Source organism: Papaver somniferum, unplaced genomic scaffold (genome assembly GCF_003573695.1).
Source record: "Papaver somniferum cultivar HN1 unplaced genomic scaffold, ASM357369v1 unplaced-scaffold_81, whole genome shotgun sequence".
Taxonomy (NCBI): Eukaryota; Viridiplantae; Streptophyta; class Magnoliopsida; order Ranunculales; family Papaveraceae; genus Papaver; species Papaver somniferum.
This window is the reverse complement of record NW_020651082.1, coordinates 6050253-6122341: the sequence shown is the minus strand read 5'-3', so window position 1 is coordinate 6122341 and position 72089 is coordinate 6050253. Positions and strand designations below refer to the sequence as shown.

Genomic DNA, 72089 nt, shown 5'->3' with positions numbered 1-72089 from the left:
TTAGGCCCTGATGATGTAATCTTAGGGATGAAAATCAGAAAGACGTCTGATGGATATAGTCATAGTTAATCTCATTATGTTGGAACTGTACTTAAGAGATTTAATCATGAAAATGTTAAACTTGTATCTACTCCTTATGATTCCAATTGTAACTTGAAAAAGAACAAGGGTGATGGAATTTCTCAACTTGATTATTCTCGCCTTATTTGCAGTCTTATGTATTTGATGAACTTCACAAGACCTGGCATTGCCTACATTGTGAGTAGATTAAGAAGGTACACTTGCAACCCTGGGCAGGATCACTGGAATGCTCTCTACATAGTTCTACAGTACCTGAGAGGAACTTCAAACTATTGCTTAAGTTTTGGGAAATATCCTATTGTGCTAGAAGGGTATTGTGATGTTAACTGGATATCAGACTCAGATATGTGCAAATCCACTAGTGGTCACATCTTCACGCTTGGAGGTGCGTCTGTGTCATGGAAGTCTTCCAAAAAAACATGTATATCTCGATCCACTATGAAGTCTGAGTTTATAGCCTTGGACAAAGATGGAGAGGAAGCTGAATGGATAAGAGGTTTCCTGGGAGGAATTCCACTCTGGCCCAAGACTGTGTCTTCGATCGCAATCCACTGTGACAGTCAAGATGCTATTGGTTGCGCGAGGAATAGTGTATACAACGGAAAGTCTATACATCTACAAAGAATACACAAGATAGTGAAACAACTACTCTCTACTGGTATCATCTCTATAGACTTTGTGAGGTCTAAAGAGAATATTGCAGATCCTTTGACGAAAGGTTTATCTAGGGAGGTAGTTAGATCCACATCGAGGGGGATGGGACTTAAGCTCAATTAATAAGTCACCATGAAGGATACTCAACCTTGTGAATGGAGATCCAAGATCAAGGTTCAATGAGACAACTAATTTATGGTGATATCAAGACAACAATATCTTTGTCCCTCCCTATGATGTCACTGTGTGATAGTGCTACCTGTATGAGTTAGGATGATCTGTTGAGATATTAATGATTTCCATGGCTTTCTTTAAAACGGGGTGTAGCAGGACACTCTTAATGGACTCATCTATGTGGATGTTGTAAGTAGGGCCGCTGATTCTCTAGAGACATTCATTAATTCCGGGATTTAGCTCACGGCCAAAACGGGCACAACGGCAAGAGCTTGACAACTTTTTTTTTGTAGCATCAAGTGTGGTTGTTATTTCTGAATTGCATTCACTGTTGGCGAATCAAGACATTGTGTTCACCGTTTAAACAAGCAGTTCCGGTAACCTCTCAATAAGTTAAGGTTCAATCTCTGGGACACCTTAGCCTAATTTTGATGTATTCTATTTTCTCGTGTTTTATCGATATGTTTTGTCATTCATGTGGGGGATTATTAGAAAAAACGGGTTTTGAAAAAGAATGGATATTGACTTGATCCCTAGACCTATTGCCCACTAGTTGTTTTTTCAATTTGAATAGATAAAACAATTGTCCCACATAGACTAAAATCTTAAGAGTTTTAGACTTAAGTACCATGGGTTTTGCCTAAAGGGCATGGCCCTTTGGGTCTACACACTTTTGTGTGAGGGGGAAGACCTAGAATATGGCGCGATGCTTCACACTGAAGCACGCACGCCGCCGTCCATCCGGTCGGGCGGTTCGGGTTCGGGTGTGGGTTCACTAGATCCTATCTTTTTGCTGAAAATTTTCGTACGCATTTTCCACACATGTAAAAGAATCTTCTCTCTAACTGTACGTGTTTGTCTTATGTGTCTTACACGCGTGCTACTTTGTTGACTGATTTCTCTGCCATGCGTGCTTCTTTGTTGACTGACAAAAGCAAATAGTGTTTTCTGTTTGCATGCTTCTCTTGGACAGACAAAGCTTTATCCCTCTTTTGTCATACACATGGGAATCTTATTCCATTATTTCTAACGTCCAAAAAAAAATAAATTTGAACACTATTTAAGAGAGGAATCTTCAGCTCATCTGGTACAACAGAGAAACATCTCTTCTTCTTCTCTTCCTCTGTTTTCTGTAAACAATTTTAATATCCTGTTTTTTCGGTTTTGAGTTTTGTTAATCACTACCAAGTTCTTAGAGTACTCTCATTGTATGCTACATTGAGGAGTATTATCAGTAGTTGTATCCTGGAGGTGACGTGCCAATTGCTATAGCATCTCTCAACAAGAGGAGTAGCAGGTAATATTGCCTTTAGGTCAGCGTATCTCATACGTGCCTCTACTAGTTTCTGCTACCATTATCTGCATCTCCTGAAACATCAGTCAAGCGTCGGTTTGAGCTAAGTATTTTCTTCTCAGTTAATTACGATTGTTGTTACTGTCTCCAATAATATCATCCACATACATTGATGCCATAGTTCATATTGTTGGTACCTGCTAAACCACTATTTTCTTAACGTGCAAATATTTTTGTAATTTCTTCTTATACCTTAATGAAAAGGACATGGCTGCAAGTTATTGACAATCTTAAAAGGAAAATAATTTAGTCAATTACAGGAAAAAAAAAACGAACTCTGGTTTATGAATGGTATAAGTGTAATATTTAAATATCCTTCATGATCTTGTAAATGCAATTGGAGCCAACAGAGAGGATAGGCGTGTACACGTCCATCTTTAGAAAGTTAAGATCGTCTCTTGATGTGTAAAGATATTTGTATTATTAATATTTTTATTACCTAATTAATGAAAAAGTGGTCTATCAATTTTATCTATATAAAAGGATATATAAGATTTCTGATAAACAAACATTCATTCAGAAACGTATAGATTTCTTTTTTTGTTTTTGATCGATCAAAAGAAATTGTATTAAGAAGCACACAAGCTGTTGTGCGTGAGAAAATACACCAAAAACAGATAAAAACAACCCTAACCAAAACAAAAAGATTAAGAATAATCAAAAAGCAACAAAGATCTTTTGACAACTTTAGAAACTAAACAACCATTATTACTTGCGAACTAAAACAAAAGCGCAAGCTACATTTAAGTAATATTTTCATCAACCTCTTCCACATTTAAAACCTTGTGATTTTTTGCCACACCACTAAACATTTCCTGACGATTTGCTTTCGAAGATGGAAAACTTAACCCCAATATACAACTAAACTCCATGAGATTACCTGTTGAAATCTTACTGGGACTAGACTTCTTGTACATCGGCTTGGACACTGTTGATTTCGAAGAGCATTTTTTTTAGTGCTTAGAGCAACTGCAGTGGTGCGAGTATAACCAAAGATCAAAGAGGGAAAAAAAGATCAAATTTTGGGTTTAGTCTGGTGTGTGACGCTACGGTGGAAAGACTAAATTTGGTCAGACGTACACTATACGTTCGCCTGGTGCGGGGCGTGGACTATACCAACGCCTGATGTGGGACGGGGACTATACGTTCGCCCGGTGCAGGGAGATTAAAAAAAAAATAAAAAAAAATGGGGCGGAAGTATTAAGCCCGCCCCATGCAATTTGAATTAGTTAAACAGTGGGGCGGAGGTATAAACCACGCCCCACACAAAAGAAAATAAAAACCAGGCTTGCACTATACATTCGCCTGATGTGGGGCGTGGACTATACATCCGCCTGGTGGTGGGGCGTGGACTATACCAACGCTCGATTATATTTGGGTTTAGTCTTGGTCCCATACCAAATATACTCTGGGTTTTAGTCGTCGATCAAAATTTGATCGATAGTACGTTCCACTACGTCTGTTCAAAAGACCAATTATTTGGGTTTAGTCGCCCACGTGGACGCTCTTAACGTCTTATTTTGGAGGGGATCTGTCACTTTAGACTTCTTGCACACCGGCTCGGACACGGCTGATGTCGGCAATTTTTGAAGCAACCTCCTGATCTTCTTCGTTCCCTTGGAATCGGTTATATTTTTGGAATCGAGGGGAATTGACGGATCCGAAGATGAGGAATTTGCCCCAACATCCATTTGATTCAATCCATGGGACCCATTCCCAAGACCAGGAGAAACTCTAACTCTTGATGGAATAGAAATTCCACCAGACCTTCACAAATTTGGTTTTTCAAAGCATCCACATGAAGTTGAATTCCATGAACAATCATCCCCATAAACTCTTCTTTAGAATCAGGAAAAGTCATTACTTAAAACTCCTGTTGCCATATCATATAGAGTACCAAACTTATGTTCCAAATATCTTTGAGCCTTGTTTAATTTGACGGGATCACATTGACTTCCCAAGAAACAAGAATCAGAAGGGGTTTCAATGTTGCTAACCTGGTATACAAAGTTGTTTCTTTCCACCATTTGATTTAAGCCTTTAGACCCCAATGATAAATTGACTGTATTAGACGATGGGTGTGTATGATTTACTTCCATTGTCACCCCGACCTCCCTGCAACTTGAAATTGGGATTTCTCCTTCTTCAAAGTTGGAATGACCAATTGAGCCCTTATTCTGTGGAATAATGATCTCTTGAGAATTAATTGAATTAGACGATGGGATTGACTGAAACTCATTATTCTCCCTGCAACTAAGAATTGGGATTTCACCTTCTTCTAAATTGGAATAACATATTTTCCCCTTATGTAGAGCGAGAATATGCGGCTCACACGCAACGCCCACGGATATGATGCGGCCGGCTCAAGTACGTGGTCCCTCTTAGTTTTGCGATACCTATTACAACAAAAAATATGCCCCCTTCAAATTTTCGTCAACATTTCACTTTTTGAGAAAAAGTAGGAAGTTAAAAAAAAAAGTTAGTCACACTTTCAGGTAGTTAATTGTTTTTGAAATTTATTTTCTTTTTTATAACATGTGTCACAAAATTAAGAGGGGCCAGATACTTCAAGTATGTGACCCGACTATATCGTAGCCGTGTTGACACGAAACTATTTTCTTAGTCATAGACTCAGCTGCACCAGACACGTCTTCCTCCACCGATCTACTAGTTGCATCAAGTGGCCGATCCAGAGACTCGGTAGAAAATGAAGAAGGTGGGCTTTCTATAATCATGGGCTTTTTGCTCTTATCAAAAGTACCTTTAGAGCAACTGCAGTGGTGCGAGTATAACCAAAGATCAAAGAGGGAAAAAAAGATCAAATTTTGGGTTTAGTATGGTGTGTGACGCTACGGTGGAAAGACTAAATTTGGTCAGACGTACATTATACGTTCGCCTGGTGTGGGGCGTAGACTATACCAACGCCTGATTGGGTAGATCCTAAAAAAAAAAAAAATGAAAGAAGTGGGGCGGAGGTATAAAGCCCGCCCCACTAAAATGGTTTTGAAAACAAAGAATGCGGCGGGGGTATAATGCCCGCCCCATACAAAATAATAATAAAAAAAAAATGGGACGTAGACTTTACGTACGCCCCATGTAGAACGTAAACTATACCAACGCCTGATGTGGGGCGTGGAATATACGTCCGCCTGATGTGGGACGTGCACTATATGTCCGCCTGGTGGTGGGGCGTGAAATATACCAACGCTCGACTATATTTGGGTTTAGTCTTGGTCCCAGACCAAATATACTCTGGCTTTTAGTCGTTGATCAAAATTTGATCGATAGTACGTTCCACTACGTCTGTTCAAAAGACCAAATATTTGGGTTTACTCTCCCATTGTGGACGCTCTTAGGGAGGAATCCCAAACGGGCTTTCGATGGGCCACCCTGACAAGCTGTAACGTTAGCATTTTGACACGAAGCACAGCAATTCAAATTTTGGATTTGATCTTTGACCTGACTCTGACAAAGCAACGCTGTCCTGGGCGCCATTAAATGGAGATAGTTGAGCATTTAAGAGAGTGAAAGTACCATCCAACGGCGCAATTCCTTGCTTCAGCCTTGAGCGACGCAAAGAGTCCTCTTCCTCCATACCAGTACCCACTGATGAGGATTCAGGTTCAAAAACCAGGCTCCGATGAGTGTTCCACTTGTTTTTCGGCCAAAGAGATTCGAGCTGAAATCCACTCTGCTAACCCAAGAGACCATTCTCCTGTTGGAACTGGTCCTTTTACTTTGATTCTAATCTCTGACATTACTTCCCCAGTTCTAGTCTCATGACTAATTGCTAAAAGCCCTCCACAAGCTGCTCCGATAGTATGAAACAGAGAAATATCCCAAGTATGCTGAGGGACACCAGTAATTACCATCCAAACATTAGAGATTTTGGGATTTGAAGAAGTAGCCTTCTCAAAAGACCAAGAAGAAAACTTGATTTCCACCTCTTCCACTATTAACGAGCCCGTGGAAACAAATCTGTTTTTCTCCACCGATGATGAAGAAAAAATCAAAGCCTCATTGAAGGATAACGGCCAAATCTTAAAAGAATCCTGTATATCCAGGTTTTGTTGTAACCACCCTCCTATTTCTGACCAATCCACATTTAACGCCTTTACTTCTAGCTTTAAAGCCAGATTCCAATTACCGAGATAATTAATCAGTGAATCACTTGAAGCTGTAGTTGCTACCAGGGGAAATTTTGACCCGCAATTAATAGGAGAAGGACCATTAATGGTAGAATACCTTTTTGTCTGTGTGACATTAAGAGCTTGAGGTTTATGGTCGCTGTAATTGCAACATCTCTCAAGGGTTTTACAGAATTCTCTCCGGCCCTGTTTGTTCTTCCCCATCGGAAAGTAACTAGGGTGCAGAAACCCTTTAGAATCAGGAATAGGTAACTTTAAAATTCCCCTCCTTTGTTTTTATCCCTGGATAAAAGAAACCATTCAGTTTTACAGGAGTAAGATCATTCTTTTTTGAGAAATTCTTCGAGAAAAATCTCATATGAGTTTTGCAATTATTAAGAAATAATATATGAGAGTTTATATTTAGTAGATATGCAATTAAGTTGTAAGAGTTATATTAGGAATTGAATATCTTGAGAATCAAGTCTTATGTTTTGAGAACCAAGTCTTGTCATTGTATAAATAGTTTGAAGAATCAATGAGAAAGAGACACCGAGATTATTATCAATATAGTCTTTTATGCTTCCGCGTTTATGCTCTCCTCTCTCTTGCTCGATCCTTAATATGATATCAGAGCAGGCTATTTGTGTCGAGTCAGTTGACCGCACCTTTACTCCACGTCACCCGATTTATTGTGTCCACGTGTTAGACCCTACGAGGCTACACGTGAGGGGCGTGTTGAGACTATTAATCTCACATTGTATGGGCAATTAAGATCTTGCGGTTTATAATTTCTTAGGGCCTCTCCATTCATTGCCAATTGGTTTTGAGTTAGATGCCCGTATTCTAACATGGTATCAGAGCAAGGTGAGAGGGAGAGAGGAGAGGAAGAAAAGTGACATGTTTTCGTAAAGAGTTTGCAAAGTTGAAGGAGAAAGAAAATTAAAAATAAAGTTGTTGTTACAAGTTTGAAGCCGAGAATCCAGGTGAAGAAGGAGAAGCTTGATGCCGTTTCTATTCATGATAAAAATAGAGCTTAAGGCATATTATTGATGCCGAGAAAACATAGCAGACGAGACACTGCTGCAAAAAAAAATGATGGCTTTGGGTTTGTGAGAATCTGAGTTCCAATTTGGTTAGGGTTCAGGCGTTCAGCGCAAATAATGAAAATAGTAGGTTGCTATAACAACCTTGAGATCGAGAAGAAAATGAAAGAAGAGATGGAGAAGTTATCTGCCATTGATGTATGAAGATAGTGTTTAGTTAAGGACTTGCTCGTGGTGATGTTGTTGGCAGAGATGATAAGGATGGTGATGTTCATCAGTGATCCATGGTGGCTTCGCCCAGGTCTTTCACGGTGGTGCTGTTGTTGGAGATCAGGGGATGGAATGAATGGAGTTTGATTGTTCCGAAGATTACTGGTTGAAAATATTTGCTCGGTTGTAATTAAAGACAAGTAAGGATTCTTTGCGGTATGGACACAGGTCAATAACTGTTGTTGCTACAATGATATTAAAGATGAAAGAGCAGATGAGAAGGATTTTGTTTAGAGAACAGGGAGAAAGAGTTGCTGCTACATATAGTATAACTGAATCAAGCTGGTGTTTTAGCATCAGAAATCAAATTAAGAAAGAATAATTAGGGTTTTGTCATGAATGAAGCAATTGGGAGGCATGCCGTGAGATTTAAAAGAAACAAAACGGCTCAAAAAGAAGTTTGGGTACGACTTAGTTGGAATTTTCAGGTGAGATTTGATTAATCAAACCCGTGAAGAAGAACTGCTGCAGTCGTGTTATATAAAGAGGGTGAATGATTGATAAGGGAGTTGAGCACAGTGATGTTTCCATTGTTGGCAGTGACACTGATGGTGATGATATGCTGCTATTGTTAAAAGATAAAGATCGAAGAAGAAGCTTATTGTCCGAGATAGATGGTTGGCAGTAGAACACGAGGAGAAAGAGTTGCTGCCAATGGTATCGAGATGTGCAAAAAAAAAAACAGAGAAGTGAGATGTACTTGAGAAAGCCGGAAAAAAAAAGTTATCCGCGATGGATCTGGATGCTGTTACTGGGATGATGGCTCGAGAAGATGAGACAGTCTCTGTTGTGCGATGGTTGAGAAGATACTCGAGCTGGGAGCTGACGTGAGAAGAAGGGACTGATCATCGTGATCTGTGGGGGTACTTAGTGTTCCCTGTGGACTCAAATGGAAGTGATTGAAGTGGTGACTAATGTTGTGGCTGTTGGTATGGTTCAATGCTTCAAACCTGAACAGAGAAGAAGAACAAATGATGACGCTGTTTTCCGGAGATGGCAGGCTGTGATTGGAAAAGTGGAAACCAAACTCTCTCATTACTTGTAGTTTGTGATATGCACATAAGGTGTTTGTTTAAATATCTGAATAGTTTGCAAACAGAAGCGTGACTAAAAGCAGTTTATGGTGAAGAGAAGGAGAAACAACAATAGTGTTGAAGAAGGAAGAAAGAAACGAGACAAGAAAAGATTGTGAGAACATCTTGAAAACAAAGAGGTGTGACTGTTTCGCAACAAAATTGCGACTAAAAAACGAAAAAGAAGAAGAAACAACTACAAAGGTTGTGAAGAAAAAGAAGCAATCACCAAGAAGTGATGAGAAAAAGAACAACAATAGTAGGTTAAAATCCTATGAGTTGTAGAGAACATCACAACAACGGAAAGTTGTGATCGTGAAGATAGAGTAACATATGAAGAGAAGATAAAATAGAAGATGATCAATGATGCTCGTCGGATACAAACTACAAGTGACTTTTTATGAATTCTATGACGCAAAGTAGGATTCGTTGAAAAAGAGAAAGGACTTGGTTTCTTGTTCGTCTATCAAGTGGATAGAACGCAACAGAGAGGTTTGTGTTTCTAGCTTGTTAGATAATTTTACTATGATATATGAGTATTGTATGGAATACGGAGGAATATGCAAGTTTGCATGTTGTCCAGAGAGTACAAGAAGTATTCCACTGAAGAAACCAGGGACAGAAACGTCCTTAAACTACAAAGAGGACCGAAATGTCCCTAAACTATGAAGGGGACCGTAATGTCCTTAAACTTTTATTGGGACCGAAACGTCCTTAAACTACAAAGATGGGACCGTAATGTCCTTAAACTACGAAGGGGACCGAAACGTCCTTAAACTACGATTGGGACCATAACGTCCATAAACTAAGATTGGAAGATATTTTCGCAAGAGCGTTAGGGAAAGTTCAATTTAAATTTCGTTTGTCCAAGATGGACATTCGTGATTTCCATGCTCAATCTTGAGGGAGGGTATTAGGAAATAATATATGAGAGTCTATATTTAGGAGATATGCAATTAAGTTGTGAGAGTTATATTAGGATTTGAATATCTTGAGAATCAAGTCTTATATCTTGAGATCCAAGTCTTGTGATTGTATAAATAGTTTGAAGAATCAATGAGAAAGAGACACCGAGATTATTATCAATGTAGTCTTTTATGCTTCCGCGTTTATGCTCTCCTCTCTCTTGCTCGATCCTTAACAGCAATCAACGATAAACCCTTGTCCACGGTGAAAGAATTAATCCACTTTTTCCCTTTATAGGTTTCCTTAATGGTAATGATCTTGCCGTTACCCCATATCTCATAAGATTTCTCCTGAATGTTGCATTTCAGAGCTACCTCGTTATCCTGAAGAATAGATCCACGACCTCCTCCCTTAATATTCCGATTTCGTTTTCCGGTGACCAAGGACCAGGGAACCTCTGACATTTCTCTCTCAAAACATTAGGGTTTCTTTATAGATATTGAATATACAATCATGGTTGTATCTTCTTCATGCACAACCTCTTTGACAAGTCTTTTGATCTTCTTGTTGGTCGTGACCGCATCAATTGCAACAACGAGAGATGGCAAACAACACTTTCAAGTGTCCACGCTTTGTCCTTTGGTCAAAGACAAGGAATACTGCCAAAACGTAATGGAGAGTTATCCAGGTATCTACGAGCTTGATGCTAAACAAGTTGGCTATATTTTGATCTCTAATGAAGCAAAGTACGATGCCATAGATGCAAAGAACGTAATAGTGGATTTGTTTCTGAAGGCTGCTGGTGCTCAAAGGGTTATGATGGGCACCTAATATTGCATACTTTCTAATCATTTTGTAGGTGTTTAGGGTATTTTGTTGCACTAATTGCTTGTAATTATGCCAAACTATATACTATGTACTTCTTATTCGTTGCAAGTAAAATGTGTGGAAATTGACCTGACTTTTGTTTTGTAATACTAGGGGAATGAAAAGAATGGTTTGAGCATGTGCTATGAAAGAAGTGGAGCTACAATGCTGATAGACGCATTTATTTGTCTATTTTGATCTCTTTTATGTATTTTATTAGTACCCATTTGTTCTCATTATGGTGTTTTTATGTTTGTTTAGGTGTTTTTGGAGAAAATACCCTTGTATGGAAAGAGTTGCTCAAAAAGTGATGATTTACACCCCGGAGAAAAGTACTAAAGGCACCCCAAAAATGTCCTGGAGGCGCCCCAGAAATGTCCCAGAAATGTCCCGGAGGAAACCAGAAAAATTACTTTTTCAACCCAAGAATTACTATTTCAGCCCAAATTACTAAGGGGACACCAAGACATGATAGGGGGACACCCCTCTTCTTCATTTGAATATCGATTTTGGCGGGAAAAATGTTCACAACACAGGAGAATTTTCGATCGAAGAAATGAAGTAGTGGTAAGTCGATTCAATGGCTGAATTTTGGTATAGAGATGTGATATAGGTTGAGGAACACAGTATGGGTGACAGAATCGGTCAATTTTGGCTAAAATTCCTGGTTCGATTCACCAAACCAAAACAGAGCAACAGGCACTGTAAGCGAGCTCAAGTGTGTTTCTGCTTGCATGGAGTGATGTGGAGGTGCGGGAAAGCTTCTGAGGCATGAAGAAACTAATTTGGAGCGTTTTGGGAGCGAGTTAACGTGTGGAAATTCTATAAATGGTAAGTATTCTCATTTTTGGGCAGCAAATAATAATCGAATTAAAGAGAAAATATACGCAATCAATGGTCGGATTTCTTGCTCCAAAACACTATAAATACAAGTATCGGTTATTGGGAAGAGGCTGTCGAGAGTTGGGAGAGAGTTAGAGACGTAAAAATCAAAGAACCAGACGCTGTGAAGAAGTTCCTGCTGCTGCTGGAACTGAAGAACACGAAGAACATTGGACGAGGCAGGAAAGTCGTTAAAAACTGTCGCTTTATTGCGACACTTTTCCACTCCTTTCCGCGACTGAGTCGTTGTACCAACAACACTATCTCTATGTCGTTGATTCTGGACGCCTTCTGTGGGTCGCAAAATCTTGTTTTATACTATTTACTTATCTTTCTCTTCATTGTAAAACACTTTTGAGCATCAATGAAATTCTTTGAGAGGTTTTCCAATATGATGAGCGACTAATTCCCTCTTAACCAAGGCAATGGAGGAAGCTATTCACGCAACATAAATGGGTAACTATTTCATTTAATTTTATAATTCACCTAATCGCTGCTTTTGCAGAATTTTAAATTATTTGAATGATTGTCTTAATTATTTGTTATTCAGTTTGATAGGTTATGCTTGGTTTAATCTCTTGATAATCTATGCTTAAGGTTTACAAATAATGTTTGAGAATCTGTATGATTGATAGTGAATTAAAGATAAAAGAGGACTTAGGAATTGAATAGAGTTTTGAAAAATTTATCATTCAATTTTGCATAATAGTGGAATCTAGTGTCTTGGTTACCTCTCGCCCAAACTGTTAATATTTTTGTATATATATATCTTTAAATCTAAAAATCCATTACCTTCACAAGTTCGAGTTTGAACGATACCCCTTACCACTACAACTACAACCCCCATAAAATTTACAATCATTTTGGCGCCGCCGACGCGGATTTGTGCTTAGGTAGAATTTTGTTTTTAGGTTTATTATTTTTTTAGAATTGTTTGTTCCTTTTTACGTTTCTTTTTGTCTTTATTTTGCAGATTCAAAGTGAAAACTAAGGACTTGGAGAGGAAAAAGCTTAAAGCGAAAAGCGAAAAGAGAAGAAAAAAGGACAATTTTAGGATTTAATTTTTAATTTTTTTTTTTAATTTTTTTAGAGTGTGTGAAGAAAACTGTATTTTTTTCTATTATTTTGGACTTTGGACTTTAAACAATTGGACTTTATTTTTTTTAAACCTACGGAAGGGTATTATTAAAAAAAAAATTATATAAACTGTGTGCAGGGAAGGACGACGATTACTATATCATCTCGGCCCCTCGGGTTCGTACATGACATAGGAGTCGTGGACCGAGTCGACTTCAACGGTTCATCCCCCGTCTGGTACGGGAGGTAAGTCCATCGAAACACTCGCGAATCTCCTGTAAGCGAGTTACTGTATTCCTTAAGGTGATTCATTGATTGAGAAAGAATTTGGACTGTTTTAAATTCCTAGTAAAGGGAAAGGCCTGGCCAATACAAGATAAGGGTTCGGATTTCATCACCGCTCCCTTCTTGCCCGCCTTAGGAAAACGAAACCTAACGCGAACCCAAGCTTAAAATTTGGAATAGAACGAGACCGATAGGGTAACGAGCTTAGTAGGAAACTCGTTCGAAAAATATTGGTTGCTCTTTAAGCACACTCCAAAGTTCATGATGGTTTCTGTGAGTTGAATGTGTGACTGCGCCGCCTTGTGATAGCGGTGAGGCCTTGGGTATCAAAGCTCCACTGAGCTTCCCTCGCCTCAATTCAACTTACTTTGACTCGGATTGATTCCAGAGGGGTTTGCTCAAATTGCAACGAATTCCCTTTCGAAAGATAGAAGCTGGTCTAGAAACAATCTAAGTGGAGCCATCATGCTTTTTGTTTGCTAGAAATCTTTATGTTTATTTTGGTGGAGTCGAGTCGGCCTTGTTTGTGGTTGTGTAGAATTCCCTTGCAATTAAGAATGTCGAACTGGTATGATAGAAGCCAATACAATGAGTATCGACCTGAATTTGAATATGGACGTCATCACTTTTATGACCATGGTGGGAATAGTAGTTGGGAACGCCAACCTTTTCAAGGTTATGGTTCATACCATGGTGAGCCCAATTATTATCCACACGCGAATTGGTCTTACATGCAAGAAAATCAGGAACACTGTAGTACTGGTTACTCGTTTTTGGAAACTAGTCCTGATTATGATATTTCTGAACCTGTTCCATCTCTAGAAGAGACCCAACAACGGATTGAAAGGACGTATAAACATTTAGTTGCAATGAGTAGTTCAAAAGAAGAGTGTACACGATATTCTGAGATGATAAACGAGAATGGTGAACGTATAAGTGTTATGCTCAGTGAAATTCAGGCACGTCTAGAGGCAGAAAATGAACAGTTATCTAATGCTGCTCGAAATAATCTAAATTTCCAAAATAGGGTTTCTAATTCTACCCTTGATATCAATAGTGAATATTTGCCTAATTTAGAGGACGAGGTTAGAATTGGTAACACTACTTGTTTTGATAAGGTTCGATCATTTTCATGTTATTATAGTGATGATTATGATGAGGATAGTATTGATGAAGAACATGAAATATGTAGGCATAGTGATCAGGAATTTGTTACTCCGATTGAGCTTTATAATGATAGTGTTGTTTCTAATACAAATCCAAATAATAATTATTCACCTATTCAAAAGGATGTGGATTTGACTAGAGATACCACCGTTTTAGACGATGTAGTTCATGATCCTTTAGCATGCAGTATGTTGGATAATCCATTATTTGATGTGCCTATCAGTGAATCGGAGGAGGTAACTGATAGACGCATTTATGTGTCTAATATATCTCAATTGTATATAGTGTTAGTGCTCGATTCTATACTTATTTGGTTATTTTATTTATTTGTAGGTGTTTTTAGAAGAATAAGATTTTGCGGCGAAATTGGCTGAAAATGCGGCGTTTGGACCTCCGTCGATAGAGTACCGGAAGCACCTCAAAAATACCTCGGAGGAACCCCGAAAAAGTGCGGAAAATGTCCCAGAAAACTCACTATACGGACCCTCAATTTTGGATAAGGGGTAACCTAATTACTAAGGGGTGACCCATTTCCAGGCAGCTGCTAAAGGGACACCGGAGCTGGATAGGGGGACACCCTTCTTCTTCACGTTTAAAACAGAATTTTGGCGGGAAATTGGTTTTCAACTCTGGCAGTTTAGGGTTCGAATTGTTGGGCGTGTTTTATGGAGATTCAATTGCCAAACTCGATTGGGATGGACTTTAATGGACCAAACAGGGTTTATGTGTGCGTTTGGGTCGAGCATATTGGGCTGAATCGTCGATATCAAGCAAAACAGAGGTGATGTTTTCACGGGTCTGTTGTGGAGATAATTTTGGAGATTACGTGGAGGATTAGGGAAGATATCTTCTCTTATTCGATTCCCTTATATCTTGGGAAATTTTTGTAACAACAGAAGACGCGTACGAGAGTTTGGAAAGGGTCAGCAGCCGTGTAGAAAAGAAAAACCGTAACTTGGCAGGGAGGAAAAAAGAAAAAGATTTCTCGAGATTTATGGAGCTGGGTAGTATATAAAGGAGGATACAAGTCTCATAAAGGTGGATGAAGAGGTTTGGGGTCGAGCAGAGACCAGAGAGAGGCTAGAGGAGCGAAGAACGGGAGCTGCAGGAAGGAGGAGTTCTGCTGCTGCTGCTGCCATTAAAGAGCACGAAGAACAGACTCCAGAGGACAGTCGTTTATCAACAGTGACAACGACTTGCTTCCGTGGGTCTTAAAACAACAGTGCAAGCAGCAGCAGAAATCTGTCGTTCAAGAAAAGCAGCATATTACTATCGTTCTTTTCTGGACGGGTTTTGTGAGTCTCAGAACTACTATTTTTATAACTTTTGACTCTTTTAATCACACTTTGAGCTTTGAATTAATATGTTGAGTGTGTGATTGATATGAATAGCTAAACCCCAATACTGGGATGATGGAGGAAACCATTCTTTATGCATGAATAATTTTTTATTTAATTCTTTTATGACTATTTGCATTATTATGAATTGAATTATGATTTTTTCTTAATTATTTGTGATTTCGTTTGATGGTTTATGCTTGGGACTAATCCTTTTGATAGGCCATGCTTAAGATTTACACTTAATATTTTTAAAATCTATTTTGGAAAATAAAGAGTCGATGTTTAGAAGCTATAACTGTTTAGAATAAATACATGAATCGCATGAGTATAAGAATTGGTGAAATCCTGAGTCCTAGTGTCTCTTGATCCTGTGAAAATTTTGTATATATTTTTGCTTTAAAAATCTTTTCAAGTCCGAGCATCGAATCCTTATTTACCGCAATCGAATTACTACAACAAAATGGCGCCGCTGCCGGGGACTTGTATATAGATTTGTTTTTAGGTTTATTATTTTTTTTATTTTTTTTTACTATTATTTGTTCCTTTTTACGTTTCTTTTTGTGTCTTTGATTTACAGGTTCGAAGTGGAATACTAAGAACTTGGGAACAAAAAGCTTAAAGCTAAAAGCTAAAAGATAAAAGAGAAGAGAAAAAAGACATAATTTTTTTAGGATTTAATTTTTTATTATTTATTTTTTTTGTATATAGCTTTTATATATTTTTTTAGAATTTGTAAATAGGCTTTATTTTTCATAATTTTTGGACTTTTTATTTGGACTTTATTTTGGACTTTTGGACATTTTTATTTTTATTTTTAAACCCTACGGAAGGGTATCCTTAAATACAAACTGTTTGCAGGGAAGGACGACGATTACGATATCGTCTCGGCCCCTCGGGTTCGCACACGGCATAGGAGTCGTGGCCCGAGTCGACGACAACGGTTCATTGCCCGTCTGGTACGGGAGGTAAGTCCATCGAAACACTCGCGAATCCCCTGTAAGCGAGTTACTGTATTCCTTAAGGTGATTCATTGATTGAGGGCGAATTCGGACTGTCTTTATTTTCCTAGTAAAGGGCAAGGCCTGGCCAAATCAAGATAAGGACTCGGATTTCATCACCGTTTCCTTCTTGCCCGCCTTAGGAAAACGAAACCAAACGCAAACCTAAGCCTAAAATTTTGAATAGAACGAGACCAATAGGGTAACGAGCTTAATAGGAAACTCGTTCGAAAAATATTGGTTGCTCTTTAAGCACATTTCAAAGTTCATGATGGTTTCTGTGAGTTGAATGCGTGACTGCGCCGCCTTTTGATAGCGGTGAGGCCTTGGGTATCAAAGCTCCATTGAGCTTCCCTCGCCTCGATTCAACTTACATTAGCTCGGATTGATTCCAGAGGGGTGTGCTCAAATTGTAACGAATTCCTTTTCGAAGGAATAGAAGCTGGTCTAGAAAACAATCTAAGTGGAGCCATCATGCTTTTTGTTTGCTAGATTCTATAGGTTTGATTTGGTCGAGTGGGACTTGTTTGTGATTGCGTAGAATTCCCTTGCAATTAAGAATGTCGAACTGGTATGATAGAAGCCAATACAATGAATATCGACCTGAATTTGAATATGGACATCATCAGTATTATGACCATAGTGAGAATAGTGGCTGGGGACGCCAACCTTTTCAAGGTTATGGTTCATACCATGGTGATCCCAATTACTATCCGCACGCGCATCAGTCATATGAGCAAGAAGATTATAGTACTAGTTCTTCGTCTCTAGAGGATACAATCAAACTATTGAAAAGTAGTCCTTATTATGATCCTTCAGTTCCTATTCCTTCTTTAGAAGAGACTCTTAGGAATTTAGCTGAGTCATCATGTCAGTTAGCTGAATCGACGTATAAATTAGATGAGGTGAATAACGTAGATATGGACGAAAGAAATGCAACAACAACTGAATCTGTAGAAGATATCCTCAATAGATTAACTCAAAACTTAGATCCTACACTAAGGGAACTTTCTTTGGAAGAGACCCTTGAGAGGATAGCTGAGTCGACACGTAGACTTGAGTTAGAGACGAACGAAAGTATTGCTCGAAATAACTTGAATTGCCAATATAGTGTATCCAATAATACCCTTGAGAATGAAGATACTTTTTCACATAATCAAGATAACGAGGTTATAATTGGTAACACTACTTATTTAGATAAGGTTCAATCATCTTCGTACTATTATGATGATGAGGATAGTAGTGATGAAGAATCTGAAATATGTAGGCATAGTAATCAGGAATCTAGTAATCCAATTGAGCTTTATAGTGATTATATTATTTCTACTTCAAATCCAAATAATTTTTATGATTATTCACCTATTCAAAAGGACGAGGATTTGATTAGGGATACCACCGTTTTAGACGATGTAGTTTTTCCTTTTGATTACGAAGCCGATAGTGGTTTAGAGGAACGGGTTCATTTCGAAAATACTGTTTTAGAGTATAGCGACTTAGAAACAATAGTCTTGGAAGAAGAAGATAGACCCGTAGAGATGAGTAAAGATGCACTACCTGATAATAACTTAGAAGAATCTCTTGAATATTTTAAGGACTATGAAGATACGGAAATTCAAGAAAAATTAGAGGTCTATCTAGAGACACTGAAAACTCTAAGTTTGGGGGTGATTATCACTTCCCTAGTGCCTTACCTTTAACTCTCAGAAAGTCCCACACTTAGGACTTGATATCTGTGCCTCAACCATTACAAGATTACTTCATACACTTTTTCCTGAACCTAATGATGTCCAAAGAGAAGTTCAGTTGTTAGAAACCCATCCTCTGGTTGATGTGGTTCCCAGGCTATGATCCCAGATGACTTTGTTTTCCCACCAAATAGTTTTTTCAACTGTGGGAACGTTAATTTCAAATGTGTCACTTATTAAGTTCAGACTAACCTAAGTACTTTAGGAATTAGAATCGACACATTTGCTTCAGAATACCACTACTCACTGTGGTCAACTATGTAAGTCAAACCTAATTGACTTAGAGGATCCTAAATTATTTAGGTTATTTTGTGATTCCAGTTCTTATCTGAGTTTTCCAGACTCTAGGACCTAATAATTTGGATCTACCTATGAGGAAATGCATCCGAGGAAAATAGTCTATTTAGACCCTTCATAGAACCTGAACCTGAACCGCAATTAGCGATAGTTATCCAGAAACTAGGTAAGGGCATGCAGTATTGTACATTTTCTTGGTTACTGCAGTTTCCTTTTGTCAGCTCTTTTTGGTTTTAAAGACCCAGTTATTCCGGCTACTATTATACGGTTCGAGTTGACTAAACCTTTTCTATGTCTGGCTGAAGACTTTAAACTTAGCACTTCTTGGGAGGTAACCCAAACTCATGCACGGTAATATCTTTCCTTATCTCTTTGCTTCAAATGGTAACATTTCTCCTTGTTCATGCTTTTAATTTCATCTTTAGAACATTGAGGACAATGTTAGATTTAAGTTTGGGGGTATGGGAGAAACTTTTTAGTTGCAGTATGAATAAATAAACTCCAGAGCTTAGAAATTTATGCCTATTTAGGATTGCACTAACTAATCTAAGTGGATGGAAGCATTTTGTTGTAGGAGTTGAGGAACCAATCTGATTAGATGAAACATCTAAAGAGTCTATTCATAAAAGCACAGAGCTCAGGTGTTAGAAATAACATGATAGTTTCACCATATCTCGTTGAGTCCTTTTCACTTCTATTTTTATTTTATTTTGTTTTTAAACTATGTTTCTCTAAGTGATGTGGGGCCCACGATTCAAGTTGTTACCAATGCTAGGGTGAATTAGAGTGATTGAGATACCATGAAAAAAAAAAGAATGAAAAAAAAAGTAGTTAGAAAAAAAAAAAGAAAAGAAAAAAAAAAAAAAAAAAAAAAAAAAAAAAGAAAGAAAGAAATTGAGACCAGACCATTTGACCAAAAGGAATAAATTCAATAAAGTCGACCACTGGTACCCTTGTATATGCCAGTTGTGTTGACCTAGAGTTAGGTTATCGACCACTGGTACCCTTGTATATGCCAGTGTGTTGATATTAGTCAGACTAGTATCTCAATCCATTAGGATATGTTCATTTTGGCGGAGGCCTTCAGACAGATATGGGAAACGTCGTTCACTTAGTAAACATCAAAACCATCTATGTTTTTCTATATCCATCTTCTTGATCTATCCATGTGATTAGTTTTGACTCCGAATATGATGTCCATAGTGCAACTAATCTGAGTAGAGCTATGTCACTTTATATGAATTTTAGTATGCTTGAGTGCAAACTCGTGTACAACAATTGGAATTTCGCATCAGGGTACTTCTTCCTATAGTCAATAAGTATGCCAACCAAGGAGATTCTTTAATGCCTTCCAAGGTTCTGCGTAGATAGCTAAGGTCTGGAGTACAGGTTTTGTGGGTATATCTCTGGTAAGCCCTCCCGAGACTATAACTTGGCCACTAGGGCCACCTAGGGGTTTAAAGGCTTATTGCATACGCTAAATGCAATCGACGATGCCCGCGACAGTGAGTTAGGATTTTATTTTGTAGTTTTGATTTGCTCGGGACTAGCAAATAATAAGTTTGGGGGTGCCTATCAGTGAATCAGAGGAGGTAACTATGATTAAAACCTTAGTTTATGAGCTTTTCTCTGATAATCCTTTATATAATTGTGATGATGGTTTAGAGGAAAGAGTTTACCCTGAGAATACTGTTTTAGAATCTAGCGATTTAGAAACACTAGTCTTAGAAGATGATAAACTCGTAGAAATGAGTGAGGATGAACCCAACTTAGAAGAATCTATTGACCATTTCCAGGAATCTGATGACCTAGAAATTAGGGAAATTGTGACTAGTCTTCCTAGAGACACAGAAAACTCTAAGTTTGGGGGTGATTATCATTCTCCGTGTGCTTTAACTCTAAGAAAGTACCCTCATGTAGGACTTGACATTTGTGCCTCAACCATCTTACAAGATTATCTTCATACACGTTTTCCCGAACCTAATGATGTCCAGAAAGAAGCTCAGTTGTTAGAAACCCATCCTCTGGTTGATGTGGTTAACCCAGGCTATGATACCAAGATTGACTTTGTTTTCCCACCAAAAACTTTTCAACCAATTGTGGGAACTTTTGATTTTAAGATGTGTCGGTTATTAAGTTTTGAGACTAAACCTAATCACTTTAGGATATTAGGGTCGACACATTTTCTTAAGGAAGACCACCTCTTTCACTGTGGTCAACTATGTAAGTCATATGTGATTGACTTAGAGGATCCGCAATTATTTAGGTTATTACTTCGTGATTCTAAGTTCGTATTTGAGTTTTTACAGACTCTAAGACCTAGTGATTCGGATCCCATCTATGAAGAAACGCATCCAATGAAAATATTCTATTTAGACCCTTTCATAGAACCTGAACCTGAACCGCAATTAGCGATAGTTTTCAGGAAACTAGGTAAGGGCATGCTTTTCTTGTCCATTTTCTTGGTTCACTGCAGTTTCCTATGGTCAGATCTTTTTGGTTTTGAAGACCCACAGTTATTTCGACTGTTACTTTATGGTTCGAGTTGACCAATCCTTTTCTAAGTCTGTCTGAAGACTTTAAACTTAGCACTTCTTGGGAGGTAACCCAATCTCATGCAACACGGTAATATCCTTCCTTAACTCTTTTGCTTCAAATAGTAACCGTTTCTCCTTGTTCATGCTTTTAATTTCATCTTTAGAACATTGAGGACAATGTTAGATTTAAGTTTGGGGGTATGGGAGAAACTTTTTAGTTGCAATTATTAAACTCCAGAGCCTAGAAATTTATGCCTATTAAGGTTTGCACTAACCAATATAAGTGGATGGGAACATCTTGGTTATAGGAGTTGAGGAACCATTCTGATTAGATGGAAACATCTAGAAGAGTCTATTCATAAAAGCACAGAGCTCAGGTGTTAGAATTAACATGATAGTTTCGCCATATCTCGTCGAGTCCTTTTCACTTTCTATTTTTAGTTTTCTTTTATTTCAAGTGATTTGGTGGGGAACACGATTCAAGTTGTTACCTTTGCTAGGGTGAAATAGATTGACTGAGTTACCTTTTCAAAAAAAAAAAAAAAATTAGACCAGACCAGTAGACCAATCGGAATAAATACTAACACTTGGATAGCAATATGTGTGTGTTCTCCCTGTTTCCGTCGCCTAAGCAAGCGTGGAATGCAGGACCCGTGGGAACTATCGTGTAATCTGCTGACAAGAAGCATGCGCTTGGATCAAAAAGATCTATTCATGCCGTTAAGTTAAAAAAAAATGGTTATTGTTCTGTGTAGTCAACTGCTGGTTCCCTTGTATTTGCCAGTTTGTTAATATTAGTCAGACCGGTATACAGTCATTTAGGTTAGGTTCATCTTGGAAGAGGCCTTCAGACAGATATGGGAAACACCGTTCGCTTTTCAACCATCTACATTTTTCTTTTTCCATCTTCTTAATCTTTTCATGTGATTAGTCCGACTCCGAGTATGATTTCCATCGTGAAACTATCTTAGTAGAGCTCTGTCACTTATATGAATTTTAGTATGCTTGAGTGCAAACTCGTATACAACAATTGGAATTTCGCGTCAGGGTACTTCCTCCTGTAATTAATAAGTATGCCAACCAAGGAGGTTCTTTAGTGCTTTCCAAGATTTTTCGTAGATAACTAGGGTCTGGAGTATTGGTTTTTGTGGGTACACCTCTGATAAACCCACCCGAGATTAACTCGGTCACTTTTCAAGTATAAAATTTGCTCGAGGACTAGCAAATAATAAGTTTGGGGGTATTTGATAGACGCATTTATGTGTCTATTTTGATCTCTTTTATGTATTTTATTAGTACCCATTTGTTCTCATTATGGTGTTTTTATGTTTGTTCAGGTGTTTTTGGAGAAAATACCCTTGTATGGAAAGAGTTGCTCAAAAAGTGATGATTTACACCCCGGAGAAAAGTACTAAAGGCACCCCAAAAATGTCCTGGAGGCGCCCCAGAAATGTACCAGAAACGTCCCAGAAATGTCCCGGAGGAAACCAGAGAAATTACTTTTTCAACCCAAGAATTACTATTTCAGCCCAAATTACTAAGGGGACACCAAGACAGGATAGGGGGACACCCCTCTTCTTCATTTGAAAATATCGATTTTGGCGGGAAAAATGTTCACAGCACAGGAGAATTTTCGATCGAAGAAATGAAGTAGTGGTAGGTCGATTCAATGGCTGAATTTTGGTATAGAGATGTGATATAGGTTGAGGAACACAATATGGGTGACGGAATCGGTCAATTTTGGCTAAAATTCCTGGTTCGATTCACCAAACCAAAACCGAGCAACACGCACTGTAAGCGAGCTCAAGTGTGTTTTTGCTGTGCATGAAGTGATGTGGAGGTGCGGGAAAGCTTCTGAGGCATGAAGAAACTAATTTGGAGCGCTTTGGGAGCGAGTTAACGTGTGGAAATTCTATAAATGGTAAGTATTCTCATTTTTGGGCAGCAAAGAATAATCGAATTAAAGAGAAAATATACGCAATCAATGGTCGGATTTCTTGCTCCAAAACACTATAAATACAAGTATCAGTCATTGGGAAGAGGCTGTCGAGAGTTGGGAGAGAGTTAGAGACGTAAAAATCAAAGAATCAGACGCTGTGAAGAAGTTCCTGCTGCTGCTGGAACTGAAGAACACGAAGAACATTGGACGAGGCAGGAAAGTCGTTAAAAACTGTCGCTTTATTGCGACACTTTTCCACTCCTTTCCGCGACTGAGTCGTTGTACCAACAGCACTATCTCTGTGTCGTTGATTCTGGACGCCTTCTGTGGGTCGCAGAATATTGTTTTATACTATTTACTTATCTTTCTCTTCATTGTAAAACACTTTTGAGCATCAATGAAATTCTTTGAGAGGTTTTCCAATATGATGAGCGACTAATTCCCTCGTAACCAAGGCAATGGAGGAAGCTATTCACGCAACATAAATGGGTAACTATTTCATTTAATTTTATAATTCACCTAATCGCTGCTTTTGCAGAGTTTTAAATTATTTGAATGATTGTCTTAATTATTTGTTATTCAGTTTGATAGGTTATGCTTGGTTTAATCTCTTGATAATCTATGCTTAAGGTTTACAAATTATGTTTGAGAATCTGTATGATTGATAGTGAATTAAAGATAAAAGAGGACTTAAGAATTGAATAGAGTTTTGAAATATTTATCATTCAATTTTGCATAATAGTGGAATCTAGTGTCTTGGTTACCTCTCGCCCAAACTGTTAATATTTTTGTATATATATTTTTAAATCTAAAAATCCATTACCTTCACAAGTTCGAGTTTGAACGATACCCCTTACCACTACAACTACAACCCCCATAAAATTTACAATCAAATGCCATGTCGAGCTAGATGCCAAGTCGATGTTAGGCAGACGCGTGTAGTGGAGAAGGCATCCAGGGTGCCAGCAGACTTGTGAAATGTGAAGGCTTCACCCTTTTCCTCAAAATAACGCGCTTTAACGACTTCGTGCTACAATAACATAGGGAAATATACTTATTGTTGTAATTTCAAATCAATCAATTTAGTTTTGGATGAAAGCAATTCTAAAATACTTACAAATTGTTGAGGGGAAAGGCTAATATGGCTGGCGTTGAAGATCCTTTGTTGAATTGCTATAAAATCGTAAACGGCTTTTTGAATAATCTGGTACCTATCATGAATTTGTTGAAGACTTCTTCTCTTTGGATTCCCATAATCTCGTCTATATTGGTTATATATCTTCGCCCAAAAGGTTTCGGGCTCTAGCATTACAGGAGAGACATCTGCTACTCGAGATTATTTGTACCATATTTTGATGATTACCAAATCTTCAATTGAATTAAATGATCTCATAATTGTGTTCGTATAAAGAGCTATGAGAGGTATTGAAATATATGAGAATATTTGCAAACTGTATGAAAATAGATGTTTGTTGTTTGGAGATAGATAGCACATTTTATAATAGTTGTTATAAAGTAGCCGTTATAAACTAGCCGTTGCGATAAAGTCGTTTGAAAATAGCCGTTAAGATGTAGTCGTTTGAAAATAGGTGTTATAAACTAGCCGTTGTGATTGCCGTTATAAAAGTACATTACAATTACTGAATAAAAACCTAGGTTACTTGTCGTAGTACTAGTGGACGAGTTATAGTCTCGTGAGGGTTTACACAAGATGTACCCACAAAATCTTAAAAAACAGACGCATGTACTATTTGTCGGGTCCGTCTTCTGGAGGACCGCCGACATTCATTTCTGGATTGTAATAATCCTTGTCAGCCAGCTTAGCTTTGAAGATTAAGTATCACTTAAAACATGTAAATTCTGTACGAATATCTATTTGGTACACAAATTTGGACATTTCCTCCTACGAAAAACAAACATAAAGCAATAGGTTAGCGTGTATAAGTAAACACCATTTCAAATATCATAAGAATTGTAGATTGACGTATGGTAATCACAACAATCATGTGTTGTGGGGCGTAACCATGAATCCTTTTTTGAATTTGGACGTACTTGTGAACCATTATATCAATTCGAGAAAGCCGTTGTTGAACTTGTTGTCTTGTTCGGTTATTAACGTTTCCAAACGGTTGTACAAAGTCGTCGAACACCAGCGTCCATTGTTCATAGGCAGAGAGGTATTGAATATCTTCAATAGGAAGATTAACAGCATTTACAAATGCTATGGTGATTGCAACATCTTCTTCTACGGTATACCCAACCATTACCATGTTATCTTCAAAACCAAAAAAAATAAATAGAGTCACCGAGGATACTAAGTTCAGATTGTTTTTGTTGATGAAGATTATGAAAATTTATAATAGGCATTGAAAGTAGTCGTTGGAATTTAGCCGTTACTAAAGATACGCTGGTATCACAAAATATAATTCAAATTTTCATAATTAGAAATATATAAATTAATGTTACTGAGAAAAAGGAAACTACATTACCGGAACTGAAATACGACCTTACTTATAAAAAAAACAATTAAACTAAGCTATTACAAATTGAACGGATCACCATAACTGAAATACGACCTTACTTGAAAGAAAAAAAAAACTAAACTGAGCTATTACAAACTGAACGGATTATCTTGTTGGCTCTGCATCTGCCTGGCCAATATGGCATTCTGTTGATATCCAAAGTACTTTCTTGCATTTGGAGGCATATATTCGAGATCCATTTGCATTATTTCTCTTTCTTCTTTCAGTTGAGCAACCAGAATTTGTTGTTGTGTTGTCTCTAGCAACTTTTCCATAATTTGGTTTTGTTGTATAACTGACGAGGTGGGACTATCGTTCAAAATTCTTTTAGATAGTCAACAAGTTTACTTCCCGCGTCACTCATCTGGGAGTCTTGCGAAGATGGTGTGGCGGGTTTACTTGTCCCAGCCAATTTTTTATTAATTTGGGTTTTTTTTGCTGCTCTCGAAATGCGTTCTTCTCCTGTAAATCCACCAGACGAGGTTCCAGGTATTGTGGTTGGGTTCGTACTAGGGGTATATCTTGATGGAAAAGGGATACCGCCAGGGACATTATATGAGCTTGGAAATTGATTTGAAAATGGAGTCTCGGCGAATTGGCTTGAAGGTGGATTTTGGGAACATGGGGTTGGAGAACTAAACATATTAGAGAAATTTGCATGAATTTGAGATAACGGAGGATTAAAATGTTGGTCCATATCTTCAGTTACACCTACTTGCGTAATTGGAATATCTTTAAGCATGTCACACTCAACATCTCGTTCAAACTCTTTTTTGTGTATATCAATGTGTAAGCTTTTCGCAATTACGATCTACATCAATGTAAACAAACCGTAAATAAAATAAGTTAAACTATTTACAAACAACATGTACAACAACTATAATAAACATATTTAAATAACAATACCTGGTTAATAGAGTCAATTCCCGGATTAGCTATTACGGCTCTTGCAACACAAGCTGAAAAGTTATCCACTTCATTCTTGATTTTTCTAAATCGATTATGAACGCTTTTTAAAGTAAGGTCGTTTCTATTCCCACCACAAGCTTCCACAAATTTTTAAAAAAACATATACCAAAACTCTTCTTTATCTTCGTAATTGCTATAACCAACAACAAGATACTGAGTAATAATGTGATGATCTTCCAAAGTACTAAATATGGCTCTGTGTTTCCTTTTTTGCCTTTGAGTCTCCAACATTGGTGAGCAAAACAAAATTTAAAACTATTACTTAAACAAGAATAAAATTGGAAAGATTTTAGTGAAGAAATCAATTGATGTAGGAAGAAGAAATTGATTTGGTGTGGTTTGGCTAGAGAACTAGAGTGGTATTTATAGAGGATTTTGAAAAAATGGCCATTGGGATCCGACGGCCTGGAAAATAAAGCGGTTATTAGTGATGGACGGTTATGATCGGGCGTGAGAGAGGTGTAAACCAAAAAAGGTCAAACAAATATAATTTCCGAAATGGGTACTCAGTAGCCGTGTAAAAATCTACGGCTACTCAGTAGCCATATAAACGATAATACGGCTATTCAATACGCGTAAAGCGTAAAAATATAAGTACCCTTGTGATTTCCCTTCCCTACAAGTGGAATCAGATGTAATCCTCCTTGTAAAAAAAGGCGGTGATTTTCCTACGCCTGTAGGAATTTGAGAGACCATAACAGACGTTTTTAGGGGTTTTGAAAGATAAAGAGGGATAAGGATGGGGAAACCAGCACCATAGTGCTAGTTCTAAAGACTTCTTTAAATTCATTCTAGTACTAAGGGCTGGGGACTGACATTTACTTTTTCCTGAAGTAATGGAATCACATTTAAGTTTTTTCTGAAGTTTTGGAACCAAAATATTTTCTTAATTAATTAAAATATTTTGTAATGAAATTTCCATCGATTACTGCTTACCTTAACGAACAAAAGGCGCATGGTTGCAACTTTCTTAAAATAAAATAATTTAGTCAATTATGCAAAAAATGAAGAGAGAATGTGCACACTGGTTTATAAATGGTAAGTGTGGTATTTAAATAGTATTGAAAAATGAGAGTCTCTCTATTAATTTTTTTCTCTGAACTTGTATTATTTTTATTTATTTGAGCCAATCAACATGCTATATTCCAATTATATGTTCGTTCACAAGGATAACGTGAACCGGCTTGGCCAGTTGAAAAAATAAATAAATATTAACCGGCTTGGAGAGCACAGAGAGATACGTGTTTATCTTTAGAAAATAAAAATCTTTTATTAAATGTGTAAAGATTTTGTATATTAAAATTTCCATTAATTTCTTATTACCTAATTAATAATAAATACGTGGGAGGATATAAGTTTAAGTTTTATCGTTAAAAAGGAGTACAAGGATTTCTGATCAGACACACTCGATCAGAAACACAAAGAATACAACTATGGCTGTATCTTCGTACGCAGTCCCTTTGATAGGTTTTTTGATTTTCTTATTCGCTATAACTGTGTCAACTGCAGCAAGAGAAGCCGAACTTTCGGACCCGGATGTGCACTTTGATCTTAACAAAGTTTGTCCTCTGGTCAAAGACAAGGAATACTGCTTAAATATATTGGTGAGTTATCCCGGTATCTATGATCACATAGATTATAAAGAAATTGGGAAAGTTTTTGTAGATTATCAACCAATGTACGATGCTAGGGATGCAAAGGACAGAATAGTGGATTTGTTTCCGAAGGCTGACGATGCTCAAAGGGTTCACCTTAAATTTTGTCAACAGTTGTATGATTCTTTTCTACAAAAAGATTTAAAATCCTTATCTCAGTTACTAAGGAAAATGGATTACACTGGGTTACGTAGAGAAGCCGGTGTTTTCATAAAATACGCATCTGATTGCGAAGAGTCTTTCAAACCAGCACCATCTCCGATGACAGTGCAAAACAGCAATTTCTTTAATAGTATGGATATGATATCAGCATATGCATATGTTCTTATTCATCAGTAAATCCTTTGGATCATTAGTACACTTCCTTTCATGTTTAACTATTTGGATGAAGATCTAGTCGTATCTGTTTGATTTTTTACATTAATAAATATAGAAGAATTTTAACTGTTTTGATGGAATGGATTTTTTCTAGTCTATACAGAGATATTTTGTATATGTCTGGCGCCCAAGACACCAATAAGGATCGGAAGTGTCTGATGGACGTCTAATCGACAAGAATCCAGATCTGCCTTTTTGAGGCTTCTGCAAATGTAGAGAAGACCGCTTATCAAATTACCAAACCAGTTTAAGAGAGCTAATATGGCCCGACAAAGAGTAGCTGCATATAATGATCACCTATTTTCTTTGTTTGTTTCAATCCAGCAGAACTTCTTCGTAGTTGGTTCTTGGCATGCATATGAATCCTTGACCAGACCAGAAAAATTGGATTGAATCAGAATTATTGCAAAATATTCTGATAGCTACATATATTACATGAGAGTTGAGATCAAACAAGAAAAGGCAAACAAGAACATTCTAAATCACAACATTAAAAGGGTACCAATTTTGATGGGGTGTACTAAACAAATAGTTTCTTCCTTGTTGGTTCTAGACTATGAGTTAATCTGAAATTCAGTTCGCAAGATAATTTGAATACAACCCAGTCTAGTTACATTGTTTTGTCTTGTGCTGTATCTCGAAACTTCTCAAGTTGGTGAAGTATACCTACCAGACTAAAGGGTGAGACATGACCTTCTCCAGTCATGTAAAACGAGATGTGCATCTAAACACCCACTAAATCATAATTTCCAAACTAATTCCCAACTTTTTGGAATTAAATCATAATTTCTAAAGTGTTGAAGAGGAGTTGGGTTCAGAAGACACTAGATGAATGCTGTTGGTGTTAGATTTAGCTAAAGTGCTTTTGTTTTGCCCAGCATAGACTGCTTCTGAACCCAACTCCTCTTCAGTCCTCAACAACTGGCTGTACTTGGCAAGACGCTCAGAACTGCATGGAGCTCTAGCCTTGATTTGGCCCTGTTTACAAAAAAGAAAATTTTACAACAGGGTTAGACAGACTTCCAACCAAAATTAGTGGGTCTCGTAGTACATATTAAAGACTGGAGCATTTGGCATTGCTGCTAAATAGGCGATTCCAAATAGGATGAAGTCTAGAGATCACGAAAACACAAAAGAATTTACAAAGAAAATAAGATCAAGCCTTCCAGCTGTCCCTTCCATACACAGGGAACCTAATCTACTCCCAATTTCATCTAGACTCTTATAATCTGCAGGCTGAAAACATCGAAGAACCAAATTATAACTCTGCAAATTCTAGGATCACAAACAGCTGCACCTCTATGCAACAAAAGTCAGCAATTAGGACACGCCCAATTAATGCTTCAAGTCAACAATCTTCATGTTCAACTACTGCAGAGGGTTTCACCTGTAATGATTCTTAGAATTAACATCACTCGCTCACTCTTGCAACAATTCCTGGAACAAGCTACAATTAACATGTCATAATATAAGGACAGAGCTTTCTCTGCCCTCTCAATCATTATCATCCATATGCAAATTCTTATTAGGGTAGAATAAGAAATCAGAACAGATGACAATGATTTAAGTTATCAATAAGCAAATTCTAGCATACATGAGATCAAATCAGAAACAAACAGTATTGGACAAGATTGAATGAGCTAGTGACGTAAGTAAGAAATGTGCACATAAATGATACATATTCAGAACAAAATAAAGCAGCCAAAATATAATGGTTATCACAATGGCCTTCAATTACTCAAACCTGATCCCAATTCGTATTTGAGGCCATAAACAGCATTTCTTAATAATTCCTGCAACATCTTCTTCCCCTAATCTTTCCATACAAGTATCATTCATTTGTTAATGCAGCACTAACCCAAGTCTTTATTAAACTCAATTTGAAATCAAAGTCAGAACTATTCATTTCCACTCTTAACTCACAGTAGAGAAACAACAGGATAACAACCTTAACCTTCACTAGCATTTAAACCTGGAAAGAATGGAATATTGGTTGAAGGTAACCAATTGGTGCCATCAATCAGTGAGGCTACACTGAATTGCATGGCTTCTGAAGAATCATTGATTACACGATACCCTGGCCACTTAACCCTATTAGTGGTATCTGCTCCTGTTCCATTATTCATGTATTCACCATAGTAAAGCGTACTTAGAGCAAAAGTAGCATTCCATTCCAACCATCCAAGCGGATCCACAACATCATCAATGACTGAATTCAAATAAACGGTTCTTGAATACAATTTCCACGGTCTTCCAAGAAATGTCTTAAATTGAGTTTTCACGGGTACCAGATCAGGAGCTGCTGTAACAGTGCAATTGAGAATTGAGATACCACTGTGGTGATTTGGATGCTGTCTCCCTTGGGCTGTGAATGCATTTTGCTGTGTGGGGCCTGGTCTCTTCGCGTATAAATTACAACGCTGAAATACTACAGCTGCGTCCCCGAAAATAAAGTCAACTGTTCCATACACATCGCACTCTCTGTAAAATTGGTATCCTTTGTGGACATACAGCGTGTCCTGAAACCCGTCGAAACTGCATCTGAAGAAAACTGTAAAATTTGCACTATTCTTCAAAGCTACTGCCTGTGCTTTAGCCCAACCGGCTGAATTTTCAAAACTCATATCTTTGCCGATGAATCCTTCCCCCATCACATCTGCATGTAGAAACACATTTAGTGTGGAAAGCTCTTAAACTATGGAAAGCAAATGAAATTAAAGGAAGATGTGCATGCATTTAAAGACATAGTGGACTTCGATTTGGTTTCGTGTAACATAATGATCGAGTGTTTTGCGGAAGTAAAGAAAAAGCAATGAAAATCTTTTTTAATTTTAGGTTACGAAAAGGGTGTAGAAATTGATAGCTTCACTTTGGCAAGCTTATTAAAAACGTGCTCAGATTCAAGAGATTTGAAGAGAGGAATGGAGATCCATGGGTGTGTTATAAAGGCCGGCTTATCGTCTAAAATACCCACCAGTAACGCACTTGTCCTAACATACATCTAGGATTATGTTCATATTTACCAGCAGGGCTTCAATTTTCTTCTCATGGATGAGCTAAACTCTCTACTGCATATTCATCAGTTCAGATTTTAGGTGCAATATCCTGCAATTCTCAGCACCACCACCATCTGCAATATTCAGCTCCAATCTCATCTTCTTCATTTAAAGCTCAACATGACCAGCAATTCCAGTCAATCTTCTCAAACCCCTAAAATCTGTTGAACCCATCTCTGTAACTTCATTCACCACCTTTTGCATCTCCTCCATTATCAGCAGCTGCAGATGAAGTCGAATTTCACTGCACCACCATCAACTCCATCTTGTATTGCAGTATCATAACAACTTCAAACACCATCACACTCTCCATTCCTGCAATATCTTTCCCTGTAATGTTCCTAAGCATACATCTAATGCTTCATTTCAGTTCACTATCACTGCAACTGACTTTGCAGCCTCAACTTCATCACACAGTATCAATACCTGAACCACATTCTAGCTGCATCCTCTGTTGCTTCAGTAGCACCAAAGCTTGTAAATCATCACCACCAGTTCCTACGCTCCTGCATCCATCTGAAACTTCAACACATTCAACAACATCAACCCATCTCTCAACAAGACAGCATCAAGCTATAATTTCTGAACCCATCTTCATACCCTTCACAGCACCGTGTGCAACTCCATGCCAGTCACACTCAAACAAACAGAAATGCCAGTTCCGAATAGTCTCCACCTTCAGCTGAGCTCAAACAGTTCATCTCACTATCTCTGAACTTCTGTCAAACCTAAAACCCCCAACTGAAACCCTAGTTTCTTGCTGTTCTTCTAATCCTTCAAATTCATATCAATTGAACCATAAATCAAGTTCAACGTTCTTCCTTTGTTGTTCTTGATCAACACAAATCAGATCTTCTCAATAATTCGAACTCAATTTCAAAACCCAAATCCGCTTGTTACCACTTGAAACCAAATGCAATCCCATCTATGATTTCCTCTTCAAATTCATCCATCTACCGACCTCCTTCTCAGATTTACAAAAGCGGCTTCAATTCAACGGTGATACACCACAGCTTCATTTTAATAATCTCATGAACTCTTGTTTATCCCTCTTCTTTAGATTGCTCAGAAACACATGACAACAGCTCGGCAGCAGTCTCAATTGATCTCGATTTGTAGAAGAAGTCAGAGAAGATGAAATTGGTAGTAATGGTGGTATTTCAGTCGATTGAGAGCTGCAGGTGAAGATAGTACCAGCAGCAGCAACGGTTAATTCAAACTAATTACCCATTCTTGGTTCAATTTCTTCACCATACAGCAATACCCTAACTTCAATTTCGTCTAGTTCACATCGTCAATATCATCAGCAACAACGACTAATTCAAACTATCACCAACTTCAATTACAGTAGCAGAAACAATACCCATCTTCTCGATTCAACTTCATCAGCAGTAGGTGCACAGTTTCAAGAAAAACCCATCAAACCCTATATTTAACTCGATTTGATTCAAACCCATCATTCACATTCATCTCTTCTTTTTCTTTGTCTCTCTCGACAGCATCGATTTCATCATGTTCTCTCAATCTACAATAAAACCCCTAGCCCAAATTCTGATTTCACTACTAGTATTTTCGATTCTCTGTTGGAGTTTAGGGGACTACGAAAGAAAAACAACGAACGAGAAGGAAAAAGAAACAGAAAAAACAAAAGAAAAACAAAGTGGTGGCCGGGATCGAACCCGAAACCTTTATGACTTAACCCTAGAGTTAACTAAAATCCGTGTCCTTTTTCTGCCCACTAGATTTACGTGATTACCCATCGTGTTGTGTTCTATTTACACTAGTTTTAGTGAGAAATAAATGCATGGAGGGGCTATTTAGCCCTTTCAATGTTGATTGAAAATGGTTTCGGCCCAATAAACTCAAAATACTGAATCGAAAAAAAGTAAAGTTAAGAAACTTACCAACGGTTGATGATCCCGCAAGGGTCCAAAGATCTTTGACGCTTCTATTTGATATGACTATGGTTTTGCCAATACCGTCGCCCACAAACATTAGCATAGTTTTCTTCCTTGCGACTTGTACGTTTTCACGGTATACACCCTCTTTAATGTAAATGATGAATCTTTTGTTCGACGATTCGGGGGCAGCTTCTACTGCTTGAGCAATCGTGGTATAATTGCCACTTCCGTCTTGTGCTACCACAAGATCGTAAACCATTTCACTAGATTGAACCAATCTTTTATCTTTGTTTGTAATCCATGATGGAAAGCCCATTTCTTGAAAAGCTCTATGATCATCCTTCACTTTCTTCTTCTTCTTCTTCTCTTTTGGAATCTTCTCCAACATATCTAAAGATATGGATACTAGATTTGATATTTGGTGAAGCTTTTCTTCAATTTTTCTTCTACTTATTCCATCGCTTAGGACAAACTCTTCAAGACAAGTCCCTTGATTGGTCATAGCAAAACTTAGTAATGTGTTCAAATGTTTGTACCTCTCTATAGACATGACTTCAGATTTCAGAATTACTAACACGTGGTTAAGATCAAGGATGGTGTCTTCAGCTAGTTCAAGACATTGATCTAATGCCATCTTTTCTCTTCTACCAAATCCTCCTTCTCTCTTTATACCTCTACATTCGGATGACGAAATCTCCACCATGTCCACGATATGGCTAACAAGTCCTGACACAATTTCAGTTGTAGATTTTCTTTTAAGGTTTCCAGAAAAAAGAGAATTTAGAGTCGAAACGCAGAGCTGTGTATGGAGAGTTCCTTGACAGTTGAATTGTGCAACCTGAAGATCTTCATCATGAACTTGTAATGGTGATAGAGCAGATGATTTTGAGACGACATTGTGGATTTTTTTTGCAAAAATGGGTTTAGTTGCTGTCAATGAGAAGAGCAGTAAGATTGATAAGAAAATCTTCAGAATGTTGCTAAGGGTATACATGGTGTGTGATTGATTTGCTTCTAGAGAGAGTTAGGAATATGAGATGTAGAAAAGCTTCTAATCAGAACCAAGATGATCACGGAAAGAGATGATCAAAACCAAGAGAGGTGGATTTTGTTTACAAACGAAGATGATGATGATTTTGTGATTTCCTTGTCTTACATGTGATTTGGTGCTGATGTTGTAGATGCATGCTCTTGAACCCTATTCTGTGTTTGCAAAGGAAACTTAACACCAAAAGTTGGATGTTAATGTGAAAGTAAGGGAGATTGGTTGTACTTCAAAATCACAAAGTATTCCAGTCATGTAAAAGAACATTTTGTGATGATGGGTTTGGTGGTTTTTGTTGATGAGATCTGTAAGAAAAGAGTTGAAAGTACTAAGATTCACAGGAGAATCTTCACAATGTTTCTGAGTTTATTCATGGTTTGTGAATTCTTGCTAGAGGGAAGTGAAGTTATAGGATGATGAGATTTTATAACAGTAGGAAGTGGTGTTTAAAGTTTTTCCATGGCGAGATTCATAATCAGTGAGAGTCTACCCACGGGTAGCAAAGACAGAGAAGAGAACCTTCATGATGCATGGTGTTACTTTTTTCTAGAGAGAGATGGGGATAGGAAGATGATCACAGAAGACAGAAGATGATCAAACAACCAGTTTGTGATTTCTTTCTGGCAAGTAGGAATAGGATTATAAATGCTTAAGTAAGAAGAAGTGATATCAACTTGAGGTAATTGTTTCTCTGAGTTATATCAGTAATGTTCATTATTGAGTTGGTGTGATGATGAATGAATTTGAGACTGAAATGAGTATAGTATGTAGTAGTGGTGTGAGTTTCACCTAAACGTTCCATTTCTGATTACATAACAAATTCTTCTTCTACCCTATTCTGTGTTTTGCAAAGGGAAATTAATTATCAAACAAAGACTTTCAGTTCATCAAATAACTGCAAATAATGCCAAAAATAGGATGCTAATTAGTTGGATGTGAGTCCATGTCACAAAGAATTCCATATTTGGTTAGTTTGAGATCATTTTCTAGCAAGACCACAGAAACTTCTCTTACATGTGGTTTAGTGCTGATTTTGTAGATGCATGCTAGAGTAATCTTAATGATCAAACTAATCTTTATTAGTTCCTCTTACAGAGGCTATCTTTATTATAGATGTTAAAATGGAAATTACAAACAAACACTCCATCAGTAAAATAATACTTAGAGAAATTGGTTCCACGGGATATTAATTACAACAATGGAAATTAATTTGTTTTCAAGTTTCCTTTTTTAGCAAGCCACCTGCACCCACTATGACAATTAATTAATTGGGATTACAAGAATGGAAATTGGTTTTAAAGTTCCATTTGATGATACTGAGATATGGATTACTACAAGTGTTTATGTGTTCAAACAAACTACACAAAAATGAGAATATAATATAGTCCATCTAAGAATGCATGTAATAAAGAGGTTTATAGAAAACAGCCGAAAGAACAATTATATGTAACAGGAAGGCATACAACAGCCCTGTGTTCAGTGTTTTATGCACTTCCTAGTGTGTGTAAAATTCAAACTATATACTTATATTTCAGTCAAACAAGACTCTTCCGAATATATTCACAAGCAAGCAGCTGAAACTAAGACAAAACTTGATGAAAATAAGAAAAATAAGACTTTGGACATTGAGTTCAGTTGTGCAGTTACTAGTTTGTCATTCTACGTATTTCCTATCAAGCCGGTGGACATTGAGTTCAGTTGTGCAGTTACTAGTTAATAGACCTATGACATGCATATATTCAGGTAGTGCTAGTGGACTGTGAAGATATTGGATCAATAGAGTCATCAAGAAAAATCAAAATGCCGTCGGGATATTGAAGATGACTTTGACTCTTCTCGAACCCGCCCCAAGTGTCCAAAATTATGACCGGAGTGAACAAGAGATTCAACACTTGAGAAACTACAAGGAAAAGAAAGGGTGAGAGTCACCTTAACTTAAGTAAGACCTTTCCTTGTGGTGAATTCTGAATGAGGTTGGAGTGCTCTAAACAAGGAATCCCATTACTGGAAAGCAGAGAAAAAAGTCACTTTTATTCATCAACCTTCTTTGAGAGTCTGGTTAAAACAATATATGCAATTTTCTCTATGGGTCATGTGTGGAAAGAGACAAATAACATAAAAACAAGAAAAAAGAAAAACATCCTTTGTCATTGGGATACTTCAATAACTTAGTTTTGAAATTTGGTGATGTGATGGTTGTAGAAATGAGTTAATTCGGAAATGCTATTCACCTCCATGCTTTTTTCCCTCCAATCTACACCACATATCTAGAATTTAAATCACATATTCAGGTTTAGATTAGAAAAACAGAATAAGGAGATAGAGAATAAGGAGGTGAATAGTACCACCGTATTTTATTTTTCTAATAGCATAAATTTGAGCAACCTTTTTAGCCGAAACAAAATAAAAAGTCAAATGATGGGTCCACTTTATTCTTTTTTTTTGTTTGTTAAACACACTCTATGCAAGCAAGTGCAAGAGAACTCTTAAGATTTTTTGGGATCAACAAAAACAGGTGGAGCAGCGGGAGTTTGCTTTAGAAAAACAAGTACAGTTCCTAAGTTTTGATAGAAGTTTTACACAGTCGGAGCATGGAACCGTGACGTAAAAATGGAAAATATTTCCAGTACTCCTTAATTTAAAAGAAATGTAGAATATAGAAAATTAATACTTGAACCCAAATAAAAAGTTAATTCATTAAGCACACTAAAGTGTCAAGGCCCCTAATAGGGTTACCAAATTGGTTGGTTGTGTACCAAGATACAAAAAAATACAATGTCTTCGGACTGATACACCCCCAATCGATTTGGTATCCTATTAGCAATCTTGTAAAATGTTGGTGACAAGGGATTAAAGCTTTCCATCATTTTTACCAACCCATGGACAAGAAGCATGAATAGAGGAGGTTGCAGAAATATACACTGTACCAAATTTAAATCTGTTTGGTGTATGCAAGAGAGTCTGGTCCATGGCTTTTTAATAAGGTTAAAAAGGGTAATGGGAGGATATAACATATATATATATATATATATATATATATATAGTATTTGGAGGAAAAAGAGAAAAGACATCAAATGAAGCAAACAAGAGAAAGACAATTGTGGAAGCTAGCCAGAGAGAGCCCTACCTATATTATTACTATGTTTGTTTACTTTTGACTCATCTGAGTCGTCTGGATCTGAGTCATTTGGATCTGAGTGAAATCACCTGACTCATCTGGATCTGACTCAATATGTTTGTTTTGAGTCAGATCTGACTCATCTGACTCAAAAAATGTGAGTCAGTGGTTTGGTCCTGTGAGTCAGAGGTATTTTGTTACCTGACTCAAATGGGTCCGAGTTAGGGATTATGTCTGAGTCATACGTCGAGTCAGATCTGACTCAAAATACAAAACAAACGGTCTGACTGCGGACTCAACCCGAGTCAGAGGTTGATTCAGATCCAGACGCCGAGTCAGCTGCAAACAAACAAGATGTATGTGTGTCAGACTTCTTACTCAATTTATGTAAGCAACATCCTTTGCCAAACAAAACACTTAAGTGGGACAACCCTTTGTTTTGAAATTGGGATACTGCAACAACTTGGTTTTCTAATTCGGGACGTTGAAGATGACTTGTTTTACTTTTTTTATTATAAAATTTCAACCCTTTCTTTTTTTTTTTTTTTTTTTTTTTTGCCAAATATAAATAAAATAAAAAAATAAGAAGTCAACAATAGTGGGTCCACTTTATTCCTTTTGTTGTACTTCCCCTCCTTAAAATAAAAACATACTTTGGTAGGGCTATGATGCAAGAGAACTTAATCTTGGGATCAACAAAAAAAAAAAAAAGGTGGCGCAGGAGTTTGCTTTAGAAAACAAGTTTAATATATGGAGGAGGCTGATAAAAGTTTTACGAAGTCGGAGTATAACTCTGACGGATCTGGCGTTGTCGGACCAAGCCCTTTTGTACTGCAACATATATTTCAGTAAGTTTTCGAAGCGTACTAAGTTTTTTGTTTTTGTTTGTGTTCTACGGCATGCATGCTTCGTCTCCTTAATTTAATTCGCCGCTAACATTTTCGAAGACGTCATGCCCAATAGGCGAGATATAAATGTTGGAATTATATCTGCAATTATATATATTGACCATCTCTAAACTTGGATGGTATTCAGATGTCACATGTTTTTACATGAAGATGAATTTGGCTGGAACGGAAGGTATTTGTGTACGTTGAATTTTTCTGAACTGCTGTATTTAATAAGCTAGATTTAGAGCCAGTGATCATAAATAAAGTTGTACCAGTGAAGGAGAACTTGGTAGCAGCAGTGAGAGTGAAAGTTATTGTGGACGTGTTCCAGCTCCAACTTCCTCAAATGGCACTCAGATTCTTACAAGACCCTCTCAATCGCCTCCTTTCTCTCCAATAATTATTCTGGATTTCGGTGAAGAAGAACTCCAATGCAGTGTCTGCAAAGAAAAAGAAGATCGAGTAAGTGTTGATAGCGACACTTATTATGGATGCATGCCGAGTAATGATCATGTGGATATCAATTAATGGAGTAAACAATGAACCCAATTCGTTTATGTAAAACGGCATGCATGGTAGAACTGAAGAACCATGTACATTTTTTTCGGAATGACTAAAATCATCATCCATCCTTGACTAATACGTTGACTTGTTCCAATGGTTTTTCACATGCATGCTTTCTTGCATGTGGATCACTACTCACTAGTCATAATCACAAAACAACTCTAACATGGTTCATCCCATTTCTTTGAAGAAGTCTTTTATCTCCATCAATTTCCAACTTTTTTTCTTCAAAAGACATTAGAGCTAGCCTAACCTTATAAGGCAATCTAGCTAGCAATACCGTGTTTCAGTTGTAAAAGCTGAGTTGAGAAAGGAAAATAAAATAAAAATCAATTGTTGATTCATTCATTACTATCAAATTAGGATAATAAGCCAACCAAATGACAATAACCTAACCATTATCATCTTCAACAAACGATGCACTTTTAAAGGCCACTCCATTTGAAGACATGTTGTTGGTACAGTTACAGTAGTTACCCAATTTTACCACTCTACTAATGTGTACTACAGACAGTGCCGAAGGAGGGAATAATGCAACTTCAAATGCCAACTACAGAAGCAAAGCATAAACTATACAAAGATTAGACTTTGTTAGCGCCATCACGGTTAGATTAGTAATGGGACTGGTCCAGCTAGCCGAGTCTGCTCAGGAATGTTGAGAGCCCAGCTGTGCCATATGCAAAGAAAAACATTTGGGAGTGAAACGGAAGCGGTTTCTTGACTTCTTCTTCTTTATGCGTGCGTATCTTTTAAATTCAGTTGTAAGATCAAAAACTTTTCGAAGTTAAACGGTGAAACAGGACATTCCTCTGATGTTTCCTCGGATGGTAATCAAAAATGTGCTTTCACTACTTTGTCACTTTTCCTATTTCCTATCAAATTGACCAAACCGGTGGACAATAACACATCACAACATGTAAATACCAAACAGCAAGTACGCATCCTTAGAATGTTAAATCAAGGAAAAATAAATAAATGAAAAGAGAGGTAGAGATTCTGGTACGATATCTGTAGATTGTCTAGTTGGGCCTTGGAAGTGGCCAGTTGGTTCCACACCATCCCCTTCTTTCATCTGTTATAAAAATGAACCCCAATTTGCAGCGAGCTTGGTATACGACAACAAAATCCCACATGAACGAGAAAAGTCTAAATGTACCGCCCACTAAACTATACAAAGACCTTCATTCTCACAATTTAATTTATTTTGCTGGGTCTCTCATCTCATGACAGTCAGCTAGCTGGGACTATTATTTTCCAAAAAAAAGTTCAACATTTCTTTCTTTTCCGGTGTACGGTTTTTGAAGCCTGGCATTTTTAGGGGTGATTCCGAAAAAATTAGGGACGACTTTTTTATTCCCAATCCATAACCAAGGTTAAGGAATGTCCAAAAGATAGAAGAATACGTTAATGCGTTCCGTCATCGGAAGTTATTTTGTGTTCGATTGTTAATATTAAATCGGTAGTTAAGTATCATAAAAATACTACCGATTGATATAAATTTGTGCTAAATGCCCATTTGGGACCATTATTAATCGGAAGTTAACGATAAATTCATTTACTACTGATTATAGGCTCAATCGAAATTCAAAAAAAATGGATTTTTGTAAAATCTCATTTTGGGCTACTCTGTATTCGGTAGTTATATAAACTATTTTGACTACCGAATATGGTTGAATATTTGCAAAGAGAGCCACTGTAAAATCGCAAGTCAGGATTTTACCTCATCTACTACCGATTATAGGCTCAACCAAAATTCAAAAAATAGATGATTTTGGCAAAATCACATTTTGGAGCAACTTTATACTCGGTAGTTATATGAACTACCTTGACTACCGATTATGGTAGGATATTTGCAAAGAGAGTCATTGTATAATCGGCAGTCAGGATAACTTCATTTACTACCGATTATAGGCTCAACCAAAATTCAAAAAATTGAGGATTTTTGCAAAATCACATTTTGGGGCAACTCTATATTCGGTAGTTATATGAACTACCTTGACTAGCGATTATGGTAGGATATTTGCAAAGAGAGTCAATGTATAATCGGAAGTCAGGATAAGTTCATTTACTACCGATTATAGGCTCAACCAAAATTCAAAAAATTGAGGATTTTTGCAAAATCACGTTTTGAGGCAACTCTATATTCGGGAGTTAAATAAGCTAAATTCACTACCGATTATGGTAGGATTTCGGTAAAGAGATCTACTGTATAATCAGAAGTCAGGATAAGTTCATTTACTACCGATTATAGGCTCAACCAAAGTGCAAAATCTTATTTTGGGGCTACTCTATATTCGGGAGTTAAATAAACTAAATTTACTACCGATTATAAGATAATAAAAATTCAAAAGATAGAGGATTTTATTTTGGGGATACTTTCTATTTGGAAGTTATATAAACTAAATTGACTCCCGATTGTGGATTAACTTCCCGATTGTGAAGTTATCTACCGATTTTAAAGGGTAGTTTGGCCATAAAAAAACGGGAGATAAGGGATGGCTACATATTACATTTGGGTGACCTTTTTTGCCTGATTGTGTCGCCCCTAAAAATGTCAGGTTTTGAAGGGGCCCGAGGAAAAGTGGTTTTCCACTAAACTATATCCGATTTTTGGTTGTTTTTTTTTTTTGATAAACAAGGAACCTTTTCATTAATGGGATTTAAAGGTTACAATGAGTTTAAGATTGAAAATAAGAGAATACAAAGTAAAAAGAACATACCTTAAGAGTACAATATCGAGAAATCCGACAGGAGAAAAAGGAGGATTACCGGAGTAAGACACATACAAGTATGAATAAGATCCAATTAAATCGGAAGAAGGATGGATTTTCTCGGAATTGAATTCCAACCATTTAGTTAGTTTTTCTTCTTTAGAAAGAAATGCTCCCAAAGTAGGAGTTTGCTCAAATCTCTTGCAAATAGTGATGAAGCTTTCGTCGTCAAAAAGACTACCGATGAATATTTCGTCGCCAAATAAGTTGATGATGAAGGTTCCGATGAAGAGTTCGTCGCCGGAGACAACAAAGATGGAGATTTCTTCGTTGGAGAGCATCACTATTGATCTTAGGACCCAACCCAATAACCCAAAATCGCCAATAAAGCGAAGATAAACCTCAAAAGAATAGATAAAACCACGAAAACGATGTAGATAAGTAGAAAACATAATAAAAACTAAACTAATCTAAAAAGCAAGGAATAATGAAGAAATTTGCTCAGATCTAGTCTAAGAATAGACTAGATCTGAGCAGAGAAGGGTTGTTTTTGATGATTTTGGTTAAGAAGAAAAAGGAGTGAGAGAGAGGTGTGGAACTAGAACTTTACGATTTTTGGTTTTGATGATAAATACAACGAGAGATTATCTCGCAAAATAGACCGAGTGAAGTAAAAAATGGGCACTAAAGACTAAGGGTGCACAGGAACCGAGCCGGACCGACGGACCGAACCGGAACCGGTGGAACCGTACCTGGTTTTGGACCGAACCGAGGTACAAGGTACAGGTACCGGTCCCAAAAATAGGAACCGAGGTCTGGGAGGTACAGGTACACGGTCCAATACAAGTACTGTGCCGTACCGGACCGAAAGTCCCGAATTATATAAACCGTTAGATTTGGAGGATAAGGATCAGTATTAGCCGTTAGATTAAAGGGGATATATAAACTAAGGGTTAGCCGGTTAGGGTTTCAGTTTCCTACTTCCCTTTCTTTCTTCTTCTGTTCTTCGCCTCTGGCGATTCTGAAAGTTTTGACAGATGAAATTAAATTATGAGATCGTGAGGGTTGAGCAGAGATCAAGGCATATTTGAGGATGAAGATTAGGGTTTCTGATTCGGGAGTTTGATTTGAGAAATTGAAGGGTTAGGGTTCATGTGTTCTTCCCCAACTTGAGATAAGGGTTTGAGAAGAATTGTTAACGATATCGAGTATCTGTTGCACACAGAATCAATGGGTTGTTGTTTAAATTGATGTTCAGAAGCTGTTGATGTTAGGTTGAAGAGTTAGGGTTTCACAAGAGGAACTCAAATCAATGAGATTTAGAAGTTGAATTTAAGGTTCTACATGGATTATTAGAGACTGTGTTTGGTCGAATTGAAGAGTTTGAATGCATGTTATAAAATTGAATTGGAAATTCAGCTTTTCAGAGGATTCTAACGCTTGGGTAAGATTCCTTTTTCGATTAAGTTTAGGATTTTCGTTTCAATTGGTAGATTATTGATTATCTTGAGTGTATATGAATGTATGTGAATCTGTGAGTTATAGTTAAGATAGTTGTTTGGTATAACTGGCTCTAGTTGTCAGAGTTGGAGATGATTGAATTGGTTAAGTGTTTGAGAAGTTGAATTGTATTAGGTTTAGTGATTTATTAGATTGCTGGAGGTAATGAAATTGTTGAGCTGAGTTGTAGTTCGGGAAGAAGAGGAGTTGAGTATGCAGCTGAACTTTAGTTCCAGGGATGGTGGTGCAGATTATGTGAATAGAGCTGTAATTTCTTAGAGTTGCAGTGAGGTTTAGATTAATGGAATAAACTAGTGTTGGGATGATGTTGTTAGTGATGCAGAAATGGAGATAGTGGGATAAAATAGTTAAGCTGAAGCTACAGGTGGAGTTGTAAGTTGATGAAGGTGATGGCTTGGGTATCTTTGGAGTGAAATGGTGATGAACTGATGAAGTGTTACATGTTTGAGTAATGGAGTTTTAGGTGGTGCAGGTTTGATTAAATCCAGAGTTTTAATGACAATGATGTTGCTGCTGGAAAAGTACCGACCGTTACCGGTCCCGTACCGAAACCGTACATGTACCGAATGGTACCGGAACCGAGGTACACGGTACCGGTACCGGTCCAAAATCTGGGAACCGACCTCTGGGAGGTACAGGTACTCGGCCTCGGCGAGAACCGAGCCGAACCGTACCGTGTGCACCCTTACTAAAGACCGCCCCTGTTAATCACGTGATGGACAGGCCCACTTTTTTGTTTCGTTCAGGATTATACTTCGGGAGAATGTCTGGTGTATATAAAATTACACTTTTTGAACGACCTATTTGGACATAGTTTTGTTATTTATGGTAGGTTACAATTTTTTTGTTTTTTGAAAAAACATAAAAAATTATTTATACAGAATAAACAGTACAATATTTTAAAATTTCAGCCGACCAACTAAAATAGGCCTTTTTACGAACTACCATGATCTGCATTCATCCCCTCCTCTGATTTAATAGACATTTCATACCTATCTCTATAAATGAAAGGAGTGAGAACCCAAATAGACTCATTAAACTGTTGCTGCCATTCATTCATTCATTCTAACATATTTAGTCAGGGCATCGGCTACTCTATTATAGACTCTTAGACTAAACATGACTTCAACTTCATTCAGACTCTTAATTAAACCGAAACACTCAAACTGAAGATACTTATCCTCCCACCTGATAGACTCTAGCTAAATCTTGCTCAAAGCCTCAATTATAGTTTTATTGTCTCCCTCCAGGACTACCTTACTAATATTCTTATCCTTTGCTCATTAAGCAGCTATAAGCAGAGTTAAAGATTCAACTTGATAAACATCCCTTGCTCTCAGTGTCCAGGCCATAGCTTCCAGAAACTCTCCTGAGTGATTCCCAACCACAAAAGAAACACCAGATTTATTAAGTATTAGGCATAAAGGAAGCATCAAGATTAATCTTTAATTAACCAATTAAATAGACAAGGATGCCAATAGTTTCTAATGCAAGTGATATAAATTGAATTATACTTAGATGCAACGCTAGGATGTGAATAACTGCAAATTCTATCATCATATAAATTTTGTGGATGGATGCAAATCTTATAATCATGGAAAAACATATATTTGTTGTACAACAGTCCTAGGCGATTGAAGTTTCCCATCAAAGATTTGTAAACATTGATTCTTCCAAGTATGCCACATCGTTATCACAATCAAATTAAGCATCTCCCCTCAGCCACTTGAGACTAGGTTATGCCTATTAGTCCAAGACATAATATGATATTGCAAGGTACTAAATTTGCAAGCTTCCTGAAGATTTGTATTAGACATCCAGACCATATAGCTCAAGTAAATGGGAAGTAAAACATCATATATCTAGGATATTACAGAGATATTTCTTCAATCGATTAGCTAAAATCTTGGAAATCACTTTATACGTTATATTACAGAGTTGGTGAAGGAGCTTGAGGCAGCATATGTTGGTTGTTCAGCAATAACACCTCAATGCAGTCTTGCTATTCATGTCCAAGCCTGTGACAGAATCCACAGAACAATCTAGGTAGCTCTTGATAAACAAAGTCAAACCAGTTAACACTCTATCTATCATTAGTTGCATAAGTACCAAATGGCAGTGGTTGAGAAATATTCATCCTGAGCCTTATTTTCATGGAGCTGTAACCATTGAAGTGGTGAATGGGATCATCATAAGCTATTAGTTCTCCATAAACCCGAGTGTTCTTCATGATATTAATGATTCTGGTCTGTTCAGGGAATAGTTTGTGAAGATTTATCTCAAATATCTCAGAGGTAATTTCAAAGTGTTGAGGGAGAACAGAAAAGTAACATTGTTGAAATAAGAAGGTATCTCCGTAGATCACCCTGGTTCCTTGCCTAAGAACATTAAACATATCAATACTTGATTCAAACTTAATCAGATAAAAACCCCTATCATGCTTGCTTACAGAAATCTCACCAAGCAGCTTCCATCTATATTTTAAAGCATTTCTTAAGTGAAAGGAATTTTTGTTCATTTTTATTAAAAAACAACCAACTAATTGGTCTTTCCAAAGCCTATCAGGAATAGAAGCATTCCTAGCATATTACTAAGAAATGTATTATAAGAAACATCTCTAAATACACAGCTAGACATAGAGATAACAACATAAGGTTATACAGAACAATAACCAGAATTGGAACAAAATAAGCAAGGACTAAGGGTGAAATAAGAGAGAGGTTGAGGCAAAGAGGTTTGATTGAGCAGTATTTATAAGATAGTGAAAGGAGAGAAATTTGTTTTTAAATGAAAATAAGATAATAAAATTTTGGTTCTGTGATAATTAGGTTTTGCAGAAAATATGGGGTTGTATTTGATGAATTGATATTGGTTACAGCTAAAATAAGGCTCAAAATTACTTATTTTAATCTCCTATTGCCACTCCAAAATCTTCAGCTGAAAAGGGGATATAAAAAAGATTCTGAGAAGACAACAATACATTAGGGGGATGAACAGTGTTCCTTGGAACTTGTAGAGAAGACCAGCCGCATTGAGGACCTTTTTGTCTCAGCAGAGAAGGAAAGGTCGTGATAAGATTGATCTTCGAAGGGTATAACTAGAGCTAATTTTGAGGGAAAATCAAATCCGTGAAAGAAAACCATCAAGTTCGTTAAATTAATTCTTCAGAGTTTATCATCTGGTAATCAATCGAAAGAAATTCCATTGAAGAGACTACAACATGAAGAAGTTTGGTTCAAATCAGCAGCATCAAAATTAGTTTTAGGGAAAAAAACACCAACAATTAATCAGACCACCACAAGGTTAATCGACTACATCGTTACAGACCGGTGGATATGAGGTTTAGCTGAAGAGAATTTGAACAATCATAATAATTGGATTGGGTATTATTAGGGTTGCAGATGATGAAGATTTTAGTTTTGACGAAGGGTGAGTTGAATCGGTTTTTCGCTCGATTCGCAGAGCTTATTTAGGATTGAAACCCTATTTCACATCTTGTTAGTCTTCTTCATTTCACCAAATTTCCAATAATGCGCTCATGAACGGATTTTCTTTTGTTTATCTTCTTCTTTGGCTTCAAATTTGTTTTGCCTTGATTTTCTTGCCTTGAAATTTTCTTTGCCTTTTCTTAGTTGCGGTTTTGACTTGGTTGATATCCAAAACTTGGAGATTTCTTTGCTTCTTACTTAATTATTTATACTTATCACATATCTTCTTAACGGCACCTTCAAGCACTACTCCCGAAAAATCAAGTTGTGTTGCCAAATCAAGTTGGGTTTAAAATTGTGACATTTGGGAAATTTCAAAAAAATAAATTAGATTTAGAAAGAGAGAAATAGAGAAATTTAGATTAAGAAAAAGAGAATTAGAGAAAAAAATTTGTGTAAAAAATTTTGGGGTAAACATTTGAGTTTGATAAAAAACTAGCCGTTGGCGATAGAATTAACATTTGTGTTTATCGCTGGCGTTATTCATAATATCGACACTAGAAACTCTGTCGCTCAGTGATTTTTCCGTAGTGGTACAATCCGTTTACCATGCCGCCTGGTATGTCAAACATCATTTTTCGGCATGTGCAGGAATAGGCCTAAACAATGGTCATTTGGTAAAAACCTTGTTTTCTCCTTCATATTGATCAGGAGTGTTAATCCTTCTCCCTACACGAAAGAAAAACCTAAGAACTAGAGAAGAGGAGAGCTTGTGAGATTATATCATGTAATCATGATGAGGAGTTGTATGAAGATATCCTTTTCCCTATTTTCTTCTTCATCTTGGATGATTTGTTATCCATCTTTCTCAAGACAAAATTGTGGATAAATCTTTGGAGATATTGGTGAGAACAGGGTTAGAGTTTCATCGAAAGTGTTGTTGTTGAAGAACTATGGAGTGGGATTGCAAGCAAAGGTAAGAATCATTTCCCCTTGATTGAGTTTGAGTTGATTTTGTCCTAATGATACTCCTCAATTTTATGAAGAACTTTAGTATTGATGCTGGTGGTTTATTTAATTTTAGGGCAATGGGTAATTCGCAAGGAACATCAATTTTATGTATAAATGCCTTTATTTGAGAATTTTAAAATTAGGGTTCATCATGAAATTTAGGGAATTCAATAGAAACCATGTTCTTCTATGAAAATATGGATTGGGTATTTTGGTTTGTTGCTTAATTTGTGGTTAAAAAGATCTTGGTAAGAAATTGCATGATTTGATTATAAATCGAACTTTGAGAACCCTAGAATCTTTGTTTTTTTTTTTTCTAATGATATCTTTAAATTTAACTGTTGGAATATATGAAATTTGAGTATGTCGTAGTTTATCTTGTTATAGGAGTACAGTAAAAATTTTATGCGGATCAGGTCACCTTTGCTACTTCAAAGCTTGCACAAGATATGACTGGTCTGTAGAGTTTAAATCCCGAATAGGGGACTGATTCCTAATTATCTCATTCTCCGCTCGTCGGATAAAGCTGAAATTTTAGTATGATGTTTGTATCTATGTAGGTAACCTACTTTAGAAATTTCATGACGTTCTGATGACTTTAGGTACACCAAAGTGTGAGGAAATCATAACTGAATTCTGTGTGTTTATACCAAAATCAGCCATGTTGTAATGCGCATATCTTTATAACCGTTAGAATGTGCTGATTTTCGAATATGTTGTGGTAACCTGAGTTATAAAACTACTGTAAAATTTTCAAGACGATCGAATGTCATTTGTTACTAAAAGGTGTTGCTATACTGTGACTTAATTTCGTAAAGCACTGACAGTCATGTTTACATTAATATGAACGGTTGATGGTGTATAATGAGCAAAAGGACCTGTTTTGATGTCCAATGAAGTTTTATAGTTATAAGTTGTAAATGTGGATCTTCTATTGGTGTATCATTGATGAAATCACAAATTTAAATGGATGTGGTTAATAGTCGACTTGAGTTAATAAGGTTGGGTATGACACTTGTACCATCCCATCAACTTAATCATTTCCTAAATTATTGAATCAATAGTTGATGTGCTTTCTAATACAGTTGCATTTGCCCTGCGTAATCTCGCATTGATTCATTTTGCTTAAGATATCTAGAAAATGACTTTAACAACAAATGATGTGATAATCTTATTTCATGTCTCTTCTCGTATTTACGTGGTATGAAATGAATTATGTATTGTGCTGGATTAGTCGGTAGTAAGTACTGTGTTGATGCTGTTTAAGCTCGCAAAAAAGGGTATTTGTTTATCATAACTTATTACAAATGCAATGATTTTTACTTAATGGGTGGATGTGAAATCTAATGATTTTAGTATCTGTAGTTGAATGGTTTAGACCATTGTTCTTATTTAATTATCTACATTCTTTTGTATGAGCACTTCTATTGACGTGGGAGTGTGCTTTAGTATGAAAAGAATTTGGTCTTTCCATTGATTGATTGATTTTTTTTTTTAACCTGAGATGTTTGTGAATGATGAAACGTACTAGACTTGAGACTTATACTATATAAATGCTAGATTATGTTTGGAACACTTGGTCCGAGCAAATATAGATGATTGCACTGTGACTACTCTTAAGGTGTTGTCCACCACAACGTTCTCCAGACCATTTTGCACAGCAAAATGAGTGAAATTGATTGCATCCATTGTATTAAATATTTTGTTCTTGCAATAGTTTGCTTTCTAAACTAACGGAATGTATTTGACATGATAATTTGTTGTAGAAATGTAAAGAAAACAAGAACCCAGACGTTCAATTTTTGCTAGTGGTAGGGTTACTAAATATCTTCGAATTCCTCCATTTTAGCTTCCTTGGTTTGATCTGTATGCTATGTCAATGATTGTTTTGACTTGGTCTTAAACGCATATTTATCTTATTTGTGCTATTACGCCCTGTCGGACCTTTACGTCTATTGTTTAGTACCTACTATTAGATTTCTGGGAAAGCTATTATAATTGGCTTATTGGTCTGTGAAGTGATTAGTGACGACTATTTGTGGCAATAAAGAAATGACAAATGTTTGCTGATTAAACCTCATTTGGACTTGGACAAAATGGAGCATGTTCTTCTGTGGATTACATGAGGTCCTAATGAAATTTAGGTTTACAAAGATGGGCTAGTGTCCCATCTTTTCTTATTAATTATTGTCTAGTAAGATTTTTACCTCTGATGATGCCACTTTGTATTTTGATGACTTTTTCTTTTATAATGAAAATGTATTTCATAGGGTCACTAACACTAAGCAGGACTAAGCTGTGTGTATGGGTGTCGATGCCGTGATCCTAACTTTAGAGTTTTGTTATAACTTCACCGGAATTAATAATGGAGTGATGTTAGGACTTGACCTATGTGCTTGATATGCTAGAAGATTCAAGAAAACGCGAAGTGATTTGTCAGATGGCTTGTCCATTTTACATTGGCCTCATGGTATTATATGTTTCGCCTCTACCATATACCTTGGCACAATACTTATTAGGCTGAACTTCATATAAATTCATCGTAAGTAATGATGTTTGTGGATTTGTGTAACTCTTCATTATAATCTGATCTTGAAATAAATTTTATGTGGTTTGTCTATATAGTCCAATATACGTAATTTTTGTTAATGGCCCGACAATGGGTAAATTTATCTATCTCGTAGTGGTAAGTGTATTATATGGTCCTAACCTTGCTGGAAGGTCTTGTATCTATTTTTTTGACTTTCCTTGTTACTGTTATTTGTGTTTATATGAATGCAGAATGTCGAGTCCCCTCTGTGGTCAGTTGCTTGTCATTAATTCACTTGATGTCATATAGGATATTCTCGTTCTACGCAGTTTTATATTTCTGGGTGCCTTTGGCTTTCAGAGAGTAGTGCTTTTAACGTATAATTCGTTATATACACCGCAAATTAAATAAGTTTGCTTGATATCATCAAGTGAGAGATAGTTGCTACCATTGTGTGTAGAGCTGGCAAACGGGCGGGCCGGGCTGGCTTGTGACCAACCCGCGGGTTACGGGTTAATACAAGCCTAAGCTTGCGGGTTGAAATTCTTCACGGGTGGTCATTTCTCCAACCCGTGCCCGTCCCGGGTAAAGCTTGCGGGTTCACGGGAGCTCACGGGTTAGCTGGTTTATGTTGAGTCAACTCGCCAGAAATCGATTTCTGGGCTATTTCCGGGCCTTCCGGCCACATTCAGGCCACATTCAAAAACTCAAAATTGCAAAACTAAACTAATTTTGCATTTAAAGGATTAAAAGAACACAAATTACAAATACTAGTCATTAGTAGTTTAAATACTTTAGTTACAGTACTTCATCAGTTCATGTCATGATGATATTTTCCACAAAGAAAAAAAATCCTCCGAGACTGTAGCAATATCATTGTTTGTAATTTGTATCACCAAGTGCGACAATAAAGATATTAACAACCACTTCCTGCACAAAATATATATTGTGTGGTTAATCAAAAAAAGTGTTAACTGTCCAAAAAAACATCTCCAATCTCTTTTCTATGCAATATTTGGAGACACTGGTAAGTGATAAATAACTGTCTGTCCAAAAAACATCTCCAATCTCTTTAGTAACACCTGAACTTGACAAATTCTTTCAAAATACAGATTGGAAGTAGGATACTTACTACCAGAAAATATCTCTGTGAGATCATGAAACACCTTGAGAAACTTTGTGACTACTTCAATTTGTTCCCATTCTTCATCAGTTGGACAGTCTGAATCCACCAACTTCAAATGAGAGAAAACTGGCTTATACAGGATACAACTATCTAACATAAGATAAGTTGAATTCCACCTGTGTAAAACAAACATTCAGTGAGTATATAATAAACATTAATACAATTATCTAACTTTATAAGTTATAACAGAAACAGAATAGAAGTGGAATCCCACCTTGTCTTTACGTCTCGACGAATACCCCTTTTTATTCCAGACATTCCTAAAGTATTAACAATGTCCAAGAACTTTTGTTTTCTTACTTGGGACTTTTTAAGGGACTTCACTGACGCTCTTATCTTAAGCACGGCTGGATCAATCTTCTTAAGTCCTTCTTTTACAATAAGAGCTAAGATATGAGCACAACAACGCACATGAAAGAATTTTCCATCGTTCAACAAGATCTTCTTTGCAACAAGTCTACTCTTCATAATTCCAGCACAAGCTCCGTTATTTGCAGCATTATCCAAGGTGATGTTGGATACCTTGTCTTCAATTCCCCAATCTTCTATCATAGCAAATAACTTAGCAGAAAGGTGTTCACCTGTTTTGAGGTAGTAGAAAGGAGAAAAGTTATCATGAATTTATATTGAAGAATAAGATAAAGAAATAACAGTAAGTGCTTCACCTGTATGAGGTGGTGGAAGAGGACAGAAATTCAGAAGCTTCTTTTGCAACACCCAATCTTGATCAAGATAGTGCGCAGTTAAGCTTATATATCCAGTAGTTGTTACAGAAGTCCACATGTCTGATGTTAGACATATCCTACCTGTAAGGGTGAGACATACACATTAGCACATCATATTAATCAATTACTCATACATAAAAGTATAAACAAAACATATGGGTCATTAGGATTTGAAACTTTGAATCATACCTGGAGCAAGTTTCAATCTGTTGCGAATAATTTCTTTTTGTGCTTTATGTTTCTTTACTACATCGGCTTTCCCAGTATTCCTTGATATTGGTTTAGCATCCTCATTTAAATAAGTACATATATCCCTAAATTCTTTCCACTCCACCAAAGCAAATGGAACATTTCTTGCAATGAGTAATGCTGAAAACAGATCTCGTAATTTCATCTGATCAACTTTGCGTACGCGGGTAGACAACTGGCCATTGTTTGCAGATAATATCATCTGCCCTACGTCCATAGACTGACGGTTAGGGCACTTATGCCTTTTCATGGCTGAGGTTCCACCTTTTTGTCTTTCATATTTATATCCTACATTACAAGCCTTGCACACTCCCTTCTTTGTTCCATCTTTATATTTAACAAGTTTAAAAAATTCTCAAACTTGGGATCTAAGTTTATTTTTCTTTCCACGTGAAACTGGTGCAGGACAGGAAGGTGCACAACCAACAGTTGGATCCTCATTCACAGAATCTAGCATCTCAACATCATCATCCTCACCATAACTACTCATAACATCATTATAATGGTCTTGTAACTCTTGTTCTTGTACACTTGACATACTGGACACATCAGAGAGAGTAACCTAAAAACAATAACACAATTGACAGTCACAGATTCATAGTAACATTATCAGTTTATCACAATTCACAGTTTTACACACAAATGGAGAGCATAATACCATACACATTATTATCTTGAATAAGATGATATCCAGCTTTAACAACCAAAACCCAGTCATGGACTTGGAATGTTGGATACTCAACAAAGAAACATCAAGCAAGGAAGTTCACATAATAAACCCCCACTTTGTTATTTCAAGGTAGGAGGTAGCACACTAGCACTAGTCAGTAGTCACTACTCACTAGGTCTTGCCAAACATAGCATACAAAATTACAAATATACAAATGCAATCATTGGAGAATTGAGAATTGAGATGAATGAAAATGTAAAGAAAGAACCAACTGTAATTGTGTCTGTAACACACTGTATACATGCTCTAATTAAAATAAAATATGCACAATCACATATTCACATACATAAGCAAATCCCTAATTAAAACCACATAGTTTGAGCCTTTGAGGCTTTGAGCTAATAAAAACATCCATCCAAGATTCCTAATAAAACATATGCACAATCACATATTCACAATCACATACATAAGAAAATCCCTAATAAAACCATAGAAAATATTAAATTCAAACCAATCTTTAATCAAGATGTTATACCTGAAGATCTTTGAGAAATTACTGCACCTGGAGGCTGGAGAGGTCTTCCACACAATATTAAAAAGAAGGGAACTTCAATTGAAACCTTAACATAGAAATTGAAGAAAGGAGTTACTGGACAATCTATCAAGAAATTAACCTCTAACAATTCAAATAGAATCAAAGTGATGGAGAAATTCAAATTACCTGAAGATTAATTTGCACCTGAAGGACTTCTACATTCAAAATAAATAAATAATTAATTCAAACCCTAACATCCAAAAAATTGAAAACAAAACAAAAAGAAATTAACTTTCGAAAACCATAACATTACCTGATGAGTGATGAGAACTGAAATCAAAAATAGGGTTTTGAAGATACGAAGAGAAATAGGGTATGAGAAAAGGGGTTTCCCTCTTTCACTTTCAGACTTTCTCCCACACCCACAGTCCCGCTTGCTTACACAGAGAATACTCAAGAGTCAAATGACTCAAATCCTTCAAGATCGAAGTAGTAGCAGACGGAGAAGACGAAAGAACTTTCAACTTTGTCTGTGAACTTTGCCGCTGGGAAATGCTGCGGACGGAGAAGAAAAGAGAAGAAAAGACGAAGTAGGGTTTTTTTGTTTTTATACCATGGAAGATGAGCGAGACACGTATAGTATTAGTGACACCCGGCAAAAACGAAGTGCGGGTTAACGGGTTAACCCGTGATTGTACGGTCCGGGCCGGGTTAACCCTTTTTTGACGGGTCACCATTTCTCCAACCCTAACCCGGCTTGTCTAGAAACCATCCGGTTCGGGTTTTCACGGTCCTGGCACGGGTTAACCCGCGGGTTTCAACTTGTTTGCCAGCTCTAATTGTGTGTATGAAGTTCATACTATCTAAACAAAAACTGACGAACTACGGTCGTGTTTGATCTCTTCGAATAAAGAAAAAGGTACGTAGGCAGCCGCTATAAGGTTCAGCACAACTCCGTAAGGTTGTGCATATCGTTCGAAAGGGGTTGGTTGCTGCTTTGCATTTCATACCATCTATTCTGAGATGATTGCAACACTGTCATTGGATTCGAAGATGATTGCAACACTGGCATTGGAAACTGGCCAATTTTTATCTTTGGTAACTGGTCGATTGTATGTTGGCAACTGGCCATCCTTTAATATTGGCAACTAGCCATTTTTTATCATCGACAACTAGCCGATTGTAGGTTGGCAACTGGCCATCTTTTAATATTGACAACTGACCAATTTTTATCATCGATAACTGGTCGAAAGTGGGTTGGCAACTAGCCATCCTTCAACATCAACAACTGGCCAATTTTTATCATCGGCAGCTAGCCAATAGTGGGTCTAGCAAATGGCCATATAAATTATTAGAATTGGCAACTGGCCATATAAATTGTTAGGATTCGCAATTGGCCATATAGGTAAATAGCGATTGGTCATCCGTCACCATTGCAATTGGCTGATGGTGTCTAGTATTTGAAAGAAATTGTTTCCTCATAAAGATGGAAAATATTTGTAGACCTTTGAATTATAAAAGTATATGTGTTTGTTTATAAAGCATTTTGCGATAATTCAATGAACATTTTGCAGGTTAAATTTGAATTGGTTCCAAAAATTTGAAAGTCCGGTTTCTCGAGTGGCGTATCAGAAAGTCGGAACTTGTCAAGGGTGGCCGAAACCCGGTTTCTTGGAAGTCCAGATTTTCTGGTGCACTACAGTAACAGTTCTCCTAGTATGTGAATTGGTATGCATACTGTCCTGTATCCATATTTACAATAATTATCTCTCTCTCTCATAATGGATTCAAAATATTACACAACTGACCAATTTTTATCATCGATAACTGGTCGAAAGTGGGTTGGCAACTAGCCATCCTTCAACATCAGCAACTGGCCAATTTTTATCATCGACAACTAGCCAATAGCGGGCCTAGCAAATGGCCATATAAATTATTAGAATTGGCAAATGGCCATATATATTGTTAGGATTCACAATTGGCCATATAGGTAAATAGCAATTGGTCATCCGTCACCATTGCAATTGACTGATGGTGTCTAGTATTTGAAAGAAATTGTTTCCTCGTAAAGATGCAAAATATTTGTAGACCCTTGAATTATAAAAGTATATGTGTTTGTTTATAAAGCAATTTGCGATAGCTCACTGAATTCGAATTGGTTCCAAAAATTTGAAAGTCCGGTTTCTCGAGTGGCGTATCAGAAAGTCGGAACTTGCCAAGGGGGGCCGAAACCCGGTTTCTTGGAAGTCCAGATTTTCTGGTGCGCTACAGTAACAGTTCTCCCAATATGTGAACTGGTTTGCATACTGTCCTGTATCCATATTTACAATAATTATATCTCTCTCATAATGGATTCAAAACATTCCTGAATAACATATCACTGCTCCAGACTATTTTCAAATGATTAAATCTTGAGTCATAATTAGGTCATAAGCAGTTAATTGCTTTTCACCAAATTAATAAATTATGAACGAATATTCTTAAGCTTAGCATATTTGGAGAATGATATTCAAGATAAACTTGACTCGAAATTTCTGTTATGCATGTATATCTAATTTAGTCATGCAAAAATGTCTCATAGATATAAAGGTGAACACTTGAGAAATAGGTGGTTTAGTCTTCACTTACCTTTATTGAAGAAGTTCTCTAGATCTCCAGTTGATCTTCGCCTTCAAAGGGTGGAATGCCGTGATATCCAATTCTTAACTACACACTTATATCCTAATCCGTGACTGACTACATGTAAACTAGAAATCAAGATATAGTTGTGACAAGTAAAATTGACAGCAATCTTGAGATAGCAACACTTGTGAGTTTGACCGAGCAATGATCTAACAATCTCCTCGTTTATCAATTTTAGTGACAAAACTATCAATACATATGGATTAAAAAATAAAGCTTCAAAACTCCAGAATCCACCATGCTTGATTTCCTTTGTTCTTCACTCCTTGACTTCTTCGTTACTTCAAGTTTCAATGATTCTAAATATGTTAAAATCAACATCGTTGTTGTTGAAGATTCGTAGCGATAACAACTTTGAAAAGAGATTTTCAATCGTCGTTATACAAAAACATGGTATTATTATCTTCTCCAAAGTTCAATTGTATCACGACTTTGAAGTAATAATACGGTGATATGTTTCTCCCCCTTAATCAATGCTTACATTTTTTGCATAATAGGTGAAACCTATAGATATTGGTTCACTTCCCCTTACATGATGATCCATAAACCATATGTATGTAGTGCGAAACTACTAATTAATTTTCCCCTTTTTTGTTAATAAAATTGGCAAAGGTACGAAAACGATGGGATCCTAATGAATTCAATCAAAACATATTTTACGACTTAAAGGAAACACACATCATCTTTTATTTAGATGATATCACAAAGTATAAAATACTTAGTGCTCATCTAGGAGATTTATGATACAAGCATCCCCTGTAAATTCCACATCCACTCTGCCCACAAAGATATAGCAATTAAACACAAGTTCATTTAAGAACTCTCCCCCATTGATGTCATTCCCAAGAAAACAACATGAGTGACCTTACTTTAATGAAAAAGAAGGATTTGTCGGACATTAACAAATCACATGGATTTGTATCATGAATATCGACATAAATTGATATCAACGTTGGTTACGAAAAAAGATATAATTTTAATTAGTATGACTCAACATAAGAAAAATTGCGGAGTGAATAATGCAGTAATTTTACAAAAGTGCGATCACGAGTAGATCAATATTGCGAAAAATTCTCACAAACCTCGTTATATTTTCAGTTTATAAAACTTAATAGATTTAACTTTTGAGCATATATTATATATGCCATGGATGTTTCTACATCCATGAGTAGATAAAAACTATTGATTGAGGATGAATTCTAAGTTGTAAACAAGATTAGAGTTATTATATTAATCTACTTTGAAGTTCTTCATATGAATATCGCTTGTTTATACTATAAAGAATATTTATGATTGATTGATAGATTGTTTAGGTGGAAAATTGAATTGATTTATTAATTTCATCTATTACTAGTATTGAGTTAGGAGATAAGTTATCGTCGAATAACTTGTACACAAGTAGAGAACACAAGATCTTGCAGAGGGATTTTGTGGAACAATTGTGTGTATAAACAACACTAAAAAGCATACCTTGATATAAGATTCTAACTAGTAGGATCAACCTATAAATTCACAAAAGATAAAGCGTTTAACCAAATTACACCTTGAGTGATCTACTACTAGGTGGTTTAGACGAATAAAATATGGTAGTCGAGAACTTCCTTATCCAGTGATATAAGGAATTTAGGGGATAACACTGATCTAGCTGTTATTCCATGGTTGGTGATAATCTATTATTATCGAAGAGTAGAAAATTATAATAATAACTCATTGACGGTTTAGTAAGGAAGAAGGATTCCTCGATCATCTTTATCTCTATTGCTTACAACACAAATTTTTCCGCTTTATTTAATTTTTGTTTAAAATCTAAAACAAACACCCCCCGTGACACTTTAACAACTACAACTCACTGCTCTTCGTCGGAACGATACTTGCTTCCATTATATTACCAGTTAATTGTGTGGAAATAAGTGATTTAATTTGGTTGCACTTACGACAACCATCAAATTTTGGCACTGCCTACTGGGGAGCAGTCAGTAGTTTTAGTTGTTATTTTTATTTGTTTTATTTTGTTTTTTTTTAGATTTTCTTTTTAGTTTTTAATTTTCGCTTTCTAGATTTTTGGTTCGAGGTACTTAATCTCTGACACCGAAAGATTGGGATTACCCTAAGTGAGGAATTCAAACTCGTAAAGGAACAATGTTACAAGCACATCAACAACCACAACAAGAACCTCTTTCAGAAAAGATAGTAAACTGTTCAAATCGACCACCTCCTCCCCCACATACGAAGAGGATGACGTTGAAAGATCTAACATCACCATGTTTGGATTCTCAACCATTGTGTATTACTATGAATGACACAATGGAACTTAAGTCAAATATTTTTCATTGGCTTTCGAAGTTCAAGGGACTACCGGGTGAAGATCCTAATCGACACCTGCAGCAGGTTCAATATATAGTAAGAAGTATGAGAAAGAGTGAGGATGATGTTGATACAGCTTTCCTACAGGGTTTTCCATTCTCATTGGCATACCAAGCAGAATCATGGTTGTACTATCTTCCTTCTGAAGGATTACCACATGGACCGGAATGAAGAAATGTATTTTTAGAAAAGTATTTCTCATCTTCTAAGGCTGCAGCTATTCGTAAGGAGATTAGTGGCATTGTGCAGATTACAGGAGAATCTTTATATGAATATTGGAAGAGGTATATATTTGCGAGTTTTCCTCACCATCAAATTCCACCAAAACTTATCATCACGCACTTCCATGACGGTTTACTACCTCATGAGAGACACTTGATTGATGCGGGTAGTATTGGTGCATTGGAAAATAAAACTATCGAGGAAGCTACTAGTTTGATTGAGAGCATGGATGCAAACACTCAACAATTTTACAATCAACAATTTTACACTCAATATTCCTCAACGGTTACAAAAATTAGTGAAATGGGAGATTTATCACATATGAAGCAGCGAATAGGTAATGTGGAAAAGATTGTCCAACGGATAGCTTCTGTAGTTGTTCCTACATACGCAGAAGATACTGAGGTGAACGCGGTATTTCCTAATAAGAGGTAGAGTTATGACCCATATTCAAACACATATAATCCTAGTTGGAGAGATCATCCAAATTTTAGCTATGCAAACAAGCAAGTTCTAGCTCCTGAACCAACTTATGGTTTTGTTTTTTTTTGATACTGAACCAACTTATGGGAGACAAAATGCTTTCCAATAACCACAACAGGATAAATAGCATGGTTCTTATATTAATGATAAGTTGAACGCTATGATGCAAGGTATTACCTCGTTGTTTCAACAAAATCAACAGAAAACCGACTCCGCCATTAAAGAATTGCATACTCAGATGGGAAAATTGGCTACAGATGTGAATCAACTGAAGGCACAAGCATCAATGAAGTGTCCATCATAACCTTTTGTTAACCAAAGAGAACACGTTAATGCAATGACATTAAGAAGTGAAAGAAAAATAAAAGACTCAAATATAGATACATGGGAAGTACGTGTACTAGTACACATACCGGCCTAACCGCGGTTCCGAACCTAGTGACGATATTTAAAAGGAAGTAGATGCAAAAACCATACCTAAGGAAACTCCAACCTCAAGTGGCCAACCTAAGGATACGATTCCCACTTTTACCATACCACCTCATTTTCCTAGTCATTTTGCCAAATCCAAGAAAAAAGATCAATACAAGGAGATCATGGATATTTTTAGTAAGTTACACATCAACATTCCATTTATTGAGGCCATGAAAACGGTACCCAAGTATGCCAAGGTTTTGAAGGATTTGTGTACAAGGAAGGATAAGTTGAATGCTAATGAAATTACTCAGGTTGGTGAAAGTGCTACAGCTATGTTACTGAAGAAGATGCCTGCCAAGTGTAAAGATTATGGTGGTTTCACAGTTGCAGTTAACATTGGTAACCGACGATTTGAGCGTGCTTTGCTTGATATGGGAGCTTTCATAGGTGTTACGTCAGCTGCATCTTATGATTCTTTGAATACAAGGAAGGATTAATATTCAATTGGAAAACAAGTACAATATATATCCCAAGGGAGTCGTGGAGGACGTATTAGTTCAAGTGAATGAGTTAATTTTTCCGGCTGATTTCTATATCGTGGATATGCAAGATACAGAAAATAACTCATCTACTTCGTTAATTTTCTAGAGATCGTTTATTAAAACATCAAAGACGAAGATTGATGTCGATAGTGGTACACTCCACTATGGAAATTGATAAGGAGATCATACGGTTCAATATCTTTGAAAACATGCACTATCCTAATTCTGTTCATTCTGTTTTCTCTATTGATGTTATTGGTTCATTAGCGCAACAAATGTTTGAGCTGAACGATTGTGTTACACAACAACATTGATTTGGACTTTCACGGAAGGCGCCGAACCTGGACGTTGAATTATCCAAAGAACTAATGGAGATGTATAGTGTTTTAACGGCATTACAAGAAGCTAAACCAGGTAATATTTCTTATATTTCTTTATCCGTACCTAATGAGGTTCCTTTACCTTCTATTGTGCAGGCACCAAAACTAGAACTGAAATTGCTTCCGGACCACCTACAGTACGCGTACTTGGGTGATAAAGAAGAACTTCCAGTGATTATTGCAAAGAACCTCATCCCAATACAAGAAGAACGTCTACTTAGGGTTCTGAAAGAGCACAAAACGGCTATTGGTTGGAAATTGCTAATATCAAAGGCATTAATCCATCCATGTGCATGCATAAAATCCTAATGGAAGATGATATTAAGCCGGTACATGATGTTCAGCGTAGGCTTAACCCCACAATGATGGAGGTCGTTAAGAAATAGATCCTAAAATTACTAAGTGTGGGGGTGATTTACCTAATTTCTGACAGCAAATGGGTTAGTCCGGTACAGGTGGTACCTAAGAAATCAGGTGTCACTGTTGTTAGAAATCAATATGACGAACTTTTTCCTAAAAAAATTAAAAGATGATGGAGAGTGTACATAGAATACAAAATTTTAATACCGCAACACGAAAGGATCACTTTCCTTTGCCTTTCATCGGTCAAATGTTAGAGATATTAACAAGACATTCAAGCTATTACTTTTTGGACTGTTATTCGGGGTAAAATCCTATTGTAATTGCACCGGAGGATAATGAAAATACTACTTTTACTTGCCCGTTTGGTACGTTTGCATATAGATAAATGCCGTTTGGTCTTTGCAATGCGCCAGACACTTTCAGAGGTGTATAATTCGTATATTTTCTGACTATGTAACACATCATTGAGGTATTTATGGATGATTTTAGTGGTTATGGTGATATTTGTTTACAAAATATTGAACTTGTGCTTAAAATGCATAGAAAATAACCTTGTTCTTAATTGGGAGAAATGCCAATTTATAGTAAACCATGAAATGGTGCTCAGTCACATTGTGTCCTCTCGTGGACTCGAAGTTGACAAAGCAAAGATAGACTTAATAAGAAACTTACAATATCCCACTTTCGTGAGTGAAATTCGCTCCTTTCATGGTCATGCAAGTTTTTACAGGAGGTTCATCAAAGACTTCTCCAAAATCTCAATGGCGATGTGCAAATTATTGCGAAAGGAATTTTTTTTTACTCGAACAAGGAGTACAAGGATGCCTTTGATAAATTGAAAGAATTGTTGAAAACTGCATCAACTATTAATTCACCGGATTAGAGTCTTCTATTTGAATTAATGTGTGATGCAAGTGACTACGCAGTTGCAGCCATTTTGGGTCAAAGAGTAGACAAGTTGTCTCATGTGATTTATTATGCATCTAGGACCCTAAAAGACACACAAATCAATTATTCTACCATTGAGAAAGAATTTTTAGCTGTAGTGCTTGCGCTAGAAAAATTCAGATCATACTTGGTTGGTACAAAAGTGATTGTATATTCCGATCATGCAGCACTTTGGTACCTATTAAAGAAGAAAGAAGCTAAGACGAGACTTATACGATGGATACTACTGTTGCAAGAATTTGATTATGGAATCAAGGATAAAAGAGGTGTTGAAAATACTGTGGAGGATCACCTTAGCAGACTCGTTGTCTCCGAATAAGAGCTTCCTTTACAAGATCGTTTTTTGGACGAACAACTTTTTCCAATTGAAGCTTCAACACCTTGGTACGCGGATACAGTGAACTACTTGGTTACGAGACAAGTACCTAGTACAATGTATGATTTTCAAAAGCTTACGGTTAATAAAATATCCAAGCAATATGTGTGGGATGAGCCCTACTTGTGGAAATACGGTTCTGATCAAATTATCCGCAGATGCGTACCTAACTCTGAATTTCAATCAATCCTTACTTTTTGTTTTCATACTTATGCATGTGGTGATTACTTCGGTTCTAAAGTACCACTTTCAAATTACTTGAAAGTGGATTTTATTTTGCCTACCCTGTTTGAGGATGCATATATTTTTTGCAAATCTTGTTATAGATGTCAAAGAACGGGCAATATAGGTGCTTGAAATCAAATTCCACCCACACCAATTCTTGTTATTCAAGTATTTTATGTGTGGAGAATTGATTTTATGGATCATTTTTTCACTTCTAGTGGACAATATTAAATACTTCTTGTTGTGGATTATTTTTCGAAATGGGTGGAAGCTAAAGCCACCCCTACTAATGATTCTCAAGTTGTTTGTGAATTTGTGAAGAAATATATTTTTTTATAGACATGGTACACTAAGATTGGTTATCAGTGATGGAGGTTCACGCTTTCAGATATCCTTCCATGCCTTACTCAAGAAGTACAACATAATACACAAAGTTGGTACGATGTACCACCCACAAACTAGTGGGAAATCCGAAATCTCGAACCGTGAGATTAAATCCATTCTTGAGAAAACCTTTAACACCACACAGAAAGATTGGAGTTCCAGGTTTAACGATGCTCTTTGGGCGTATAGAACGACATAGAAAACACCGATTGGTATGTCTCAATATCGGTTGGTTTATGTCAAAACTTGTCATCTTCCGGTTAAACTTGAACACAAGGCATATTGGGCGGTAAAAATGTGCAACATGGATTGTAACAATGCGGGGAAACAAAGGAAGTTACAACTAAATGAGCTAGAGGAGATAATAATGATGCTTACGAGAATTCTCGTATATACAAGGAGAAGACTAAACTTTTCCATGACAATATGATTTCTCGGAATAATTTTGTTGTGGGGCAAAAAGTTCTTTTGTTTTTATCTCGTCTTAAACTATTTCCTGGTAAGCTAAGGTCCGGATGGATTAGACCATATATTGTTACTAATGTTTGTCCTCATGGTGCAGTTGATATAACTAGTCTCAGGGATGGGACAACTTTGAAAGTAAACGGCCATAGGTTGAAACCATACTACGAAAGCATAACTTATGTGGATATGGATGTGCAAGAATTTCTTGATTATGTCCCTCTGGATGAGTAATTGAAAGAATGCCTAGTCAAGATGATAACATTAAACATAGCGTTACATGGGAGGCAACCCATCGGTTCTATAATTTTATCTCTTATATTTTAATATTTTGTTAGTTTTTTGCATATCATATTAAAATTTCCCATCTTGATCATACTTCAGATGAATCAATTACATTGAGTACAATGTAAAATTTAAGTGTGGGGGAGTATTCATGTTTTAGTATCATATCATATGCACATGCGCTACTTAAAAAAAAAAATCTTTGATTGCTTGCATACTTGAGACTTCATCTTTTGGAGTTAATTATGAGCTATGTAGGATGATACTAAACCTTTTTTGGTTGAAACAGTTCTTACGGCTGAGCTTGATTCCCACTTTATCGTTCTACAATCCCTAATTATATACTTTCATAATTGAATGCGAAAATCAGGTGCTAGCAATAGCATGGTAGTTGTTGAAAAATTAGTTCTCGTAATCTATGATTCCTGAATCACTTTCTTTTTATTTTTGAAGTTATATATTCTCTAAGTAATTTGGTGGGATCCGTGTACTGCCATGATGTTGTATTATAATCATTAGTTAGTTTATAAAAGCCCAATAGACAAGTCTCCTACACTCAGAAGACTGAGCCAAAAACAAAATAAATAAATAAGTAAATATAAGGCTCGTCTTCATACATCTACATTTATTAAAAAATGCAAAAATAAGTTTCTCCCTGTCTCCGTCGCCTAAACAAGCTTGGAATGCAGGATCCATGAGAACGAATCATGTAGTCGATAAATGATTTAAACCTATCATCATTATTTAGCAAGTCAAAAAGACTCGATGAGGTTCTCGACACTTGAATACCAGTATGTATGCGTTTTCCTTGTCTCCGTCGCCTAAACAAGCGTATAGCACAAGATCCATGGGAACTATCACATATTTACGGAAAGGAAACATGCGCTTAGAGTATCTAATCATGTTGTCGAGTTAAATGGGTTCTTACCTCAACTATTGCGCCAAATATATATACGTGAAAATCCCTTGACGACATTCATACAAGTATTGTGGGTAACATCGTTCGCCTTAGTCAACATTTGCACACTTCACTATTCTATTTCCATTATCTTATCTATCCATGTGATTTCAATACGCGATTGTTGCGAATAAAATGTTGAGAAACATTGCAACAAGTTTATTTCAATGACAAACTGAATGTGTTATGCAATCAGGTAGAATGTCATACATAAGTAATTATTTATGTGTGATGATTTGAATGTGTGTGAGATGTTTGCATCTAAAGAACTATACATGCTAATTATTTGGCTTTCTTCTTTGTTTCTATCCTTAGTAGTATGTTTTATAGGTATATCTTTTGTAACCCCTCACGAGACTATAACTCGTCTATTAGGGACACCCAGAGGTTTAAAGGCGCATGTTGAATTAGCTAAGTGTATTCTCAACGAAAGGGAGTTGTTGGATAGTTTAGTTTGCTTGAGGACTGGCAAAATCTAAGTGTGGGGGAATTTGATAAGTGCATAATTCATATGATTTTAGTGTCCATTCCATACTTGTTTTAACTATTATTCTTGCATATTTTCGTAATATTACTCTTGTTTTCTGTTAATTGTCTCTGTTAGGTGAATCATTCAAAAAGTAGCTACAAAGTACTAAAAAGAGCTAATAAGATAAATATTTAAAGTATCCAAGTGCCCAAGCCGAAGATAAGTGGAAGAAGTGCAACAAAACAAAGTAAAAATGCTCAAAATCAAGAGAAGGGCCAAAGACCAAGATTAACGCATTAAAATTCATGATTTATTATAACCATATTGAAAAGAATTCAATTAAAAATAGAATAATAAAAGAATGAGTTCCTTCCGGGTTCAAATAAAGAAGTTATGGGCAAAACAAGTTTATCGAATACCGAAGACAGAAGGGTACGCATACTGATACGTGTACCATAAAAATTATGAATTTCGTGGAATAGAGGGTACGCATACTATTATGCATACCAAAAAGTTCTTAGACACTATTTTAAAAATATGGTATGCATATAGAAATAAACGAAAGACTTCATTCAGTGACTCCACGATTGCCCTCTGAACTCATTCTTTATGACTTTCTTTTGTAGTTTAGAGTCGGGTTATTGAACCGATTTAGATACTTTGAGGACAAGCAATGTAAACCTATATAAATAGGTATTAGGACATGTCAAACGGGATATCAATAGAGCATGAAATTCTAAGCCTTCGATAAAAGAAACTACACACAGAGCGAAAGCTAGGGTTTCAGAGCGGTTCCTCTTTCGTAACGTTATCTCTTTACTTTTCTTATATGTATACCATGGATGTTACATCCATGAGTAGCTAAACACCTATTGTTTGAGGATGAATTCACGTTCATCCAAATTACACCTTGAGTGATCTACTACCAGGTGGTTTAGACGAATAAAATCTGGTAGTCGAGAACTTCTGTATCCAGTGATATAAGGAATTTAGGGGATAACAATGAACTAGTTGTTATTCCACGGTTGATTATAATATATGATTATCGAAGAGTATAAAAGTATAATAACTCATTGACGGTTTAGTAACGAAGAAGGATTCCTCGATCATCTTTATCTCTATTGCTTACAACTCAATTTCATTCGCTTTATTTTATTTTGTTTAAAATCTAAAATAAACCCTCCTTTTGTGACACTTTGGAAACTAAAACTCACTTCTCTTAATGGGAACAATCCCTGCTTCCATTATATCACCAACTAATTATATGAAAATAAGTAATTTAATTTGATTGGACTTACGACAGCCATCAGGTATGCGTATCAAAAAGCCGATGCCGAACTATAGCTTCGCCGGTACGTGTAATGGGTACATGTACTGCGACTCCAGACCTATAACAGTTCTCCCAGTATTTGAAATGGTATGCATGCCTTCTTGTATCCAGATCTACAGTAGTTGTCCATCTCTTTAGTAATCAATTCGAGACATTCCACAATAACTTCAAACGAATATCACTGTTCCAGGCTATTTTCAAATAATTAAATCTTAAGTCATAATTAGGTCATAAGCAATAAATTACTTTTCACCAAATTCACCAAGTATGAATAAATTTTCTTGAGCTTAATTAGCACATTTCGAGAATGATATTCAAGATAAACTTGACTCGAAATTTCTATTGCATGTATGTCTAATTTAGCCATGCATGCGACAATGTCTCATAGATAGAAAGGTGAAATAGGTGGTTCAGACTTCACTTACCTTTGTTGAAGAAGTTCTCCAGAGCTCCTGTTGATATTCTCATTCAAACGGTAAAACGCAGTGATATCTGATTCTCAACTACATAGTTCTATCCTAATCCGTGACTGACTAGATGTAGACTAGAAATCAAGATATAGTTTTGAAAAATAAATTTGACAATAAGCTTGAGATAACAACACTTGTGAGTTCGATCGAGAAATTCTCTAACAATGAGGATATTTGATTACCCTTTGAATTTGATTATCACCTTCCAAATTAGTATTCTTAATTCCCTCTATGTGATCGGGAACCTCACCAACTGATTCTATAGACATGGATAGAGTGACAAACAAAATGAGATAAGATAAAACCATGAGAATAAAATTTGAGACTCGTGTTTAGTATTTAAAGAGCTTGCATAATCTTCTTCGGCTATGTATAGAACTAATCAGATATATCATGCCACCTCTCTGTAACTCCCCATAGTGATTCATCAGGATTTTTTTTTGTTTTGATATCGGTAGAAAAACATGTTAGAGCACTGCTCAGTCGAACTCGTAAGCGTTGTTATGTCAAGCTTGTTTGTCAAGTTTAGTTGTCAAAACTATAAGTCTTGATTTTTAGTTACTTATAACTAAGTCTCGGATTGGGATAGAAAGTGTAGTTGAGCATTAGACTTCACAGATTTCATCGATTGAAGACGAAGAACTACTAAGGGGAACCCGTGGAACTTCATCAAAAAACGGTATGTGGAGACTTGAACTCCTATATCACTCAAAAGTATATCTACCCTATCTCCTATTTGAAACAAAAGTCGTACAACTATATAAAATTAAATTATACACATTTGGTATTTCGAGCTGAGTTTACTTCGCTTACATATTTCTCGAAATATGTGTTGGTAAGCTTTCGCTTTAACCAAGTTCATCATATATTCTTGACGAAAGTCAAAAGATGATCATGTGAAGATCGCCTTGTAACATCTTACATGATTTGTGTGAGACAGTCATTTGATCTAGACTCGCAATGTTTCGTATTGATCATTTGATCACTTGAAAATTTCTTTGAAGCTAATAGTTTGTGTGAGACAGTTATTGTCGTCTTCGAAGAATGTTTCAATGATTGAAATGGGAGTTTAGAAAACTTAACCATGATTGGATTATGTGCACGGTATGCTTACTGGAATATGTGTTGATCCAAGGCCGGAATACGGTATGCGTACTGGCGAGGTCAGGTAAAGTCCGGGAGATAAAGTATGCGTACCTGTACTGACGAAGTCAGTTTAAGACCGGTTACTATAGTATGCGTACCTGTACGCGTACGAAATTTAACTGAAGTTTGGAAGTGTACGACGTACAATATACGAAAATGTGGGGGTCTAACAACCACACCCAACAATTCGTTTGGCAATCTGAGAGGACTTACTCCAATATACTTTCTAGAGAATCAACTAGACAGTCAGACTCAATTTAGAGTAAAGTATATCAAAGAGATTAATATATCGAACTCTTAATTCAATCCGCAATCAGAAAATAGAAATTTGCGAGCCCGATTGAATATAAGAGGAATTACTCGGACGGTACCAAAGACCAATGTTCAAGTGTCAATCAATGTAAATCAACAACCAAAGGTTGGGTATTCTAATTGATTGATCTTAACGCACAACCTGTGACATTTAAATTATATAACGAAATATAATGCGGAAAAGAAATAACACAGACACTAGAATTTTGTTAAAGAGGAAACCGCAAATGCAGAAAAACCCCGGGACCTAGTCCAGATTGAACACCACACTGTATTGAGCCGCTACAGACTCTAGCCTACTACCAATTAACTTCGGACTGGACTGTAGTTGAACCCTAATCAATCACACACTGATTCAAGGTACAGTTGCGTTCCTTATATCTCTGATCCCAACAGGATACTACCCACTTGATTCCATTAGTTGATTTCACCCATAACCAAGAGTTTCTACAACCCAAAGTCGAAGATTTCATAAACAAATCTGTGTCACACAGAAAAGTCTATAGATTGAATAAATCTGTCTCCCAAAGAAATAACCAAGAGTTTTTGTTCCGTATTTTGATAAATCAAGGTGAACATGAACCAATTGATAAACCGTACTTATATTCCCGAAGAACAGCCTAGTATTATCAATCACCTCACAATAATCTTAATCGACTAGCGAAACAAGATATTGTGGAATCACAAACGATGATACGAAGATGTTTGTGATTACTTTTATCTTTCCTATCAGAGAAATTAATCTCGAGTCAATTATTTCAATTGTACTCAATACGATAGAATCAGGCAAGATCAGAACACGCAACTACAAAGAAAATAGTTGGGTCTGGCTTCACAATCCCAATGAAGTCATTAACCTACAGGGTCTCGAAGAAACCTAAGGTTAAAGGAAATTCGACTCTAGTTTGTGCAACTAGTAACACACAGGAGGTGTGGGGATTAGGTTTCCCAGTTGATAGAGTTCTCCTTTATATAGTTTTCAAATCAGTGTTTGCAATCCAAGTTACCTTGGTAACAAAGCATTCAATATTCACCGTTAGATGAAAAACCTGATTCAACCAAGCTAATATCTTTTAACCATTAGATCGAACTTATCTTGTTAAATACAAATGAAATGTACCCTCATTTAGGTTTATGTAACCATACCTAAACGTGTACACCATGTTGGTTCACAAATAGTTAACCGAGGTTAGCCATATGATTACTCTCATATCAACCTTATTCATCTTAACCATAACTAGTTCAAATGACTCAAATGAAACTAGTGAAAGAGTCGTTCAATTGTTATATTCTCATAGAAGTATACAAGAACACAATTGAAGCAAAATCGGTTTGATTCACTCGAATGAATACATGAACATGATAACCACGGTTTGCATAGATTACATTCCTTATTTTATAAATGTTTAGGTTCATGTACACAACCGATTTTAGAAAGTAACCACTTAAGTATGCATACGGGTATGTGTACTTAAGTAACCGGATTTGAGTTTGTTTTGGTTTTCAAACTCAGCAGAAATTCACGGACGTGAACTTTCCTCCAGTATGCATACGGGTACGTATACTTTGGTAACTGGTTTGAGTTGGTTTTGATTTCCAAACTCAGCAGAAATTCACGTATGTGAACTACCGCAAGTATGCGTACGGGTATGCATACTTAGCCAGTCTCCATCAACCATTTAGTACACACACAAGTATGTATACATTTGGTTCCTGGTTTTGGACTTATACACAAATGTGCGAACACACTCACTATACGCTTATATCCAAAGATGGTTACATGATTCTAAGATCGTTATTTCAATCACTGAAACATTCTTACAGGATGACAATAGCCGTTTTCACACAGTATTAGCATCAAAGCAATTTTTAAGATATTGAAATAATCATTATCGAAACATTCCAAGTCTACACCAAAAGATTGTACTACACAAACCATGTAAGATGTTACTTGGTAATTTTCTCATGATATAAGATGAACTTGGTCGAAGCGAAAGCTAAATATGTAAGCGAGATAAACTCAGCTCGAAATGTCAAATGTATATATAGAAAACTATATCGTAATATGACTTATGTCTCAATATAGGAGATAGAGTAGAAATAGACTTTCCAAGTGATAGATGAGTTCAAGTTTCCACATACCTTTTTTCGATGAAGTTCCACAAGCTCCCCTTAGTATTTCTTCGTCTTCAAATTATGAAGGCCGTGAAAACTAAGCTCAACTACACAATCTATGTCCTAGTCCGAGACATCTATAAATAGGCTAGAAATCAAGACTTATAGTTTTGATAGCTAACATTGACAAATATGCTTGAGATAGCAACGCATGCGAGTTCGACCGAGCAGTGCTCTAACATTATGCGTACCCGTTTGCATACTGGCAAACACAGTCCAAGTCCGACTACTTAGGTATGCGTACCCGTTTGCATACTTGAGTGGGTTATGTTCTAAAATCGATTTCTTCATGAACTAATACATTTATGTAATAATGAATGCAATCTTTTGTAAACCGTGTCTTTAATGTTCATGACTTGATTCGAGTGAAATTATATCTTGTATACTTCTATGAGAATATAAACAATTGAACAACTCGAAAACTAGTTTCATTTGAGTCATTTGAACTAGTTATGGTTAAGATGAATATGGTTGATATGAAAGTGTTCATATGGATAACTTCGATTCACTATTGTTGAGCCAACAAAGGTGCACACGTTTAGGTAGGTTACTCGTATGTAAATGAAGTAACTTTTTATTTGTGTGTAACAAGCTAAGTTTGATCTAACAGTTGAAAGATATTAGCTTGAGTCTAATCAGTTTTTCATCTAACGGTGAATATTGAATGCTTTTTTACCAAGGTAGCATTGATTTCAAACCCTGATTTGAAGACTATATAAAGGAAAACTCTAGCAACTAATAAACCTAATCCCCACACCTCCTGCGAGATACTAGTTGCGACTAGAGTCGATTCTTCTTTAACCTTAGGTTTTTCACGAAACCCTATAGGTTAACGACTTGAAAACTTCATTGGGATTGTGAAGCCAGACCCAACTATTTTCTCTGTAGATGCGTGTTATGATCTTGCCATATTCTATCGTATTGAGTACTATCTTCTCTAAGATTTGATCGAGATTGATTCTCCGATAGACAATATAACAAGTAGTCACAAACATCTTCGTCTCATCGTTTGTGATTCCACAATATCTTGTTTCGTTACCATACGATTAAGATTATTGTGAGGTGATAGATATTTCTAGGTTGTTCTTCGGGAATATAAGTCCGGTGTATCAATTGGTTCATGTTCACCTTGATTTATCAAAAGACGAGACAAAACTCATAGGTATATCTATGGTAGACAGATTTATCTATTAAATATACTTTTCTGTGTGAGACAGATTGGTCTATTAAGTCTTCGACTTTGCGTCGTAGAAACTCTTAATTGTGGGTAAGATCAGCTAAGGGAATCAAGTGCGCAGAGTCCTGCTGGGATTCAGAGGCGTAAGGAACGCGACTGTTCCTTGATCAGTGTGAGATTGGTTAGGGCTCAACTACATTCCAGTTCGAAGTTAACTTGGAGTAGGCTAGTGTCTATAGCGGCTTAATACAGTGTGGTGTTCAAATCTGGAATAGGTCCCGGGGTTTTTCTGTATTTGCAGTTTCCTCGTTAACAAAACTTCTGGTGTCCGTGTTATTTCTTTTCCGCATTATATTTGTTTATATATTTGAAATATCACAGGTTGTGCATAAGTTCAATCAATTATTAATCCAACCTTTGGTTTTCGATTAAATTT

The 72089-nt window shown here is 36.6% G+C and overlaps 2 protein-coding genes and 1 long non-coding RNA gene across 4 annotated transcripts; 1 reads left to right on the top strand and 2 right to left on the bottom strand.

Moving 5' to 3' along the window:
* Nucleotides 1-29911: 29911 nt before the first annotated feature.
* LOC113345493 (pectinesterase-like) lies at nt 29912-33024 on the bottom strand. The gene is made up of 2 exons (XM_026589263.1): nt 31367-33024; nt 29912-30999 (listed from the first exon to the last, which is right to left on the bottom strand). Exon 2 carries the CDS (start codon nt 30992-30994, stop codon nt 30293-30295), a length of 702 nt encoding a protein of 233 aa, XP_026445048.1. The 5' UTR covers nt 30995-30999; nt 31367-33024; the 3' UTR covers nt 29912-30292.
* LOC113345220 (probable pectinesterase/pectinesterase inhibitor 40) lies at nt 31641-34294 on the bottom strand. The gene is made up of 3 exons (XM_026589025.1): nt 33304-34294; nt 31826-31921; nt 31641-31729 (listed from the first exon to the last, which is right to left on the bottom strand). The coding sequence occupies exons 1-3, from the start codon at nt 34292-34294 to the stop codon at nt 31641-31643; spliced, it is 1176 nt and encodes a 391-aa protein (XP_026444810.1).
* Nucleotides 34295-46555: 12261 nt separating this feature from the next.
* On the top strand, nt 46556-50393 carry LOC113345543. Of its 2 annotated transcripts, none has more exons than XR_003358190.1 (2): nt 46556-47553; nt 49859-50393. It is a non-coding gene; the product is annotated as an uncharacterized LOC113345543 (long non-coding RNA). The 2 variants fall into 2 exon arrangements; XR_003358191.1 differs by lacking the exon at nt 49859-50393 and adding an exon at nt 47662-48482.
* Nucleotides 50394-72089: the final 21696 nt, after the last annotated feature.

Coding starts and splice junctions, on each gene's coding strand:
- LOC113345493 (XM_026589263.1), bottom strand. CDS start 30,994: ATGGGGGAAGGATTCATCGGCAAAGATATGAGTTTTGAAAATTCAGCC.
- LOC113345220 (XM_026589025.1), bottom strand. CDS start 34,294: ATGTATACCCTTAGCAACATTCTGAAGATTTTCTTATCAATCTTACTG. Junction 31,922..33,303: donor TGCGGGATCATCAACCGTTG/GTAAGTTTCTTA, acceptor AATGTGTTGAAG/TTTCAGATGGATGCAGGAGC. Junction 31,730..31,825: donor GCAGCTAGAATGTGGTTCAG/GTATTGATACTG, acceptor GGAACATTACAG/GGAAAGATATTGCAGGAATG.